The sequence below is a fragment of the Schistocerca nitens genome, chromosome 11, assembly GCF_023898315.1.
Source record: "Schistocerca nitens isolate TAMUIC-IGC-003100 chromosome 11, iqSchNite1.1, whole genome shotgun sequence".
Lineage (NCBI taxonomy): Eukaryota > Metazoa > Arthropoda > Insecta > Orthoptera > Acrididae > Schistocerca > Schistocerca nitens.
The window spans coordinates 210,647,024-210,719,112 of NC_064624.1; the positions used below are offsets into that span (position 1 = coordinate 210,647,024).

Here is a 72,089-nt window from a genome sequence, read left to right on the forward strand (position 1 = left end):
ACATTCCTGAACAACAATAATTGTTACTAAAGAAATTGTGAACTGTACAAACATGTATGTGCAAATAACTATTAATACACGCAGTCGACGATGCGAATAGCTATTTTATGCTCAAAGAGGCGCAATTTATCCCGCTTCCGGAATAATTTGGTGCACGAATAATGCAGCTTAACTACTTGTCATAGACCACATAATATGAATACTACAATAAAACTAATGAGAAATTTTGACATCTGTCACAAAAATCAAAAAATACTTACAGATATTTTTATTGGCTCCAAAGACTGTTCGGCACAAAACTGTTTTTACACACACTCAACTTTTCCACTACCGATAGCAAAATACAACTAGAGATAACGTCGTACAACTACTTGCTGTAATTCCAAGCGAGTGATCGGTGATAAGATTACGGCTACCCTCTCCACGTGTTATCTATCATAAGATTACTCTCGTCCTGAAAAATTTGAAAATCGTCGTCTGTCGTTCTCTGTAAGCCCCAAATGAACGCTTTTTCATACAGGGAAAAAGTAAGGTTAGAATTCGAAATAAGTATCATTCAGCAAAGACAATAAGAATGTGACAATGCAATGTAAATACTACACTGTGTGAACTGATACTCAATGCTGAGTGATTATGTTTACTTCGACATTCTTCTTTTTCCATGGAACTTACAATTTGGTGAGAAAACTGCAATGTGAAGTGACATCTGGAATACGATGTGAGCTACGCCCCTCCATGGCTCACACGTATGGTAAATGAATAAAGAATTTGCGCTGAAGGTGCAAGATCTTACCTTTTGATCTGCATTTTCCTTCGAAATAAGCACGTTAAACGCTCGTTTAAAAAACCACAAGTACACACGATTACCACAACAAATCTATACACTTTTCAAAGATGACCCCACTGATGTCAGTGATTGCACTAGTGATGTATCCTCCACTGCAACGCGGGAGCAGCCTTGCCCACCGAAACAGCTGACTAGCGAGTAGCGATACATGGCTTCGTGGGCATCTGTTGAATTGTAGTTGCAGACTAATTTGTAAAAGAAAGGTACGCTGTGTATTGGTGAATTTTTTAAACAAATCACTAGTTATAACATAATTTCAGTAAGAACGGGATAGATACCATACTTCATGTTGCCATCACTCGTAAAACGAGAAAGGGAATCTATTTGGAATGGAATTGCATAACAATTTTGAGGTTAACTGGTTTGTTTCTAGTATTGCACTTCAAATGTACACATTTGAAGAAGATAGAATTGTTTTCTTGCATAACATGTAAGAAGTCGTATTATCAAGCTACTGAGTGTGCAAGTTAAATGTATAGAGTGAACGGGATCCACTGAGTTTCACCCATGATTGACTAGTTCAACTAAAAGGTGAGTTTTCATAGTGCAATTACAGGGATTAATTTGAAGCTGCAGTATGATTCGTAATGTATCCACAATCAATAGACGCTGTAGTGGATCTTACACGTTTCTCGGCACATTCGTAAAAAAGTAGAAAAAACGAGCGAACACATTTCGTTTTCAGATACTAACTTGTATTCTTGTGGAGTTGTACTTGCAGTTGCGTGGATTGTGACCAGTTAGTTACCTGTTCTATAGATTGTATTCACGATGAATGTTAGATTGTGGTACGTGTTAACAGAAGCAACCTGTATTATATCTAGAGGATAAAAAAAAATTTTGTGCCTTCATTCTGTTAATTTACAGTTTTTTTTTCTTGTAAAAAATTATGGATTAGTTATATTCAAGAATTTCTCGATAGTATAGGAGTTGTTAAGGAAAACCTCTTTACTATCTTATGATAACACCACTGCTGTATGTCAGGCATTTTATTTCCATAGGTAGACTGATAAAGTATTTAATACCTGCACATTTCATCCCGTTATATGCCAAAGTTGATATGTTAAAGGTCAATGCAGATCATTTTTTCTTAAAGTGCTGTTCATGTGAATATCTTTACAAACACGGATGGATTGTTGATAAAGAAAAAAAAAGTTCATGATTGAATTTTTCCTGATTGTTTTCATCAAAATGCACACTAAATAAGGGTCAACAGAAACCTCCGATCTATTGGACACAAGCTACAGTCATTTGTTTTAGTCATCATCACTGTAGAGAAGTCCAGTGGTGGCATATATTAATCTGTCTGGGAACACACCCTGAATTAATGATGCACTACTTAAGTGACAAAGAACTCTTTCGTATTAGAGGGCAACATTATTTTAGCGTCTTATTGGAAACATAATCCACTCCATATCAACTTTCACTTTCTGGAGTCATCATGATCTTCCTTATTTTATAGGGTATATGAGATTATTTTTTACTTTACTGAATTTCTTTGTATTGTTTCATTAGTGTACTGTTTTGCTTTCTATTGTGAGCTATTTGCACCAATTTTCTCATCTATTTTTGTAAAACTTAATTATTTGTATAATCTGTTGCACATGAACCATCATTTACAATGCTCACCTTATCTTTTACAGAAATAAGGTCATCTATTGCCTCTTTTGGTCTCACTCTTTTAACATTCCATATTGATTTGATTGTACTGTCTGATCTGTCAGTTTCAGACAAGATGTACATGCTCCTGGATTTTTGTACATTTCTTAAAGTTACTGTACTGTTTATAAAATGAAAGTGTTTCTGGATGATAACTTGTTCTTAGAAGATAGATTAAGGTAAGGCAAACCTACATTTCTAGTATTTGTAGACTTAGGGAAAGCTTTTGACAATGGTGACTGGAATACTCTCTTTCAAATTCTGAAGGTAGCAGGGGTCAAATACAGTGAACAAAAGGCTATTTAAAATTTGTACAGAAACTAGATGGCAGTTATACAAGTCGAGGGGTACGAAAGGGAAGCAGTGGTTGGGAAGGGAGTGAGACAGGGTTGTAGCCTATCCCGGATGTTATTCAATCTGTTTATTGAGCAACCAGTAAAGGAAACAAAAGAAAAACTCGGAGTAGGAATTAAAATCCATGGAGAAGAAATAAAAACTTTGAGGTTCGCCGATGTCATTGTAATTTTGTCAGAGACAGCAAAGGACCTGGAAGACCAGTTGAACGGAATGGAGTGTCTTGAAAGGAGGATATATGATGAACATCAACAAAAGCAAAACGAGGATAATGGAATGTAGTCCAATTAAATCGTGTGATGCTGAGGGAATTAGATTAGGAAATGAGACACTTAAAGTAGTAAATGAGTTTTTCTATTTGGGGAGCAAAATAATTGATGATGGTCAGAGTAGAGAGGATATAAAATGTAGACTGGCAATGACAAGAAAAGCGTTTCTGAAGAAGAGAAATTTGTTAACATCAAGTATAGATTTAAGTGTCAGGAAGTCTTTGCTGAAAGTATTGCTATGGAATGTAGCCATGTATGGAAGTGAAACATGGACAATAAATAATTTAGACAAGAAGAGAATAGAAGCTTTTTAAATGTGGTGCCACAGAAGAATGCTGAAGATTAGATGGGTAGATCGTGTAACTAATGAGTAGGTACTAAATAGAATTGGGGAGAAGAGGAATTTGTGGCACAACTTGACTAGAAGTAGTGATCGGTTGGTAGGACGTGTTCTGAGGCATCATGGGTTCACAAATTTAGCATTGGAGGGTAAAAATCGTAGAGGGAGACCAAGAGATGAACACACTAAACAGATTCAAAAGGATGTAGGTATCAGTACGTACTGGAAGATGAAGCAGCTTGCACAGGATAGAGTAGCACGGAGAGCTGCATCAAACCAGTCTCTGGACTGAAGGCAACAACAACAACTTGTTCTATCTATTTTGTACAAGTTCTTTTCTTTATTGTGAATAGTTTGATACTTGTAATCATGCAAAGTTTCTTTAACAATTTTCCATTATTACTTTTAAATATTATTTTAGGATAATAACTATAAAAATGGATTCAGTCTCATTAAGAAATATTTTGGATTTGGAGTTAGCATTAGATAAATTGTAAACTTCACCTGAATCAATATTTTTTAAGCGTTCTTTAAAATCTTCAGTAATTATGTTGTTATTCAGCCTGATTGGTTTCTTTGAGTTTTTGAACTGTTCATCATGATCTGACTATCCTTTTATGACAGGGTGAACATGTGTCTCTTTAACAGCTGCTTGTTGTTTGAATATGCTATCCATATGGTCAAAGCAGTTCATCATCAAGATGGTGTACACCAAAATTTCAAGCTTATCCAATAAGGCAAGCATGAAATCACTTTTTACACATGTGAACAGACACAAATAATATGAAAAATACCGAATTGAAGAAATAACATGAAACTAACGAGACATCAGTGAAAGTTACAGGATTTTGGGTGGGGTCAAACTAAATATGTGATAGTCTCAATAACGAAGACATAGTAAAACAAAAATCAAGCAAATGACATCTTCAGTAATCAACATAACGACAATAAAAGGACTCAGAAAAATAACTGGTATTGGAAATTTAACTTGACCTATAAAGCTCAAATTAATTCCACTATACCACCAACCCATACATAGTTTCAAAACCTGCAACTGCAAATTCCACTGGACCTATACAGCTGAACGAAATCCATGATACCACAAAACCACACCAAATTAAAAAAAAATCTATTCCCTAATACTTCACTTGCCCTATATAACACGAAGTCTGCAATAGCAAAAAACTAAAAATCACGCATATAACTAATATCAAAAACCTGATCTCACCAGCATGGGTAAAATAAGCTCCGTGTTGCCTATCAATCACAGTACAACATTATTACCAGTAACCCTGCTGACATCAATGTCCAAAGATTTTGAGAAGGGGATGAATTCTAGAATAACTTCTCACGATTGGGGTTAAAAGACGTGTAGAATTTTTTAAAGGACATCATATTTGCTGTTGACTGTAGAAATTATTTATTTCATCATTGCAATTTCAGGCTTTGGGCCATTTTCATGTGGTAGTGCAAAAGATTTGGTCCAGCACATGTCAGACTTTAAATGATTTTACTGTGTCTATACAGTGAAAAGGCCTATTTCTGGTGATGTGTATATATGTTGGAGGATTTTAAAGTCTGACATGTGCTGAAGCAAAATCTTTTGCATTATCACGTAAAAATGGCCCAAAGGCCGAAATTGCAATAGTGAAAGAAATAACTTCTACAGTCACTGGCGAATATGTTCTTTAAAAAATATTCTGGAATAGTATCTCACCTTAGCAACAATAATATCCTCAGCAAATCGTAGTTTGGGGTTTCAGAAGAGCTGCTCTACTGAGAATGCCGTTTACATGTACAATCATCAGATTTTACAAGCATTAAATAATAAAATCTTGTAGATAATTTGAAGTTTTGCGGGATCGATAGTATAGCCAACCAGTGTATAATGTCGTCATGTCTAACAAAAGAATACAGAAAGTTGTACCTAATAATCCAAGAAATGTACTCTAGGGTCAGCATTCTGACTGGGGAGGAATCACATACGGGGTTCCCTAAGGCTCAGGTCTATTATTGTTTCTGATGTATGTAAACGATATTTCATTTAACAATACAACAAACAGAATCAGTTCTTTTTGCAGATGACACAAGTATTGTAATCAATCAAAGCATCCATATAGAAACAGAATAAATGGTAAACAAAGTTCTTGAAACTATCATTGAAGGGTTGTCTGTAAATGCTCTCGGCCTCAATTTTAAAGACACAACATACGCATTACTGCACATGTAGGGCTTCTACATCAGTGATAACTGTAACTCATGCCGAGGAAATGATAAATAGGGTGGAAACTTCAAAATCCTTAAGTGACCATATTGATGGGAATTTAAACTGGTAAAAAGCCCATTTTGGAACTCCTAAAACAAGTTTGTTGAACTACATTTGAACTTAGTCATTGCAAATCGAGGGGAAAGACAAATCGGTAGGTTGACGTACTTTACATGTTTTCATTCGATAATGTCGTGGAATATTGTTCTGGGTAACTCGTCTGTTTAAGGAGTTGGGCATTCTGACTACTGATTCCCAGTATATTCATTTCCTCATGAAGTTTGTTGTAAATAATCCACTACAGTTCAAAAGGAAGAATATGTACATAATTACAATACCAGAAGGAAAAATGACGTTCGTTAAGATTGTCTTTAGTACAAAAAAGGGTGGACAATACTGCAGCAAAAATTGTTGATCGTGTACCCTGTGATACAAAGTGTCTGACAGACAACAAAGTAAAACCTGAAAACAAACAGTTTCTCCTTGACAGTGCCTTCTATTTAGTGGAAGCACTTCTATTACAGGAATGTGTAAAACTAGGTGGGTAGGAAATAGTAACTCACATCTGTACTTTTTTTTAACTAGAAATGTGCAGCATGTAACCATAAGTATAAATTAATTTGGGGGGGGGGGGTGAATGGAAAATGACTCATTCCACACCATTACGATTTATTGCGCAAAATGATCCGAGTAACTCGAAACTAACGAACGCTGCTTTAACACCAGTTTCGATATGTAATAAACACACGGATATACACATAAAAACAGTACTACAGTAAAAAATGAAACCACGGAAACATACTTATCGACCTAAGTCAGCCGACACGCAAATATAGCAATCTTCAGTAACAAAAATAATAAGTCATAAACACAATCTTCAAATGGTCGTATTAGACTTTTCAAACCAGATGTCATCCTGCCAGCACTGTTACACGTACTGGTCGTTTGTCAGACGCGCAGCAGAGACCGTCAGTCTCACACCTTCTCCACAGATGTACCCATTTCTCATACTTGGCGATTAAACTGAACCCTAGGAATTTAATTGTGGCCCCCAGTGTGCCATGCAGGGACTTACTCGTGAACTTTGTTGTCATATTCATAACCGACAAAAAATGAAACAGTAAATTAAATATCCGACCGTAAACAACACACACGCTGATCGTTTCAAACCTGAAAAGGAATCTATTGTCCGTGATTGTCAACGTCAAAATAACGTTTCGGCAAACTGCCACAAACTATTCCTATTTTACTCTCACAGACAGCACTCGAGAAGTCGTGGGAGTCACACACAGCACTAACAAACAGTTTACAGAACTAAAGACCCCACAGTGGACACTCCAGCACACCCTCTGCAAGCCGTTTCAGGTCTGTAACACAACACAGCAGAGTCGCATCACGGGTCAAACATTAAAGTAGTCGTTCGTTACCGTAAACTTTGGGTGACCCACTTGTATGTGACTGGTAGCACCTCTGGACGTCTTTTCCTGTCAGGTCCTTCAAGAAACGTACATTAAATTCGTCATTAATAATCCCTTCTTTCTGTCTGACAGACAGCACACTAAACCATTATAATTCCAACAGTTATCTGTGGGAGACCTATATACTGTAACCATCGTAACTACAATTACGTGTCCCTCATATTAACTCAAAAGCACACGATTCTGTATCCTGATCTTTTACAGAATGTACATAGGCCAGTGTTTCGCATTTACATGTCTTTACATATATAACGACTGCTCCTCTGTCCGTATTGTACTTAAATGAGTGTGCAACTAATTTATAATCGTGTACATTAAGCCCCTGTCCATATTTGGTGATCAGGCAGACAAATGACATCAGTTTCATTCCGACTGCTAAGGCATTGCAAACAAATTAACAACTCAAACAGTGGAAACTCCAGGTTGAAATGTCAACAGAATAAGGAAGAGGATAGATTGATTTTCACTGTAAAGATGACACATTAGGTTGCAGACAGATAAAATTAAAAGACAAGTTACATAGGCCTATTTAGCTTTCGGCCAAGGCCTTCTTCAGAATAGGACACACACACACACACTAGAATGCCTTGGACAAAAGTTGTGTGTAGCAATATTTTAGTTGTGTTTGTCTGCAACTCAATGTGTGTATTCCTTATATTGTAAATTATCAACTCATTTACTTTATTTTTGACCACCCCTCCCCCCCTCAAGTGTCTAACAAAGCAAGTTGATTTCAACTTTCCCTCTATTATTACAAAATCAACTGAGAATATGCCAATTTAATTTACTTTAAACCTTGTGCCTGCATTCTGAGTTTGACTAAAGTCACTGTCTCACCAGACCCTGCAATCACAGGGTTTTGTCTTAGTGTGGGTTTGGCTCCCCCCCCCCCTCCCCCCCCCTTATGTATTCGTCTAATAGATGTACTAACTTCTCTTTACCCCTTATATTCTGGTGTTGCTAGTGAGGACTGGTAGGAATTGTATTTAATACCTTACAAAACACATAACAACTAAGATAGCATACACAAAATATAGGTAATATCATATGGAAAAAAAGGAATGTCTTTAATTATGTCCTTTCTCCAGTCTCATTTCAATAGCTTGCTGACTACTTGAACATACTGACACAAATAAAACAAAGAAGCTGCTACAGAGATATCATTTCTGTGAAAAAAATAATAAACATGTCATACATATTCTTGAGCAAAGTGGCAGACATGTCATTGTGAATAACTAGTGTATTGCTCAATGTCACATGAACTGAACTGTTATATATTAGCATATTTTTCAACTCTTTCGTAATTGAACATAATGCATTGATGTTATTTATTACTGGAGGAAGTTTACTGAAAGCTGTCCTGTATAGGTCCTTGGTAAGTGGTTCTCTATGAAAATCATTTTTTCTTCTTCTTCTGTTGTAAATGTTAACTAGTCTGCTTAATGCTGAAAATTACTAATGGTTGAACATTTGTTCATAGAAATCACGTGTTATGCTGTGGCTAGCATTGCTGCCTCTGGATCACGGGGTTCCAGGTTCGATTCCTCGCCGGGTTGGTGATTTTTCTCAGCACGGGGACTGGGTGTTTGTGTTGTCATCATCATCATTCGTGACAGAGGCTAGATTGGACTGTGTAAAAAGTGGGGCTTTGTACGGGCGCTGATGACTGCGCGGTTGTTCGGCTCGCAAACCGATCGTCATCGTCTGTTATGCTTGTTGCTTTTTTTTTTACAGTAAATACTCTCTTTCCAAGTCCTAAACTCTCCTACAGTGTTATTCTATGTTTAATTTAGACATACTTAACGTGGGGTAGGAATGGGCATTATTTCCTAACATTTTCATTCTCAAAATCAGCACTCTTGTGGTTGTGAAAGGTGAACAGGCTTCCAAGGATAGGCTTTGAATAATGAATCACATGTATTCCAATTAATACGCAGTATTGATGAACATTGAGCAGTTCTACCTCCCAAAGAACTGACAATCACTGATATGTAATGTGTACAGATTATACCTCTTAATTATGGGTGTGGCAAAAATGAAACTTTCTTTGCCAGTTCCTGAGAACAACTTAAGTTTTCTGTGAAACTGAATAATACAGATAGTTTCACTAAATTCATGACGTATTAGGAATTGTGCACACATTGTTTAAATAATGTGGAAATAACATTTATCAATATAAATGATGTATACAACATATTGATAATGTTAACTGGTGCGACCAATAATTCTTATTGGTTTGACAAACACATTAAACAATAAAAGAAACAATGGAAACTGCAGGTAGGAATATCAGCAATGGAGAAAAAGACATTACTACCTAACGTGAAGAAGACGTGTTAAGTTGCAGACAGGCAGAGTTGAAATTTAATTGTGCTTGTCTGCAGCGTAATGTGGCTGCTCTACACCAAGTAATAAATTGTTTGGAGCATCTGCATCTTCAAAGTTCCATACAGCGACACTAATGAATGGAGTTACAGACCTTAATCTAGATGGTTTGAAACTCATTTTAAGAAAGAAAAGAATGAAACTAATAATAATAATAATAATAATAAACCCCGTGGAGGCCCAGTATGTTCTGCCAGTCGTAAAAGTTGACGAAAACAACAAACCACTAATAGGGCTAAGCCCCCTTTTAGTGTGATTAGTTGGTTCAGGACAGAACTAAAGAAGCCTCGGACAAGCGCCGTCATGGTCGGGGACGACGCTTGAACCCTATGCCCGTCCACAATGGTAACGACACTGCTAGCCACACGGAAAATGATTTAAATCCAAATAGACCTCATGTTCTGTTATTACCAAGCAACAAACTTAGGAACCAACACAACTGGACACAGATCACAAGTATACACAACATTTATTACCAGATACCCAGAATTAAAATTTTTAACAGAACGACGACTAGCTGATCGGATCCGTGTAATAATCAAAAATAACAGGATACCCCAGTCAGAATTAGAAAGCATCAAACAACAAGTACAACAAATACTGGAACAAAATAATGTGCAATCAGAAGAAGAAGAAAATAGAGTAATGGACTCAAACATCCCAGAGCAAACAAACAAAGAACAACACGCATCAATTAAACAATCAGAGGAAAACGAAATCTTAAGACAGCCACCAGAACAAGCACAAATAGAACACGAAGTGACACATATGTTAGATATAGAAGAAAAATTTCAGCTGACATATATAGAATACAAAGACACAAATACAGACATTAGACCATTCTTGCATAGACCACCAAATAACCCACAAGTCGAAACGACAATAACAACTATCAACACAATCATACACAACAAAATAAATAAAAACACAACTGTGGAAGAGCTACAACTACTGGTTTATGTAGGAGCACTCACTACACTAAATATACACACTAGGCAGAGATCAGAACCAACCAACACACAGAAGAAACCCACAAAACCAGCATGGTAACACAGGCTATAGACCAGAATAGAAAAACTGAGAAAAGACATCGAACAGCTAACACAATTTATAAGAAAAACGAAAAAGGTTAGGTAAAAACTCACAACAAGAAGCGATAGAGCAACTAGATGAAAAGAAGCAGAAATTAAGAGCATTGGCCAAACGACTTAGAAGATACAAAAAAAGTGAAAATAGAAGGAAACAAAACCAAACATTAAACACAAACCAAAAGAAATTTTACCAGACAATAGATAACACGCACATTAAAATAGACAATCCACCAAACATAACAGACATCGAACACTTCTGGAGCAACATATGGTCAAACGCGGTACAGCATAACAGGCATGCACGGTGGATACAAGCAGAAACAAACACATGCAAGATGATACCACAAATGCCTGAAGTGATAATTTTGCAACATGAAGTCACCCAAGCAATTAATTCTACTCACAATAGGAAAGCCCCTGGAAAAGATAAAATAGCAAATTTCTGGCTAAAGTAGTTCACCACAACACATTCACATTTAACTAAATTATTTAACAGTTACATTGCAGACCCATACACATTCCCTGATACACTTACACATGGAATAACTTATCTGAAACCTAAAGATCAAGCAGACACAGCAAACCCAGCTAAATATCGCCCCATAACATGCCTACCAACAATATACAAAATATTAACTTCAGTCATTACACAGAAATTAATGACACATACAACACGGAACAAAATTATAAATGAAGAACAAAAAGGCTGTTGCAAAGGAGCACGAGGATGTAAAGAGCAACTGATAATAGATGCAGAGGTGACATATCAAGCTAAAACTAAACAAAGGTCTCTACACTACGCATACATTGATTACTGAAAACGTGTACCCCACTCATGGTTACTACAAATATTGGAAATATACAAAGTAGATCCTAAATTGATACAGTTCCTAAACATAGTAATGAAATACAAAATTGTTGAGGCTTTCGTGGCCACTTGTTGACAAACTGCCTATTGGCTTCTGTCTCGGGTTCTTCGGCCGACGTTCATCTAATGATTTTTCTGACGTTTCGCCAGCACGAGTGGCTGGCATTGTCAAAGCTTCACCCTCCATTGCCGGTGGTGAACTGGAGCCGAGCTCGCGGGCGCAGACTATATGTACCTGGCGCGCCAACGTCCGAGGGCTTCTCCGCGGTCATTTCCGGTGCGGTTCTCCTCTTGCTACCTGCGACGGTCGTTCGCTGCAGTACGGGAAGCCAGGATCCGTTGACCTTAAGGCTTTCCTCTTTCTTGTTCAAACTGTTCGCGTGTTTTTGTATTTCTACAGCTTCTCTGAACAAGCGCGTGTGATAGTGGTTCTCTACAGCCAGAACTTCCGTGTCGGCGAATTTTATTACGTGGTCGGTCTCATTCAGTGCGTGTTCTGCCACGGCCGATTTCTCCACCTGCCCCAACCTGCAATGTCGCTTATGCTCCTTGATCCTGGTGTTAATGGATCGTCCAGTCATCCCGACATAAACTTTTCCGCATGTGCATGGTATGCGGTATATTCCCGACATTGAAAGTGGGTCTCTTTTCTCCTTCGCCGATCTAAGACACTCTTTGATCTTCCTTGTCGGTTTGAAGATCGTCTTTACGCCATGTTTGCGCAATATACGGCCGATTCTGTCCGTCACTCTGGGAATGTATGGCAGAAAGGCCATACATTCCCAGAGTGACGGACAGAATCGGCCGTATATTGCGCAAACATGGCGTAAAGACGATCTTCAAACCGACAAGGAAGATCAAAGAGTGTCTTAGATCGGCGAAGGAGAAAAGAGACCCACTTTCAATGTCGGGAATATACCGCATACCATGCACATGCGGAAAAGTTTATGTCGGGATGACTGGACGATCCATTAACACCAGGATCAAGGAGCATAAGCGACATTGCAGGTTGGGGCAGGTGGAGAAATCGGCCGTGGCAGAACACGCACTGAATGAGACCGACCACGTAATAAAATTCGCCGACACGGAAGTTCTGGCTGTAGAGAACCACTATCACACGCGCTTGTTCAGAGAAGCTGTAGAAATACAAAAACACGCGAACAGTTTGAACAAGAAAGAGGAAAGCCTTAAGGTCAACGGATCCTGGCTTCCCGTACTGCAGCGAACGACCGTCGCAGGTAGCAAGAGGAGAACCGCACCGGAAATGACCGCGGAGAAGCCCTCGGACGTTGGCGCGCCAGGTACATATAGTCTGCGCCCGCGAGCTCGGCTCCAGTTCACCACCGGCAATGGAGGGTGAAGCTTTGACAATGCCAGCCACTCGTGCTGGCGAAACGTCAGAAAAATCATTAGATGAACGTCGGCCGAAGAACCCGAGACAGAAGCCAATAGGCAGTTTGTCATAGTAATGAAAATTTGGAAAACCACACTTAATATACAAACAAATGCAAATAATATCACATCACAGTCAATACAGATTAAGCGTGGAATATACCAAGGAGACTCATTAAGTCCTTTCTGGTTCTGCCTTGCTCTGAACCCATTATCCAACATTCTAAATAATGAAAATTATGGATACAATATTACTGGAACATACCCACACAAAATCACACATCTGCTATACATGGATGATCTAAAACTACTGGCAGCAACAAATCAACAACTCAACCAATTACTAAAGATAACAGAAGTATTCAGCAATGACATAAATATGGCTTTCGGAACAGACAAATGTAAGAAAAATAGCATAGTCAAGGGAAAACATACTAAACAAGAAGATTACATACTGGATAACCACAGCGACTGCATAGAAGCGATGGAAAAAACAGATGCCTATAAATATCTAGGATACAGACAAAAAATAGGAATAGATAATACAAATATTAAAGAAGAACTAAAAGAAAAATATAGACAAAGACTAACAAAAATACTGAAAACAGAATTGACAGCAAGAAATAAGACAAAAGCTATAAATACTTATGCTATACCAATATTGACCTACTCATTTGGAGTAGTGAAATGGAGTAACACAGACCTAGAAGCACTCAATACACTTACACGATCACAATGCCACAAATATAGAATACATCACATACATTGAGCAACAGAAAGATTCACATTAAGCAGGAAGGAAGGAGGAAGGGGATTTATCGACATAAAAAACCTACATTATGGACAGGTAGACAATTTAAGAAAATTCTTCATAGAACAAGCAGAAACTAGAAAAAAATACACAAAGCAATCACTCATATAAATACATCGGCTACACCACTGCAATTTCATAACCACTTCTACAACCCTTTAGATCACATAACATCAACAGATATGAAGAAAGTAAATTGGAAAATGAGAACACTACATGGCAAGCACCCGTATCATCTAACACAGCCACACATCGATCGAGACGCATCCAACACATGGCTAAGAAAAGGCAATATATACAGTGAGACGGAAGGATTCATGATTGCAATACAGGATCAAACAGTAAACACCAGATATTACAGCAAGCATATTATTAAAGATCCCAATACCACAACAGATAAATGCAGACTTTGCAAACAACAAATAGAAACAGTAGATCACATAACAAGCGGATGTACAATACTAGCAAATACAGAATACCCCAGAAGACATGACAATGTAGCAAAAATAATACACCAACAGCTTGCCTTACAACATAAACTTATAAAACAACACGTTCCCACATACAAGTATGCACCACAAAATGTACTGGAGAATGATGAATACAAATTATACTGCAACAGAACCATTATAACAGATAAAACACCACCACATAACAAACCTGACATCATACTCACCAATAAAAAGAAGAAATTAACACAACTAATCGAAATATCCATACCCAATACGACAAATGTACAGAAGAAAACAGGAGAAAAAATTCAAAAATTTATCCAACTGGCTGAGGAAGTCAAGGACATGTGGCATCAGGATAAAGTTGACATTATACCAATTATACTATCAACTACAGGAGTCATACCACACAATATCCACCAGTACATCAATGCAATACAGCTACATCCAAACGTATATATACAACTACAGAAATCCGTAATTATTGATACGTGTTCAATAACCCGAAAGTTCCTGAATACAATGTAACATATACCATACAGTTAAAAGGAAGTCACGCTTGATGAAGGTCTGCGTCACTTTCCATTTTTAACCAGACCTAAGGTCTGAGAAAAATAGAAATAATAATAATACTTCGATTGATATCAGATGATTTCGAAAACTCAGGGAAGTGTTTTACCTCATATTTCTTTACTGTTTCAGGCAGAATGTCCAGTATTTATCCTGAATTAATCTAAGAAATATAATTATTTACATTGGCGTACCTGGTGTGGAAACCAATGTAAAGTACATGGTGGAGGGTACCAGCACAGGACCACATGTTAGGATATCTTCCTGTTTCAATTGGGATAGCAGTGTGGGAAGAATGACTGCTTAAACATTGTAGGGCTGTAGCCTCTCCCCGGTGTTATTCGGTCGGTATATTGGGGTAGCAGTAAATGAAACTGTAGACGGTTCACTTGTGGGCCCCGGTCCGGCATCGGCACATTCAACTTTTGGGTGTATAGTGCGAGAGGATTCGTTGCCCTCCTCTAATTTCCACTCAGTGTTACATTACAAAGTGCACGAGGTGCCGTCGGGATACTTTCCGAGCTGCACGAGGTCCCCACGAGCGGCGGCCCTCGACCGGTCGAGAGTACGTCTGGTCGCCGCAGCATCTCCACGCGAGACGTGAATCTGCTCGCTGCGGCTGCTCACCGACACCCGAGACCGGTGAGGTTCTGTTACTCGCACCCAAAGTTACGACATTTTCTGACAGGGAGCAGATTATTCTGGACAGGTCGACCTGTCCAGTTTGCGAGATGCTGCTGGATGGCAAAGTGAGTTACAGAACCGACCAGAAAGTGAGGAGTAACTTGAGAGGGAATTGAGTTCAGGGAGAAGTAATTAAAACTTGGAGGTTTGCCAGTGAAATTGTAATTGTCAGAAATGGCAGAGCACTTACTGCAATGGATAGTGCCTCGAAGAGAGGTTAAGAGACAAACATCGACAAAACTAAAATAAGAGCAAGGGACTGAAGTAGAATTAAATCTGGCATTGATGAGGGAATTAGATTAGGAAATGACACACCAGTATCGGATGTGAGTCGGGCAGCAAAATAAGTGAAGACAGTCTAAGAAGAGTGATTGTAAAATTCAGACTGGCAATAGCAAGTCGAGCATTCCTGAAAAAGAGAAATTTATTAACAACGAATGTAAATGTGTCGTAAAATCTTTACCGAAAATATTTGTCCGGAGTGTCACCTCGAACAGAGGTGAAACGTGGACGACGGGCAGTTCGTACGAGAGGGGAACAGGAGCTTTCGAAATCTGGTGCTTCAGTATTGTGTTGAAGATTATATCGGATAACTAACGTTTTCTTCTTCTTTCCCGGCACTACAGCCCGTGTAGGGCCGGGTTATGTCGACCACCGGTGTCCTCCGATCCTCTCTCGGATTCGCCAGCCTTTTCCCGTCCCGTACTCCTACCCTCCTCAGATCTGTCTCTACATCGCCGGGCTGCCGCAGTCTCTCTCTCTCCTCGCCGACTGACTACCGTCTGGTTTTGCTGTTAGCCCTGTCTTTATCACCCGTTCTTCCATTCTCTGCACGTGCCCAAATTGTTGTCACCTTCGTGTAATGTCTACCAATTGGGTTTTGTGATCATTTTATAAACTATCCTCTTCAGCTGTCTCAAATTGTTTGAGGATCGCACGTTAAGGAAGCTGTAATAGCATCTGTTGCCTGTTACTATTTTTGCACGGTGCCGTATTACCTTCTGTAGCCGTACCTCCCAAATACTAAAACTTATTTACCTTTTCAAATGCTTCAGACAGGTCAACATGTCTCCACCTTGTTTTGTCTCTGGTGCCGATTGTATATTTATTTTTTTCCTCACTTATGACAGAGCCGAGTGCAGCTACTTTCCATTCTACAACTACGTAGTTTTCCAGCAAATATTGTTTCTCTCGTGCACGGCTGCTTAACCGCAAATGCGACATTCTGAGTCGTCCTGTTTTGCTTGGGAGTTTATGCTTGACAGCCTCCAAAGCAAAGTTAAATAATGTCAGTGATACAGAATCTCTGTGCTAAAGTCCTTGAAATATTGGAAAATTATTCGAATATTTGCCATTAGCTTTTACTTTGCAGTCGGTTGTGCTTAGGGTCATTTTTGTGAGTCTCCTTAGCTCGGAAGGATCTCCATCTCCCGTCTCACTTTCAGAAAACCGTTTATGTTGACACTGTCGTAAGCTGCTTTAAAATCCACACACAGTTGATGCAAGTTATATTCACCTTTTAACACTTTTCCATTATTAATCTAAGAGCGAACATGTGATCTGTTGGTGTTTTTCTTCTTCCTGAAACTGCACTGATATTCTCAAATTGTGGCTCCTGCATACAGTCTTAATTTCTTATTCAGTATTCTAGCAAATATTTTGTAGGCAGCATTCACCAGTGCTATTCCTCTACGGTTATTGTAATTTGATGTATTGCTCTTCTTATATATTGGTATAATGATTGATATGTTCCCCATTTTTTTTACATCTCCATAATTTTTAAAACCAGTTTATGCATTTTTTATAATATATCTACACCACCGTACTTGAAAATTTTGTTTAGTATCTTATCTTCCCCCACAGTGACATAGGTAGTGCCACAGACAGGAGGCATTTTTCGCTCGGACGGGATCTTCTCATGAAATTTCTATCACCAGTTTTCTGCTCCGATTGTAAAAACATTCTGTCGGCACCCGCCTACGTACGGGGAAATGACCGTTATGATAATATAAGAGAAATCGGGACTCGCACAGAAAAATTTAACTGCTCATTTTTTCTGCACGCCGTTCGAGAGTGGAACGGTAGAGAGACAGCTCGACGGTGGTTCTGCCAGTCACTTTATTGTGAATAGTAATCTGGTAGATGTAGCTCTGTAGTAACTGATGCCCTTAACAGCTTCCATCACTTCTACCAATGGTGGTTCCTCTTCCTCATTGTTGCTACCATATTGTTCCACCTGTTCCTCTTCTTCAAATATCCTGGATTTCCTGAATTTCAGTAGTTTTTAAAATATTCTTCCCATCTTTTTATGATTTTACTTTCATTTCCAATAAACATTCCTTCCTTATCCCAGTATATCATTGTCTGAGGCAACCAGCCTCATTTTGTCTCTTCTATTCCCTTAAACGTTCTTCTGATATCATTTTCATTTAACACTCTCTCGTCTTTCTCTCTCTTTTTCTCTAATTCTTTGTTTTGCCTTCTGCAAATAGCTTTCTTTTACATCTCGTTTCTTCGTCATTTTGTCGGTTGGGCCGAGCGTCTCGCCGGAGCGTCTTCTTCCCGGTGCTATTTTTTCTCCGGCTGCAGCTTGACTTTCATTGTATGTCGTTTTGGTCTTTCTATTAGCTGCCAATGATAACGGGTGCTAGCTTCCTCTTCCACGGTATTTGCTCTCTTTCCTTCATCCGTTTCTCTTCGGAGGTCCGGTCTTTCCCTCTCGTCGGTGACGATACGGTCCACATTACGCTTTCTATCTCTCGCTTCACGGTAATAAATTTTCGTCAGTGTCGTCTGCCTGTACTCGACTGTTACCGTACAGTGGTCAGAGTGTTTATTAGTTCCTCTGCTCACCTTAACATTCTTAACGTCTGTCCGAGCTGTGCCTTCTTTGGACAAGTACGTGATCTGTCTGGTTCACTGTGTCTCCACCTGGAGATTTCTATGTTCCTTTGTAGAAATTATTTTGTGGGATACGGTGCCGGTTACGATCAGGTTTTTGCTTACGGCAAAATCGGCCGTGCTCAGTCCACTCCTCGTGTAGACTGTAGTTTTCCACACCATGGTGTCCAATTTGCTAACTTACCCGGGCCGCATCGGAAGAAGACCGGGTACTTTTGGGCCTCACGTAATACGGTTAACACTAACAGTAATGCTGAGAGAGGGAGGAAAAAAGAAAAAGCCACGGAACGGGCCAATGAGAGAATGGCATTGTGTGGTGGAAGTTTCAAATTGAAAACATTCAGTTTGTCATAACTTTACATAAATGATTTTTTTTCCACCGACTGTGTGACCTGTGGTCACTTCTCGGGCTGCACCGGTGCTCGCTTTGTGCTGCAGGTTGCACGCTCGTGCGCTAAACACTGTTTCTCTTCCTGCCTCTGCTTTCGTATCTCCAGGAGCACTGTCACACCGTTTTCCACTATTTCACATTACGTCCCTTCGAGCTGTTCGTACCTGTCTCTGGCCTCGTCGTCTGCATCCTCTGTTAGAGCAGTGTGCGTACGGTGTCATTTATGTTTTAAAAATGGATTAAAAGCAGTCTCGAGCTCGGTACAATATTTGTTTGAGACAGTAACCGGTTTCGGTCCGAATGTGACCGTCTTCGGACAGTTTGTACTGTCACGGTAGCGAACGAAGTAGGTGTTCTCGCTCCGCAAATGTCAACTTTAGCCGATAAAACCGATTACCGTTTCAAATAAATACTTTACTGTGCTAGAGACTGTTTTTAATCCCTTTTTAAAGTATTTTTTAGGTAGACCGCTGATTGTCCGAGAGAAATGTATTAAAAAAATTACCGTGTCAAAATGTGATATCGCCACCTCGTAGGCCCCGTGTACGAGGGAACCGATTCTGAGATTGGCTGTAACTCTACTGTGGCAAACTGTCGTCGTGCAGTCACCTGGATCCGACGTGCAGGTCTCCTTCCACCTAATCTCCTGTATCGACACTATTTCTCTTTGGCAAGTCTTCAGTTGGTCTTTCAAATTTCTGAGTGCCCCTCCTCTATCGATACTCGGCACACTCCGAGTAGCTGTAATTAGACCGGTCCGTGTCTATCACTCTATTACAGTCGTAGAGGCCGTCCAGTTTCCACGCGTGCTCGACATTTTGGTGACCTCGTACATTTTCTGTGGCAGGGAAGTGGTCCCCGCGGACTACACGGAGGCAGTTTTCCGATCCCCCGCCCCCCCTGCCCCACCCCACCTGCAGCCTGTCGCGTGGTTCCGTTTTCCGCCAGCAGTGCTCCCTCGGCGTTTGAGAATCCCTCCTTCCCCTGCGAGGCAGCAGGTTCCTATTATTACCCTCGACAGGCCGGTACCCGACTGAGAAAGAAAAGGAAAAGTGGAAGCCACCCCTGGCCACAAAACCCGATACCGCCGGGGTCGAAAAAGCAGAGAGTTGGTCGGGGGAGACCCGTAGTAAAGTAAGCGGAAGCAGCCTGACGCAAGTAAGTGGAAATAGTGTCAGACTCGGCTGAGGGCCCGTACGGTTGCCACCCACGTACTCTCTCGAAGGGAGCCCTGCTGGGGGGCTACACATTGTCTGGAATCCTACCGGCTGACCAGTCTGGCACAGGTGAGCCCACCAGAAGCAGCACTTCCAATAGCGTAGCTCAGGGTATCTCTGAAACACACAAACCTCCCCACGAACACTGTGGTTGAATTTCGTAGTGAGGGGATAACTAATGCAAAGGGGGGGGGGGGGGTACTGAATTGAATTGGGGGTAAAAAATAAATTTGTGGCACAACGTGACTAAAACAGAGGATCAATTGATAGGACACGTCCAGAGTTATTAGAGATTTGGGGAAAAAGGTTATTAACAAAGTACAGACGCAGTTAGTTTTACTTAAAGACAAGGTCACTCGAGATCTTCACTCTGCAGCAGAGTGTGCGCTGATATGAAACTTCCTGGCAGATTAAAACTGTGTGCCGGACCGAGACTGGAACTCGGGACCTTTGCCTTTCGCGGGCAAGTGCTCTACCACTGAGCTACCCGAGCACGACTCACGCCCCGACCTCACAGCTTTACTTCTGCCAGTGGCTAAGCCACGTCTCCGCAATATCCTTTCTTTCATGAGTGTCAGTTCTGCAAGGTTCGCAGGAAAGCTTCTGTTAAGTTTGGAAGGTAGGAGACGAGGTACTGGCAGAAGTAAAGCTGTGAGGTCGGGGTGTGAGTCGTGCTCGGGTAGCTCAGTGGTAGAGCACTTGCCCGTGAAAGGCAAAGGTCCCGAGTTCGAGTCTCGGTCTGGCACACAGTTTTAATCTGCCGGAAAGTTTCGAGGTCACTCGTATTTCCGTACCTTTGTCGCCTCGTGCGAAAAAATTGCTAACGCATTTTGGAAGGCTAACGTGCAGGTTGGGTCCTGTACAAAGAAAAAATTTGGATCTTTTTATGGATGAAAAATTAGATAAATTCAGTCATCCAGGCATCTATAGGATTAGCTGCAGGTCCTGTGACAATATTTACGTAGGCGAAACAGGGATGGATTTTAAAACGAGATTTGGGGAACACAATTATGCAAGTAATTTGCAGTACTCAGAGCTGTCATTTGAGGGGAAACGGCCACCAGTTACATCCTACTGAGGAATGCAAACACAGTGATTTGGACGTTTCAGAAGACCTCGAAGTTTGTGCCCTTCGTCGTACTAACCCAGGTAACGACATTGATGAACGAGTAACTAGGAAAAGGCAGTAGTTTTCAACATTTTTGATGAATTGCTAGTGTAATTTCTCTTTTACATCTTCTGTTTTATTTGTGAAATATGCAGTGTCTAATACAATAAGTTATTTTGTAACTAAACAGTGGAAAATCCAGGATGGATTTTTACTTTGTACCTACAATTTCATGTTTAGTTTTTTTAATGTTTTTTCTTTAATATTACGTCTCTCGCTATTAAATACGTTTTACTTTGCCTATATGTTGTCAAAAAATACATGCTATCTTTTGGTATCAATGTGTGTTCCTATTATAAAATAAATTTTAGGGAAAATAAACAGTTTACCACCCTGTACTGGCAGGCTACAGCAACACCACTCGCACTCCGTTTACTGCAAGTGAATTTACTCGTGCGGTATTAAGAACCACTATATTCGTCTACTAGCTTTATATATGTCGTATCAGTATTTCTGTCCTTACGTGAGTGTAATAATTCGTGTCTTATAAGCCGAGATTTCTGTGTCACAGTATTGTACTCGTATTGCATTGTGATACATATTTCTATAAAAAAAAGATACAAATTTAGTAGAGTCGACTGTGCCTACGGAAATACGTTTGTGTCGGTATTCACATTTGTAATGTAAATACGTGTCTCAACTTCGTAGGCCTTCCCGGTGTAATCAGTCACCAAAGTCTCCTCCGGTTTGGTGCCGGATCCCAAAATCAACTGCTTTCGATATTTTGGCGATCCAGATGTTTGCCACCTTCACGAGACTGCCGCTGCCCCGAGTCCTCGATTTACACTGATGGCTCTAAATCTGCTGATCGTGTTGGGTATGCCTTCACGTCCTCTGTTGGAACGGAAAATCATCTGCTGCCACCTACATGTGGGGTGTTTACTGCGGAATTGATGGCAATTTCCCGGGCCCTTACCTTTATTAAACAATCCCAACACAACCGCGTTTTGTTATGTACGGACTCGATGAGTGGCCTTCTTGCTATTTACCGGTGTTTTTCGCGCCATCCCTCGGTCTCTGCCATCCGTGACCATCTCGCTGATATTCACTGTGCTGCTTGTTCCATTGACTTCCTATGGGTCCCTGGCCATGTGGGTATCCAGGGAAATGAGCTCGCTGATCGTTTGGCTGGGGGAGCAGTTACTTACCCCCCGTTTTCTGTAACCCCTCCTGCAGCGGATTTACGGCTTCACATCAAATCCCACTTCGCACAGTCACGGACCAATTCTTGGGAGGCTACTCCACTGTCTAATAAACTTCGTGCAATTACGGTGACACCAGGCCCGTGGCGTTCTTCCTTTCGCCTCCCCCGAAAGGACTCGACCACACTGTGTCGTCTCCGCATTGGCCATACCAGGCTGACCCATGGTTTTCTTTTGCGTGATGAGCCACCCCCGCTATGTGGTTGTGGAGCCTTCCAGTCAGTGGCCCACATTTTGGTTGAATGCCCCTTTCTTTTGGCTCTGCGTGCTAAGTACAGACTCCCCCACACTTTACCTTTGATGTTGGCTGACTATTCCCGGGTGGTCTCTCTGGTTCTCGGTTTCCTCCAGGAGAGTGGTTTTTATTCTCAGTTTTAAGGTCTCTGGTGTTGGGGCAGGGCGGTGAGTGTTTGGGTGTCTCCCACTGTAGGCAGTGTTCAGAGATTCCCGATTCACCTCCCTGACCGGAATCCTCTTTTCTTCTCCTTTTACTCTTTTTTAACCCTTTTTTTTAAGGCTTGGTTAGTCTTTCTATTCCCATACGTATTTTCTGCATTATAGCAGTTGTACCTTTTAAGTGACAGGTGGTCTTGCCTATGCTGCTTCAGCATAGTGTTGGGTTTGTTCTCTTGCCGACTTCCCTCATTTGTTTTTTACCAATGACAACGTGACTGCCCTTTTACGTTTTTCCCTTTTTCCGTTTTATTGTTCTGACTTTTCTGAGATGTCCCGTTAGCAGAATGGAGTATATTTGAAATGAGGGACTGATGACCTCGCTGTTTGGTCCCTTAAACTTCAAACAACCGACCAACCGAGTCCTCGATGCAGCAGCGATGTTGTCCCGAAGAGATCAAACAGTCGGATCACCGAAATATCGAACTGATTAGATTTTGGGAACCGGAAGCAAACCTGAGGAGACTTTTAAAAATTTTATTAATTTAGTAGACCGTCTGGTGACGGGACACACCTGTAACGTGTTGCGAAAATAAACGTGTTCCGTTAACGTTTAATGACAACTCTCGGTTCCCTTTCTCTTTTTTAGAATTGTAATACGAATCGGGAAGGACTCCCCACTTCGGTGACGGTCAAATTCTGGCGGTGGTAGAAACTGTAGAGGGAGAGCGAGGCTCGAGTACGGGAAGGGGGTGCGAGTGCGCGTAGGCCGCAGTAGTCTCAGTCGAGCAGAGGCGGAGGGCCTCGTGCGGGACGGACCGGCGGGCAGAGTCCCCCGGCGGTCGGGCGGTCTCCGCCGCTCCCCGTGCGGTGCCGCGTTCGCTGCGGGTCCGGCCTTTCTCCCTGCCGCGACTGCCGGCTCACTTTCCTCGGTCTTACCTCGGAGGAGGCCTCAGTCTCGCACAACTTCTTCGCAAACGGGTCAGTAACTTTCACAAAAATTCTGTCAATTCCTCGCGTCCCGTTACCGCGGACGTCCGGCCTTCCGCCACCTCCCACCGGTACGCGGCCACGGCGCGCCCTTTCCTGACGTCGCGTCCTGCGAACTGTGCACGGAGGGCAGATTCTGTATTCCTGGACCTGTGAGAAGTGCTTCACAGACTGTTAACAAAAGTACGAGCGTACCGCTCGGGTTCGCAGGTATGCGAGCGGTTTAGAGACTGCTCGAGTAACGGAACTCGGTACGTCGTCCTCGGCAGTGAGTGTTTGTCGGAGACGAGGGTACCGTCGGGAGCGCCCCGGGGAGACGTGGTACGACCACTGTTGTTCTCGATCTGGCGGTGTACGTGGGCGGCAGTCTGCGGTCGTTTGCCGACGGTGCTGCGGTGTAGGGCGAGGTGTGGAAGTTGAGTGACTGTAGGAAGGTACGAGGTGACTTACACAATATTTCTGGTCGGTGTGATGAACGGAAGGTAGTCTGAATGTGGGAAAATGTAAGTTAATGCAGACGATTGGGAAAACCGAACCTGTAATGTTCGAATACGGCACCAGTAGTGTGCTGCTCGACACAGTTGTAGTTGTAGTTGTAGCTTTATGCATCCGTAGATCTCTTTCTACAAGGATATAGGACATGTCAAAGTATTTACAAGTTTAGACCAATTTAAAATAAGCTAATTCATATACACATACATTTACACACTTCTAGTTAGAGATAATCATTAGATTTACTCCTGGTATACAATACTTCTTATTAAATAATGTAATGCCACACTGTTCACTCATGTCTCACTATCACTCACTGCACACACTGGTGATCTCTGGGCCATTTTCTGTACCGCAACTTCCCATTTGCTACCCTGAAAAACTGAGTCGGCATCCCTCCGTAATGGGTGAGATGAGATGTTGAGCTCGGAAAGAGGAAGAGGTGTTAGTATTGTGCTATGGATAGCTTGGGGGTAAGTATTTCTAGAAAGGAAAAAAACACATTAAGTGAAGGTGTTATGTGGAATGTTGGATGTTTTATAGTCATAATTATTGTTTATCCGTACAACATATTTTATCAAACCCCTGCTCTGTTTTATCTAAGTAATCCTTCAGTGTATAAAATGTATTGCATATCAGGTACTTTTTAGCCGCCTTTCTAAGTAAGTGTATTTTTGCAATTTCTTTCATCTCTTTTGGTAATTTATTGTACAGTTTTGTTCCTTGGTAGAAAATGCTGTTTTCAGTTTTATGTTTATTTTTTCTCGGTAAATGTAAGTTGAGTCTATCTCTTGTTGCACGGTCACTGACAGAGCTGTTTGTGCGGTAATTACCAATTCCATTTTTGATGTGTACAACTGACTGGTAAATGTATTCACACGGAGCAGTTAAAAAATACCCAGTGTTTTTAACAGATCTTTACAATGAGCCCGACGAGTATTTTTGGTTATTATTCTTACGGCTCTTTCCTGCAGTTTGAAAACTGTTTTCATATTTTGTACATTTGTTCCCCAAAAAAGACGGCTAAGAACTGAGTGTACATACGAATAGTATCTAACTAAAATACATTCCGTGTTACACACTGATGATAGGATTCTGGGGGCATAACGTGCTGACGCCATTCTGTTTGAAAATACCTTTGTGTGTTCACACCACTTCAACTGAGAATCGATATTCATTCCTAGAAATTTTGCATTTGTTACACAGTCTGTAGAGGTGCCATCTACATTTAATTTAACATTGTCATTTTTCCTCTTCAAACTGAAATTCATGTCATTAGTGTTCTTTCTGTTCAATGTCACTTCATTGCTTATTGACCAATCGTAAACTTCCTTGAGAGTTTAGTTTGCTTTCTCAGCAAGGAGTTCTCTTGTTTTCTCACTGACTATAATATTGCTGTCATCAGCGAAGAGAATTTTTTCACCGTGCGTAACACTACTGGGAAAGTCATTGATGCATATCGGGAATAGTACTGGTCCTAATATGCTACCTTGTGGAATCCCTGTATTAATGTATTTTGGTTCTGATAAGTGTTTTACTAAATGTTTAGATCTATTTGAAGTATGTGTTATCTCTATTGTTTGTACCCTATTTGTTAGGTATGATCGAAACCGGTCATTAGCTACCCCTCTTATTCCTAATGCTTCTAATTTATTTAATAGAATCTTGTGGTCAACTGTATCAAACACCTTAGAAAGATCCAAAAATATGCCTGTGACACTCTCATCTTTATCGAGAGCATCAAGTACAACTTTTGTGAATTCTACTGTGGCTGACTCTGTAATTTTGCCACTTCGGAAACCGAAATGTGATTCGCTTAAAAGATTGTATTTATTCAGGTAATTCATTAACCTGTCTTTCATAATTGCTTCTATTGAGAATGCTGGCAGCAGGGAAATGGGCCGGTAATTTTCTATGTCTTCTGCATTACCTTTCTTAAGCAAAGGTACAACTCTTGCCTGTTTCGATTGCTCTGGAAATGTCCTTGATGTGAAGGATTCATTTATTATATCTGTTACGGGGACTTGTATAATCCCTATGCATTGTTTCAGTTCACGCATTGGTACTTCGTCTAAGCCTACTGACTTTTTATATTTTAGTTTTTGAACAGTTTTATTGACTTCATTCTCTGTGGTTAGAAGTGGCATCATTGTATTTAGTGCAACATTATTTACAGGTGTTATATTTGTTTTGGGGAGTGTTTGCTGTAACTTCTCTGCAGTACTTGAAAGATGCTCGTTTACATAGTTTGCTAAATGTTGTTGACCATTTATTACCTTATCCCCCTCCCTTAGCAATATGTTATTCTGCAATTGTTTGCCTCTCCCCATTTCCGTCTTTATAACATTGCAGACTGCTTTGCTTTTATTCTCTGCAGTATATATTATTTTGTCATTAAATGACTTTCTTGCAGCAATCAGCACCTTCCTATAGATCTTTTTGTATCTGTGATAGAAATTTAAGAATTCTGGATCATTGCGAATCTTTTTTCGTGGAACTGAGGTGTTTGGGAGGACATCTTAATACCTGCTGTTATCCATCTGTTTTTGTGAGATGTTGATACAGACATGCGTACTTTTGGAAATGTCTTTTCAAAGTTCAATTTAAACAATATGGAGAATTTAGAGAATTTCATATTCACATTGGCTTCCTTATACACTTCATCCCAGCTTTGTTTTTCTAGTTCTTTTGATAAATCTTTTCTTTTGATTTCTGATAGATGTCGTTCGTGGGCTCGTAGTTTAGGGAATGATTCGATGCCTGACTTTACTGTTGTTATTTGACAGAGATGGTCTGATAGTCTGAGATCTTTGACAGCTACATCACATTTTTGCCTATCCGTATTTGTGGCCACATGGTCAATTAATGATGCAGTCATTGTAGTAACCCTTGTTGCATTATTGACCAATAGGGACATGCCAAAACTTTGAAGGATGTCCCCACACAGAATTATGTTGACCTTTGTGCTTGAGACTTTATCTAGAACTTCTGTTAATTTATTGGTAAAAGTGTCCACACTACCACTAGAAGATCCATACACACACACAAAATGATTAATTTCTTGGTGATATCAAGCCCTGTTAATTCAATAGCTGATATTTCAAAGTTTTTGTCTTCACTTACTGTACTGAGGCCGTCTTGACTTGAAATGTGTTCTTTTTCTGATATAAATGCATGATCCTCCACCCCCTGAAGTAGTTCTGCAGTAAGAGTTTGCCCTTTCTTACAAAGATAACGCTACATGTTGGATTTCTGTGCCTCTACACCAGTGCTCAGTAATACAAACTACTGAGTGGTTCAAAGATTGGAGCTCAGCCTCTAATAGTTGTATTTTATTTTTTATTGATTGCATGTTTTGATGGAGGATTGTTAAGTCTGTGAAATGCCCCATGTTACTCTTTGCAATGATTTGTTTTTCTTTGTGTTAAAATCTGTCTTGTGCGTGATTGTTTCAGTATTTATTAAACTGCTGGAGATCCGCTTTAGGCAGGGGAAACTGTTGTCTGGATTTATCCTAAAAAAGACCTACTTTCTTTCCTATGACAACAGGTATTTGACAACGTGTGGCCCGAGATCCACTCTGTATACTGTCACGAATCAGCTGTTCCAATCTTCCCTTCACAGTCCTGCTGTGCAGATTAAATATTTAGGCGTAACGTCGCAAAGTAATACAGAATGGAACGAGCGTATAGGGAAGGTGAGCGGTCGACTTCGGTTCGTTGGGAGAATTTTAGTAAAGTAAGATTCGTAATTTGATAGTATGGGGAGAGACAGAAGGTGAAGCACAGAAGGAACTTAATGACTGGAACAACGCACCCAAAAATTCCAGACTAAAAATAAGTAAAACAAAAACAGTAGAAATGACCATTACCAGGCAAGGAACAACCTGAAATATATTTCTAGGAGGAGGCAGAGTAGAATCGGTTTCAAATTTCAAGATCGCAGGTAGTGTGGTCTCGAAAGACGACACCGTTAACCGGGAAATACTCGGCAGGACACAGAAAGCATCCAATTTTCACAGTAAAATCGGAAATCTTCTCCGGGACGATAAAATGCCACGGAAAGCAAATGTGATCGTGTACGTAACCTGTTTCGTACCGATCCCTGCATTGGTTTAGAAACGTGCAAAATGGCTGGTATTGAGGTTGCTGTTACCTGTGCCGTAAAGAAACGCAGGCTTCAGTAGTAGGGGCACATAACGAGAATGAGGAGCCAAAGGTCGTCCAAAAGGTATTTCAACCTGAACGTCGTAGGAAGATGATGATGATGACGATGATGATGATGATGATGATGATGATTCATCCATAAAGGAGACTGCATATAGGACACTATTGTGATCCCCTGGGAAGGACAAGCACTTGCCTTCCAGTTATCAACCCATTTCCCTTACCAGCTGCGTCTGTTAGGTGACGGAACGAATGGTTAACTGTCGTTTGGTTTGGCTGCTCGAATCTCGACGCCTATTTACCGATGTACAGTGTGGATTTCGTAGGCGCCGCTCTGCTGTCGACCGTCTGGTTACCTTGTCGACCTTCGTTATGAATAACTTCTCGCGGAAGTGCCAGACAGTGGCTGTGTTCTTTGATTTGGAGAAGGCTTACGACACATTCTCCGCACCGTGCATACGTGGGACCTTCGCGATCACCTCCCTCTTTCTATTCGTGCATTTTTAATGGATCGAAAGTTCGAGGGTGGGTTCTGTCCTGTCCGACGCCTTTCACCAGGAGAATGGGGTGCCACAGGGCTCAGTTTTGAGCGTCGCTCTCTTCGCCGTAGCGATCGATCCGATAATGGATTGCTGCCCAGCTGATGTATCGGGCTCCCTTTTTGTGGACGATTTTACCATCTACTGCAGCGTGCAGCGTACACGTTTCGTGGAGCGCTGTCTTCGACGTTGTCTCGACTGTCTTTACTCCTGGAGTGTCGCCAGTGGTTTCAGTTTTTCTGCCGAGAAGACGGTCTGTATTAACTTCTGGCACTACAAAGAGTTTCTCCCACCGTTCTTACATCTCGGTCCTGTTGCTCTCCCATTCGTGGAGACGACAAAATTTTTAGGTCTTACATTTGACAGGAAACTTAGCTGGTCTCCACATGTCTCATATTTGGCTGCCCGTTGTACCCGTTCCCTAAATGTCCTCCGTGTTCTCAGTGGTATGTCGTGGGGAGCGGATCGAACCGTCGTACTTCGTCTATATTGGTCGATCGTCCGCTCCAAGCTGGATTATGGGAGCTTCGTATACTCCTCTGCACGGCCGTCCATCTTACGTCGCCTCAACTCTATACAACATTGGGGGTTACATCTTGCGATCGGAGCGTTCTATACTAGTCCTGTCGAGAGTCTTCATTCTGAAGCCGGTGAATTGCCACTCACCTACCGGTGCGATATACTGCTTTGTCGGTATGCCTGTCGGCTACTGTCAATGCCTGAGCACCCGTCTTATTGTTCCTTTTTTGACGACTCTCTCGACCGTCAATACGGGTTGTATGTCTCTGCCCTGCTACCCCCTGGAGTTCCCTTTTGTCACCTCCTTCAGCACTCCCTGCAACCTTCAGAGTGGGCAAGAGCCAAACGTCACCTTGGCTTCAGGCTCAGGTTCGTGTTAACCTCGACCTCAGCTCGCTCCCTAAGGTGGTTCCCCCATCTTTGGTATACCGCTCGCGGTTTGTCGAACTTTGTTCGAAGTTCATTCGTACGATCTTCATTTATACAGATGGCTCGAAGACCGATGACGGTGTCGGGTGTTCTTTTATTGTCGGGGCACACAGTTTCAAATACCGGCTCCGTGGCCATTGTTCGGTCTTCACAGCTGAGCTATTTGCCCTCTATCGGGCTGTTCTTTACATCCGCTGCCACCGACATTCTGCTTATGTCATCTGCTCCGATTCCCTGAGCGCCATCCGGAGCCTCGGTGATCCGTATCCGGTTCACCCTTTCGTGCACCGGATCCGACGCTCTCTTCGGTAGCTGGCGGACGGCGGTTCTCCGGTTACCTTTATGTGGGTTCCTGGCCGTGTCGGTATCCCTGGGAACGAAGCTGCACAGATGCCGCGTCCGAGGCTGCGGTCCTCCGGCGTCGGACAGCGTCTTGTTGTGTGCCTTCGTCTGATTTTAGCAGGGTCATTTGTCAGTGCATTTTATCGCTGTGGCTTGGTCTACATTTACTGAAAACGAGCTTCGGGCCTCGAAACCTCTCCCCACGGCTCGGACGACCTCTTCACGCCCTTCTTGGCGGTAGGAGGTCGTTTTGGCCCAGTTACGGATTGGCCACTGCCATCTGCTGACGGCTGCGCCGGTGCCGTTCTGCCTATTGCATTCCTAATCTAGCCTGGGCGCTAATGACCACTGTAGTTGTGTGCCCTAAAAAAAAAACCCTATTGTGACCCCTTCTCGAGTACTTTTCCAGCGTTCGGGACGCACACCAGGTCAGATCAAAAGAAGACATTGACGCAGTTCAGAGGCAGACTGCTGCTATATTTGTTATCGGTGGAACTCAAATGAAAATCCCTGGAGGGAGTGTGACTTTCTTTTTGAGGAACACTGTTGAGAAAATTCAGAGAACTGGCGTTTGAAGCTGACTGCAGAAGGAGTCTACTAGTTCCCACCGACATACGTTTTGCACGAGGACCACGAAGGTAACCTATGAGAAATTAGGGCTCGTGTGGAGGCATATAGGTAGTCGTTTTTTCCTCGCTCTATTTGTGAGTGGCAAAGGAAAAGAAGTGACTTGTAGTGGCAGAGGGTACCCTAGGGCGCACACACACTACGGTGGTTGTGAAGCATGCGTGTAGGTGTAGTTGTAAGTAAGTCTTTCAGAATGCATTAAAATGATTAAAGAAATTATACGTAGGAGAAAGACAGGCAGGACTTCTCAGGTACTGGTGAGCAAACTAAAATTCTAGAAAATGAACACCTGCTTTCTGCACTAGGAGTCCTGTTGACCACATTCTGTTCACCAGCAAAAACAAGATTCTGTGTTTTAAGAACAGAGTGAAGTATGTAGGATTTCCTCCAAGTTGTGTGGAAAAATGTGCGTAGGTCAGTTAGGTAGTGCTATAATTAACAGACTGACTGTACTTGAAAGGAGTTGGAGAAAAAAAAGAAAAATAAAGATCCCACCTCGCTGTACTTTGAAGAAATGTCGTTCTTACAATAGCAAATGCAGTGTTCTCTGTAGATGAAATACAGGCAGAAAACTATCGTTACTGGAAGTTCTGGTTGTCAATAAACACCAGTAACAAAGTCCTGACTTAATCACTGACGATAAAGTAGAGTTACGTAACTGTCCCTCACTAAAGCAGCAACAGCAAAGTAACATTATTCTCACCTTAAGGTGATACACTTGTAAATTAACTCTTCTCAATGTCTATCTCGCATTGTTTCCACCGTCCTCTCTGCTGCCCTGACCCCCCCCCCCCCCCCCACGATCGTCAAAGTGTCACGTGTCTGTGGAAAAAAGGCCTTTGTACAGCTGTGGTGGTGGTGTGCTCATTCAAGCCTAGAAAGCTTAAAGCCAATACGTAATAGAATATAACATAAGTATTATTCTGGAACATCAATGTTTTGTGTTCGAAGTTTTAGTATTTCTTGTTCAGGGAGAAGAAATAATAACTTCGAGGTTTTGCCAGTGACATTATTGTTCTGTTAGATACAACAAAACACTTGGAAAATCAGTGAAGTAAAACAGATACTTACTGTCTCAAAAAGAGGTTATAAGATAATCGACAAAAGCGAGACGGGGGTAATCGAATGTAGTCAAATTAAATCGAACAATGCCGAAAGAGTTAGAGGACAAAATGAGACACCGGAAGTAGTAGATTAGTTTTGCTATTTCGTCAGAAAAGTAACAGACGGTGGCCGAAGCAGAGAGGATATAAAATGTAGACTGGCAGTATCGAGAAGAGAGGCGCCGAAAGAGAGAGAATTGTAAACGTAGAGTGTAAATTTAAAGTGTTCGGAAATCGTCACCGAAGGTATCCGTCTGCAGCACCGGTGACCAAATTGCGGCCAATTTGTGCGGCCCGCGGTTTTCGGCTATATTTTGCGAGGTGCGTCTGGAAAGTTTGGCGAACGGTCTCGGAAAGTATAAGAATGAGAGTTACGAACAAAATACTTTTACCGGCCTTCGAAGTAATCCTATTAGCTAGAAGGCACTTCCGATACCGGTGGGAAACTGTCGGCAAACGCTTCTCGCGGAATCGCTCGGAGCACGACGGTGACGCAATGTCTGTGAAGTGTGAGCCTTCCGGAGGTAATCTGAGTGAGGGAACGAAAGAGGTGTGCGGCTGCCAAACCTGGAGAACGGAGCGGGTGTCAGAGAGCTGTCACCTCGCGTCGCAGATAACTGTCGGGCTCCGAGCGGTTCCGGGAGAAACGTTTACTCGTAGCTTCCGGCAGCCTTACGACTGGTGGCGGAAGTGCCCTCATGTTCAGTGTCGATCCACCGAACTTACCTTATAATAATATGTATCTGGCAACCGAACACGTAGGTGTATAGCGTAGTTTTTCTGCCCTTCGAGAAAGGTACGTACGGAGACAGTAACATTTTAAGATGTGCTCAAATTTAACTGACGTTGTCAAATTTGGCTGTGAGCTAAATAAAGCTGGCCACTTAGCTCGGGAACGACGAGTCGGTAGCGCGGACGGTGCACGGTTTGGGGATGTGAGAGGGGGGATGTTTGGTTCTTCTTGTTCCGGCACTGATAACTCACGGGCACGTGTGACCCGTGCTGATCGGCTGCTACAGTATAAATTTTGAATGGAAGCAGCGTGGATTTTTAAAGGCTTCCAGCTGCAGTGAAATGGTGTTTCCACCTCGTGAGTTCCAACTTCTGTGGAGCGCAGGAATAACGACTGTTTGAATGCCTCTGTGCGTGTGTTCAGTAATTACTCTAATCCTGTTCTGATGATCCAGTGTGTAGGGGGTTGTAGTATACTCCTAGAATCGTCAAAGCTGGTTTTCGAAACTTCCTTAATAGATTTTCTCTGGATAGTTTATGTCTATCTCGGAGAGTCCGCCAGTTCAGTTCCTTTAGTATCTCTCTGACACTCTCCCACAGGTGAAACAAACTTGTGATCATTCGCGCTGCCCTTCTCTGTATGTGTTCGACATCCCCTGTTATTCCTATTTGGTATGCGTCCCGTGCACTCGAGCAATATTCTAGAATTTTACAAAATGAATAACACTGTGCTGTCTGTGATAATGTTATTTATTTAGCTACCAGTTTCGGTCTCAAACCGCCGTCAGCGGCAGCTGTACGACTGTGAAAGTGCACAGTGTGACAGTGCAATACGAAATAAGATAGAAACAGGAAAAACAGTTAAACTGGTCGAAGTACGCACAAAAATTATCACAGGTATGCCACACGTCGTACACGTTCTGACGTACGTTACCACCGAAAACAATAATTGCCAATAAAATGTAGCAATATTAAAATACGATGGGCCACTGACAAAAGGACGACGTGTGATGTATAGCAATACGAGTGAAAGAACTTCAAAGATGAGATTCTTGATCAAAACCAAATAAGTTGCCATTAAACACTTCTGTGGTAATCAGATTACAAAACTGAAGTATTAACAGTTCTACACTTCACTGATAATACATAAAAAACATTAATATAAAAAAAAAAACAGGATTAATGAATTTAAGATTACAGCGGCGAGGAAACGAGGGTAGAAAATGAGGCTCTTCCGTGGCAGTGTAGGTTATGTAGAAAGGACAGAAAAATTGCGGAACGGGAGGCAAAAATTTGTGCCCTTACGGCCGAATTAGAAAACGCGAACTTCGAATTGTGTAGGTTAAGGGAGGAAAAAGAAACTGGGAACTGGGAAACGGTAGCAAGCAGAGGGTGAAAAAGGGAAACATTTGAAAAAACTCCAGAAATTCAATTAGTAAATCAGTTTGGCTCGCTATCTGAAGTGGACGAAGGGCCTCATCAGGATGTACTCGAAAGTAGGTCGAAGCAGAATATTAGCTTAAAGAAAAAAAGACAGGTCGGGATCAAACCGGAATAGGAAAAGAATTCTGCTTATAGGCAGCAGTCGTGGGAGGGGTGTGGGCCAGCAGCTTCAGAAGAAATTAGGTGCAGGGTACCAGGTCACAAGTTCTGTGAAACTGAGTGCTAGTCTGACAGAAAACTTAGGTCAGCTATGCAGGGAGTTTGAGAAGGAAGATGAGGTAATTATAATTGCGGGAGCAGGAAACAGCCTGGCTACGAATCCGAGATATAGTATTAGGAGTGACCTGGATAAAATAGGAGCAGAAACCGAGCACACGAATGTGGGGTTCGTGGAGGTCTTTCAGCGCCACAATCGGCCCTGGGTAAACACTGCTGTAAGGTGTTTTAACACTGAGGTGAACAGGAAGCTCCAGACACCGGCAAAGTCTCACGTGAGTGTTGTTCCAGTAAATGCTATTGGCAGTGGGGATACACTGCACATGGCCTGCACCTTGATAGGAAGGGGGAAGATAAGTTAGCTTCTCTATTAGCAGATACTGTAAGGGGGGCCACAGTCACACAAGGGGGTGAGCCCTGTGGTGAACAGGTCCAGGCAGGCAGGTTTTTTAGGTTGAAGGCAAACTCCAGACATATGACAGTCAAGGTAAATAGAATAAAAGAAACTTCACATGGAGTTAATAGGGGTAAAGCTAAGGGCAGTATCAACATACTTCATCAAAATGCCAGGGGAATAAAAAATTAAGTAGATGAGCTATTTAGTGTGTTTAGATGATCTCAAAAATAAGAATGAGATTGATATACTCTGTCTGAACACCACGTGACTGTGGGCACGGATAGTGTCAGTATAAGTGGGTATAATTTAGCGTCTCACACTTGTAGATCTAGGATGGCTGAAGGAGGAGTTGCCATTATCATAAAACAAGGATATAAATGCAAAACTGTAGAAGTAAGCAAATTTTGTGTTGATCAGCACTTTGAGATTTTGTGCATGTGAACTTCAGCTAGATAATGTAGTATTGATATTAGCAACAGTGTACAGGTCCCCATTAGGAGACTGGGAGCTGTTCATAAAAAAAAGTTTGACTCCCTGTTATGCTGTCTGTCAGACGAAAAGAAGTCATTAATCTGTGCTGATTTCAATGTAAACTTTCTACGTAATTCTGATAGGAAAAATGAACTAGAAGTGTCATTAACAACATATAATTTAGAATCGGTGATCAATTTCCCTACACGTATAGCTCAGGACAGTAGCACACTAATAGATAAATTTATATCCCTCTTTGAACATTGTTTCTCAAAGAAAATTACCAAGTGTAAGACCACACACTTTCCAAAGAAACCTTGGATTACTACAGGTATTAAAGTGTCTTCAGAAAGAAAAAGAAAACTATATGAGACAGCAAGAATTAGTAAAGATCCAGAAGTTGTTTTACACTATAAAAATTATTGTAACATACTGAGAAAAGTTGTAAGGAAATCAAGAAATATGTATGTTAGAGAAGAAATTAACAACTCCAGCAATAAAATCAAACCAATATGGAATGATGTTAGAAGAGAGACAGGAAAAGTAGCCACTGGGGTAGGTAGTATTACTGTTAAAGAGAATGAGACCATCTTAACCAACAGTACACAGGTAGTCAGTGTATTTAACAATCACTTCTTAAGTATAGGAGAAAAAATTGGTGAGAAAAGTTCAAAAGAAAAAGCCAGGCAGTACACGGAAAAGTCAGTTTTGAAAAAAATTTAGTCAGATTAAGTTTCATCTAACAACTTCTTGTGAAAAAGGAAAGTTATTAAATCGTTGAAAAGTAAATGTTCTGTTGGAGTAGATGACATCTCTAACAAGTTATTAAAACAATGTGGAGCAATTACAGCTGATGTTTTGAGTCACATATGTAATGCATCACTGACTCAGGGTATTTTTGCAGACAGGTTAAAATATGCCATTGTCAGGCGTCTCTACAAAAAGGGGAAACCGCGGATGTCAATAATTACCAGCCAGTATCCTTGCTTACAGCATTTTCAAAAATCTTTGAGAAAGTAATGTACTCAAGAGTGGTTAGCCATCTCAACAGTAATGGGATACTCAGTAAATCACAGTTCGGATTTCAGAAATGCTGTTCCACTGAGACAGCAATATACAATTTCACTGTCCACATAATAGAGCCTTTAAATAGAAAAATGTCACCAGTAGGAATATTCTGTGTCTTATCCAAAGCATTTGATTGTGTGAACCATGACATTATGTTAGAGAAATTACAATGGTATGGTATAAATGAAACAGTATATGAGTGGTTTAAGTCATATCTACAGAACAGGAAGCAAAAAGTCTCTTTATGTGCTTCAAGCGATTCAGAGAAGTTTGCCACTTCATCTAACTGGGGTATTCTACAAGGTTCAATCATCGGTCCCCTTCTGTTCTTGATTTATGTGAATGACCTCCCTTCTTATCTCAAACAAGAACCTAAACTGACACTGTTTGCTGATGATAAAAGAAAATGATACAAATAAGGTTTTTGGAAAAGTTATTAATTGGTTTTCTGCGAATGGGCTTGCTCTGAACTTTGAAAAATACAGTACATCCAATTTTCTGCTGCAAAAAGTAAAATTCCTTCAATAACCATAACACACCAAAAGAAGTCAGTAGCCAGGGTAGAGCATACTAAGTTTTTGGGTGTACATATAGATGAGAATCTTAATTGGAAAATTTATATTGTGGATCTCCTAAAGCAACTTTTGCAATCAGAATAATTGCCAATTCTGAGGCTGTAGAAATTAGTACGCTAACATACTTTGCGAACTTTCACTCTCTGATGTCGTACGGAATAATATTCTGGGGCAACTCGAACACTTAGGCCAAAGGTATTCACTGCTCAAAAGAAAGTAGTTAGAATAGTGTGTGGGGTTCATAGTCACACATCTTGTAGGCATCTGTTTAAAAGGTTAGGAATTCTTACAACTGCTTCACAGTACATTTACTCAGTAATGAAATTTTTTCTCAACAACATGGACCAGTTTAAGATCAACAGCGACATTCGTGATTACAATACCAGAAAAAAGAAAGACCTACACTATCCCTTACTTAACCTATCTTTGGCACAGAAAGGGGTAAAATATGCTGCTATAAAATTTTTTGACAAATTACCGGATGAAGTAAGGTGTCCGACAGACAGCAGCAACAGCTTCAAAAATAAACTGAAATCATATCTCTTTGACAACTCCTTCTATACCATAGATGAATTCTTGAATAGGAATAAATAAATCTATAAATATAGTGTATGCATTTTGTGCCATTTAAGGGAATGGGGTAAATAATAGAAATATTATTGTGTATATATAAACAAAGATGCTGTAACTTACCGAACGAAAGCATTGGTATGTTGATAGAGACAATAAAAAACACACAAACCCGACAGTGGGTAGTGTGACTTATTATCTCGCACTTTCGTTTTAGGTCGCAGAGCGGACATGTTGCGGAAGAAGGCCGCGAACGAGCTGCTGAACAAGCTGCACAGGGGGTTCGTGCTGAGCTGCGTCGCGCTCACCATCGGCGGCTGCGGGCTCCTCGGCATGAACACCTTCCGCTACTTCACCGTCGTGCGGCCCGCCGTCAAGGAGAGGCAGCTGGAAGCGCAGCAGGAGCTGCTCGGTGAGGGCGCGGAGACGCTGACCGACGCCGCGCCGTCGGTGGGCGCCTGAGTCCGCGCCGTCCGTGTCCGCACTGACGGGTCGAGGTAAGGAGACCGTCGCGTGACGGAATCGCCCGCGCCTCGGCTGTCGCGTGACGGGCCCGTGTGCGGTCCCTTTCCGGTAGCTTCCAGTTTATTTCGTCAGAAGCGCGGGTGCCGCATTTTTGCCGTCGACCCGCAGTACGCCCCGATCCGGAACTCAATTTGGGCGAGCGTCGCCTATACGTTGTAGCGCGGTCCCGTTTCTCGGGCCTACTTTTTGATAAAAGGACGACACGGCTCCCCCTTCTTTGCCACCCGAAGGCTACGTGCGTGCGGAAGCTTACTGCTCTCCGCCTGCCGGCCGACACGTCTCGGGATGCGGGTTGCGCTAATGATCTCCGTTTTTACTGCACTCCGGTTTTGCTCGGACTCGACTACGGTTGTCAGGTTCACGGCTCGGCGGCTCCGCCCGCTCCTAAGCTTCCCGACCCCGTTCTCAGACATCTGGCTGTCGGTGCCTGCCGTACTAGTCTCCTCGCGGGAGTGGGGATTCGCCCTCTACACCTCTACAGATACACTAGAGTCGACTCGCGGTTTCTCACACGATTTCCGTTCGACGGTTCCCTGACCGACCCGTGTCTTTGCAGACGAGGGTTATCTCCCTCCCGACACCTGTCCTCGGGTGGGATTGCCGGTCGGAATGCGTCCTCACTTCCCCGTCGGGATCTCTGTCTCCGTTCCCGGGAAAGTGTACCCACTTTCTCCGCAGATTAGGGCCGACCTGTTCCGTGCTCCCGAGGTCTCTCGTCACCACTACAGTACTGTGGCATTCTATACGTTCCCCCCTCGAAGAGCTCCGGGGTGCTTACCACCTTCTACACCGATTCTTCTAAAATGGCGGATAAAGTGGGACGCGCTTCTACGTCTCCTACTGGCACGGAACGCCACTTACTGCTGGGATCGTGTGGTGTCTCCACGGCAGAGGTGGCAGCCGTTAACGGGGCCCTCCATTTTATTACTCGGGCTTCCCTCCCCGGCGTTTCGGTACGTACTGACCCGGCGAGCGGCCCGTGACCACCTCTCTGCCCTCGGTCGTCTTTCTCTGGGTCCCGAGTCGTGTGGGCGTCCCGGGGAATGAACTGGCTGACCGTTTGGCTAGAGAAGCGGGTATTTACCGACTGTTCCCTTCCGTGATTCCGGGTGCAGATGTGGGGATCCAGATCGAATCTCTCTTTGCTCGAAAGTAGAACGACAGCCGGTGCGCTACTGCTTTCGGTAACAAACTTTGTACAGTCGAGGCACCTACTGCAGTTAGGCGCTCTCCGTTCCGCTCCTCTCGGGAGTTGTCGGACGTCTTTTGCCGTCTACGCGTCGGCCGTACCGGACTCGCCCGTCGTTTTCCCTCGTGTGACGGGTCACCCCCACAGTGTAGCTGTGGAGCCGGACTGACGGTGTCCGATATATCGGAGGAATGTCCCCTCCTTTTGGCCCCCTGTACTAAGTATAGCGTCAGAGATTCTTTCGTACACAATTCGGGAACTGGTCCTCAGTTTCCTACACGAAAGTGATTTTTATTTTCAGTTATAACTTTTTGCTTTACTCGTGGAGTAGGGGTAGGTTGGTTGTGGTTGGGGCCTCTCTTTGTGCTTTTCTCGGTCTGGGACCTGTGTCCACCCCCCCCCCCCCCCCCTCCTCTGTAAAGACCTCTTTTGTATCCCTCTGTTTCTCCAGTTTTCAGATTTGTTGTACCTTTTTTATGCCTTCTACTGTGTGTCTGTTTTAACTTCCTTTCTTTATTGTTTGACCCCTCTGACTGGATCCACCCACTTTTAGCAGACCCTTACACAAGTAACTTTTGAATCTCAGGACTGATGACCTCGCCGTTTAGCCCCCTAACCCCCGCGGCCCCCCAATCGATCGGTCGACTGTCACAGTATCACTACCTCGACAGGAATGTTGCAGTTGTGCGTTGTATTTTTCAGACTTCATCCCCTAGGCCACTGGTTCCCAACAGGTGGTCCGCGGACGCCCGGGGGTCCGCCAGCTGTGCCGGAGGGGTCCGCGAGATGTTATTAGAATAAAAAATATATTAAATATATTTCGTACGATAACAGATTATTTGTCTTGGCCGCTTCCTGCACGAGCAGAGCTTTAGCGAACGCTATCTTCTGCGTCTAGTGTCTTCCTAGAGCCAACTAGCACTAGCACACTCTAGCGCAAAGTTAGAATTAGATAGAGTCAAAAATTAGAGACTTCCGGGCATCGGCACGCGAGGACTACGAGAAACTAGCCAATGAAAAAGATCCGTGTGCGACCACGTATCGGTGTGAGCGAGAATTTTCTTCCTCGTGTTTCGTGAAAAACTAATATAGGAAGCGGCTCGACATGCGGTCGGATTTCAGAGTGAAAGTTTCAAGTTTGGAACCTAATATATCAGAAATAATGGACTCGAAGGTCAGATCGAACTCATCTCACTAAGAACTGAAAGTTAAAACTAATTATATACTGATGGAGTTCTCTGTTGTAACCGTATTTTTTCAAATAAATAATACCTTGTATGAAATTAGTGTTTTTGTATTTTTCACACGTGTCTACTCAATGCAATCCCAAGTGTAGTACACTTGAAAGACCAATACATTCAGTTTTAATTTTTTCCTGTCATTTTCAGTTCATACTCAATTTTTTATTTTTTACGGAGTGTGTTATACTAAACACCCAGATATGAAGACAAAGATTTTGAGCAATAATCAAAATTTATCAATAACAATGATGGCTACATTGAAAAAATTTTAAAGCTCAATATTTTTTAAATAATGAATATGTCAATGTTTTTTTAAGCACCAAGAATAGAAAACGTATAAAAAGACTTTCAATTTAGCTTTTTTAGGTGCTCGATACTGTGATACGACGATGTACCGATCGTGCTCGATTAGTGCGTCCTCTAGAAAATTTTGTTGGGAACCGCTGCCCTAGGCACACTGAGTAACGTGAGAAGCAAGTTCAAAAAGTTACAGGAATTTGTTAATTTCACGGGGTCTATATGTCTAATTTTCAAGCTTTTGTTTATCTTGTTGATTCACATGTTCTTGATGTATGTTTGCGTTTTCTGCTGTTTTGAAGACTTATTTCATTTTTGACGTATGAAAATGTTATATCTGCTCTTGAGTGCCCTGGATGCTGTGGCACATAAATTACTGATGGCACTGTGGAAGAAATAAAGAAAATGGTCCAGGAAAAGTGTCAAATCACCATCAGAGAGGTTGCTAATGACGTCGGCATGCACTCGGGCTCTAGCCGAGCAATTTTTTTTAGATGTTTCGGGCGTGAAGAGTGTAGCAGCAAAGTACGTTTCGAAATTGCCGAACGAATTTGACAATCGTCCTGAACTTCTAAGGAAAATTATAACAGGTGACAAAACGTGGGTACACGATATGGCGTCGAAAGTGAGGCCCGGCGGTCCCAGTGGAAACTGCGCGAAAAGTCGAGTCTGGAAAACTTACAATGTGAAGACTCTTCCCACTCTTTACTTCTATTTGCAATGGAATAGTGCATCGTGTGTTCCTGCCTTACGGTCATAAGGTCAGTAACAAATGTGGAAGTTACGTGCCATTTGCACGAAGCTGTCCTAAGAAAGCAAGCAGAAATGTGGCAAAACCACTTGTGGAAAACGCATCACGGTCATGTGCTCACTCACGTCTCAATGCTCATTTGTGACTTTTTGGCAAAAAAAAAAAAAAAATAAATAAATAAAAATCGTGAACCTCAGCCACCGTATTCGTCAAACACTGCTTGTTCCTTTTCTATTCCCGAGGCTGAAGAGGACTTCATCGTGCCACCATTGGTGACATAAAAGCAGAATCGCTGAACACCGTGTCAGAAAGTGAGTTCCGGAAGTGCTTCCGAGATTGGAGAAAGCACAAGTGTATTGCATCTGAGGGGGTTACTTTGAAGGGAACAAAGTTGATGTTGATGAATAAATAAAGATTCTTCAAGAACAACAAATATTTCCATACTTCTCGATCACACCATGTATATAGTAAACAGTTGCCAAGATACTGGGCCAACAACCTGTACCCGAAAGTAAATAAGGTGAATTTACGGCCAGTGATACAGCATTTGGTCAAATCGAGATCGAGCTTTTGGGAGAAAGAGAGCGAGGGTTTTAAAAATTTGCAAAGGTGGCATTGTAGCGTAACTCGCCGCAGTCCACAAATTTCTGAATAAATATGTATACGTATTCTTGAAGAATGTTACGGTCTCTCCGGCATTACCCACTGGGAGACCAGAATTACTGTGTATCTGTCACCACTGCCCCAATATAGAACATTCTCGAGATCAGACCCCCTGAAGTGGGATGTTTTCTTTTTACTTGCTCGGGTGGAACGTGTCGAGCTATGCCCCCGTATATTTGGAATGTAATCCTATTTGAAATTAATTACTTAGACTAACAGTAAGCTACAGTAATTGTATTCGTTCATCTGAGTTTTTTGTTGAGTAACAGGTTGCAGTCTAATAGTGAGGAAGAATAAAAATATTTCCAGTAACTTACGCTGTATTCTAGTTTTCAGTCAGTTACAAATGTTTCTTTTTGTTACAGTTGCAGTAGTCTTTCTGAATCTTAGCTCTCTTTCTATCATCATTCAATACTGAAAAATCCCATTTAATGACTATTCACAAAAGGTCTCTCTATTGTACTTCGGGAAAGAAACGGCCGCAACAGTATCTTATATCTCTCAATCACAGAATTTAATCATAACCCAATTATTACATATTAAAGACAAACAACATAATTTTTTATTAATTATAGTTACACCGCTGGCACGTCATATTTAAACCCCATTTGTCCATTTGTTACTTAGACTGGGCTGAAAACACAGGTGCAGTCTGTAAGACTTTCCCTTTTTCTAATATCAAACAAGGCTTCAGAAGCGCTAAACAAATCAATATCATTCTTACTGCCTCCATTATTTTATTATTATTAATGTTATTAATATTGTTATTGACAATTATTACTTTTTGTTAGTAATGCAAATTATTATTATTATAGAGTTTATGTAATAATTAAGCATTGTCATTCTTAACCCCTCCATTACTTCATCTTCATTATTTGTGTTACTGTTATTATTACTGGGAACTGTTATTATTATTATTATTATTATTAATGGCAAATTATCTCTGGAAATGGCAGATATTAAGCAAATAACTCTATCAATTTTTCTTTGAGTTCTTCCAGTAGGGTTTCATTCTTTGCGAAAAGGCTTGTGTATGCTCACGCGACCACTTTGGTCTGTACTGTTTTGCTTTTGGTTGCTCAGATATAATTTCCCATTCAGACTTTGTGTCTGAAGGTGTCTCTTTCTAGAATGTCAGCTGGTCTTATGTTTGCATTATTCAGGTCCTTTCGAATTTCATCCAGCCGAGGTGTGGAGTTCTTAAGTGAGGTTATATAATATATTATTCTCTTCGTCAATCGATTTTCTGGTAGTCTGCCAAGATGGCCAAAGAATTTCATTCGCCTTTTTTAGGAAAAGTTTCGATGTTTGAAGACTTTTCTGTTGTTTTAATTGATTGTAGCTTATAACCGCCTTGGGTATCCCTTACTCCTAGGATTTTCCTGATCTTACTTCTTTTGTGATTTCTTCAAGTTGTTGTTTTTTGTTAAGGGTTAGAGTTTCACTTGCATAGAGGATTGCTGGTTTTATGACAATATTGTAGTGTCGGATTTTTGCCCCACTTGACATTGATTTTTTGTTGTACAGGTTTTGCATTAATCCTAATCCTTTATTAATTTTTTGGAGACGATGATGCTATGAGATTTTTTTTCAATACCTGTCGGTTCAATGAATTCTCAGAGGCGTTTAACGTGTGGGACCCTGTTAATTTTACCGTATTTTGTTTTCAAGCTCGCAATTTGTTTTTGAACAAAAGAGTTCAGTTTTGTCAAATGAAAATTGTAAACCTACCTTTTCTTCACATTCTTTGAGTATTTCTAGCTGTTTGACTGCAGTCTGCTCATCCTCTGTTAGTATCACCAGGCAAATTATTAATATTGTTGTTGTTTCTTCTTATGTAATATTTCTTGAATCTGTTGTTCCTGGTCATATGCAAGAGAGGGCCTAATCTGGTAAGGCTCAACAAGCAACCAGTGAATGAGGTTGTTTGGACAGCAAAATAACTGATGATTGCCCAAGTAGAGAGGATATAAAATGCAGACTGGCTATGACAAGTAAAGAATTGCTGAAAAAGAGAATTTTTTTTAAACAGATAATACGGTGTTGCCTTGTACAGAAGTTAAACGTACACAATAAGCAGTTCAGACAAGCTTCTGAAATGTGGTGCTACAGTACAATGCTGAAGCTTAGACGGGTAGACTGAGTAACCAGCAAGGAGAGGTACCGAATAGATTCGGAGAGAAAAGATGTTTAGGCATGACCAAAAGAACGGATCAGGTGATAGGAAGAATCTTCAGGCATCAAGTATAACTTTGGTATTTCAGGGAGAGGCGAGGTGGGGGGAAGACACAGAGAGAGAGAGAGAGAGAGAGAGAGAGAGAGAGAGAGAGAGAGAGAGAGAGAGAGGGGGGGGGGGAGATAGAAATTATAGATGTAGGCGAGGCTAGGCTACAGTAAGCAGTTCCTAGTGGGTGTCGGCAGCAAGAGGTGGAGAGGGGCTCGCACAGGGTAGACTAGGGTGGAGAGCCGTAGCATGCGAATCTTCAGGCTGAAGGCAGCAAGAAGAAAATTTTGTTTGGAGTGTAGGTTCTTCTGGCATACTGATCTGTAGTGTACCCCAAGATTCAGATTATATCGGAAGGTGTTAGTCGAGATGAGTGTTCGTGAAGCCCAATATATGCAGAGTTGTGGGGAGCATTACAGGTAGTAAACAGTTACAGTATTCACTCCGAATTCAGTTTCTGATCACAGGTGATCTGTATTTCGTATTACTTTCGATTGTGACATTAGCTGTGTGTGTGCGCTTCAGAATTAAATTTCCTGTTCTGTCCCCTGCACCGATAAGGTGTAATACTACGATCGCCTGCCTGTTGGCATTCTGATCCGTTGTCGGAATGCTGTGCAGCAGTGGTTCCACGAGTCCGTGCTACATTTCCAGAGCTGTGTAGTAGCAGTGTCACAGTATGAGAAGGTGTTTTGTCTGTGCAGAGCTGGTGCCCAATAGGCTCCCAGGTGTGCTCCGTCGGGCTCAATTTGGGTCGTACAGTGAAGGCTTTCACGACCGGATGGTACTGTTGTTGATAATTCTTCAATTCCTAACGTTTCGTCCAATACTACGTCGGACATCCTCAGAGGTATGGCTTCAGTCAGGTGACCACGCAGTTAAGTTTTCTGAAACTACAGTTTTAAGTGCTACCACGAACTATTATCCACGACTGTATAGGAAGGCTATTGAAATTTATAAACATGAAGATAATTTTAATAGAAAAGAAGAGACCTCGAAATTAAGTGAGATATGGACAGTGGCGTTACAGAATTGATAAGTGATTTTTATCTATGACGGACTATCATTGATAGTTACATTTTATCTTTGACTAGATTTCTCTCTGCTACTACGTGCAAGCTAGACCACGCCCACTTTCCTCGGTATTTAGGCCGCTCTACAAAGCCCGACTCGTCAGTCGGCAGGACCAGCTATACCTCTGAAGATGTCAGTATCGGATGAAACGTAAGGAATAGAAGAATTCTACGGACCACGGCCATATAACCCGGAAGAATTAATGACGTCGAGTCGGGTCGATACGACGGCCGAGGTGTCTGTGCGAGTCCACTGCGGTGCTCCTCGAAACACTAGCTCTGTCCGGCCTCGCGACATGGGCTGCCACCGTGCCGGAAGATAGCACTGCCGTCGGGGAAGACGTCGAGGATGAAAGGGTGCCGGGCGGCCCGCAGCAATGTCCACAAAGGCCACAGCTGTTACGGTGCCGTCGATTACTGGCGCAGGTCCCGTGCAAACTCTGGCGGACGTCCCACGTAGAATAATACCGAACCCGTGGCACAGTGCCGTTTCCCCGGATGACGGCACAGGTGGATGCGACTGTCGACGCGGTGTTGCGAGAAGTGTCATTTGTTCGATCGGGCGATAAGTTTCCACCGGTCGACGGCGCGATATCGACGGTCCGCTGCCCGCGGTAGACCTAATTGGTGACGTCACTGGGCCGAGTGGGAACGCGTGGTGTTACGTGCCGCAGGTCCCCGCGATCGATAAGGTGTGCCGACTTTGTGTCTGAAAAGTTTGTGCCCGTGTCAGTATTGCACTCTCGTCATAACATTTGCCACAGATCACCTCCGGTCCCACTTTACAGGTCGTGCGAGTTTCCGATCCGGACGTCTCGTGACGAGAGTTGCACGGGATTGACCGGCTTCACCATTTCCGACACACTCATTCCGACACGGCCTGCCGTTTGTCGAAGTCGCTCGTGTCGCGGATTTCCACATTTACGGTCCGTGTCGTTGCTGTACAGCTACCCCACTATTCTCAGCTCTGCCTACACGCTCTCCTTACCACGACTCGAGCTCGTGACACCGCCCCTCGACACTCGGAGTTGTGGCGGGCGGCGGTCGTAATGCCGGGGCTCGTCAGTGCATTTAATCACTGCTTTTTAATTTGAAAGCTTCTTTGTCTTTTATTGGTCGTATATATTTTCCCTCTTGTACTTCTAGTTTGTACAATTGACAATTCTCTCGCATATAAGCATTGAGCTTTCACCACTGTGCCGTACTGTGTTAATTCAATTTTGTTTTCGTTATCTCCTTACCTTCAGGTTGGCGAACGGGCAGAGTCCACCGGCAAACACTACGGGGAGCTGTCTCGGAGGAGGGTGTGAGCGGCTGTTGACGGTGAGGTATATTTGTGTGTCTCGATCCGGAACTGCCGGGGACGTCGATTCTCGAATGTCAGTGTCGGAATTTATCTGTAATATTCCCAAACGGACACGTCGTTAGGGTGGCTAGTAACGTGCAGTGTGTTTATTGGCGAGTGCATTCTAAACAGGTACGACACGAGTGGATTGTCTGTATATTGTAGAAAATGAGGTTTCCTGTACGTTGTGTATCAATATTTTTGTTAAGAGCTGCAATAAAAGGTTGTGTGTGAGAGAAGAGTGTGCTAGTACTGTTTCTTTATTTCTGTGTCTCCCTTTTGCAGCCAGACTCCTGTTGCGGGGGCCGGTCACGAGTAGCGTTCCTGCTGCCTCACTTTCTCCACAACTATTATTTGAGAGATTGTTCTAGTGCCTCCAAACGTATTTTACGAAGAGCAAATTCTCATATCTTCGTTTTTAGTAAAGTGCCTTTTGTTTTTGAGTTTTCAGTTAATCGTATGACTTTATAGGATGCTTTCTTTCAGAACAGTGAGGTCACGACTTCCCTTGCGTTATTTCGTTCATTGTGTGGATTTGAAGAATTACGGTATTGCACTCCCTTCTCCGAGAAAAGCTGTGTCAGTCCTAGAGTCTGACGGACTGTAATATCTATTTCGCCAGAAGTTCGTAAGAGTTGCCGTCCTGAACGTAATTTGTCATGTACAGATTTTGACAGTGACCTGATGTAGTGGTATGCTTGTTTATGTATATTGTCACATGTCAGTTAGATACGTATTTGGTTTCAGTACTGGTGACTTGGTGTTGTAATATTTCCTATTTTTGTGATGAGGAAATGTCACTGTAAAATAAACAGTAAATTATTTTGAGACTTTTTTTTACTCGTTAAGGACGAGGAGAGAATTTTGACTGTGTTACAAAATTGAGCTACGCACAGGGAGGACACCCAGACATCATAAATTTTGTGTTCACTTTCTGCCACAATCCTGCAGTATTTTAGAAATAAGTTTACATCTGGCTTGTTGTTAAATATAATTATTCACAATCGTGATCTCAGCTGTTCTGCCATTCTCGTGTCGTAAGTAAATAATTCGCCCTGCTTTCAAACATTTGTAAATGTCATTTTATTTATTTATATTTAATTTTTATGCCAGTTCGTGCCTCACTGTGCAGCTGTCAAATGTCACATGTGCTGTGTGGAAATTAAGACTGCAGTAGGACACGAATTTAGTAGGTATTGTTACACAAAGTAATGTGTTTGTAATGTGTCGAGTGAATCAGTGCTTATATATGTCGTTTGACACAGTGTTCTCATTGTGCGTAAGTGCTACAGCCTTTTATATAGATGACGAAATCCTGTCTTACTAGGCACATCCCTTTCCCATTAACACAGTGATGCACACGAGAGCTCTTTAATGGGTCTGATCTCGTACAGCCTGCTCTGCCCCTCAGACTAGAGAATGAAAAGTGGAAAATAAATAAGCAAAAGTCTTACTGTTGTCAAAGGGACAGCACGGAGACAGACTGTGTGGTGTTTTCAGACAACCTAGCTGTTTCATTCGGGCTCAGTGGAAACAGTTACTATACAGATAGAAGTGCTGAAAGAACAATCTGGAAAAGCTGCCTTACAATTCTCCTTTGCGAAAACTAAATTTATGACAAAACATTAAGGCCACCCTCGAGGTAATGAAAACTAAGTACGGAAAAATGGGAGTAACATCAAATTAGAGTATAGAGGACGAGTAATTGAACGAGACATTTTGGAGACGGAAACCTTTAACGTTAGAGGTAATAACGGGGTATACATTGAAGGAGTTCCCGGTTTCAAAATTAAATATCTCAAAAACTAAGATGAATTGAGGGGTGTAACAAATAGTATGTTAATTGTAAAGCTGTAAGAATTTTATACAGAAATTTTTAAATGATTTGAAAAGCTGCTAACAGATGGAACTGTCGTTGCAACACGTAGTGCCTATAAATAGTGCACTGCTGTTCGGAGTGATCAGTTCCATTGTTGAAATGTGAGAAAGCTTAATGTTGCGCTGGACGAGATTGAAATCTTACACTTGGTCGAGCAGTGTGTTTTTCCGGTACTGAATACCAAAGGTCAGAACACAGTCCTACGGAAACAGTGTGTAATTTTCAAACACAATTTAATGTTCCAAAAGGACTCGAGTGGAAAAATCATTCGTAAGCTCTTTGCCAGACTCTTAACAGGCAGGCAGCACAGCGCAGGATCTAGCGCGGAATGTCCGGCCACCGTTAAATTGTAATTACTTCCGAAAATGCCTGTACGATTTCTGGAATTATTCGGCGAAATCTGAGGAGATCTGGTTTGATGCGTTCCGTCACACAGAAAATACTGGGACAGACCCTACACGTTTCCATTTAGGATCCGTTAGAAAGAGCTGACTTTGTGAACCGGATTCTCACAGTTAGTGATGGAGGATTCAGTGGTGGCTGCATTTGGCTCATAGGTGAAGCACGCTTCCATCTATATGGAGTCTGGAACAAGGAGAGGGAAGAAAAAAAAAAAAACTGCCAGTCTGCAAATTCAAACATGAGGTTGGTTTACAAAATAACGTGCCCAGACTTAAAAATGCATAACTACTTGAGCAGACAAAACAGTTTCAGACATGGAAGGTGACCTTTTTAACTGGCACACGACACTGCGGCACTCGTCCAGTGTTTGCACCGCTGATACAGTGGAAATGCTATTCGGCCAGAAGTTTTCTTGCTCTCGGACTAAAACAAAATAGACTGTCACGGATGCAGCTGCCCCGTTTGCTATGGAACCATCGATCTGTGATCACAAAGCAGTACGGTTTATTTCAGTAATTACTGATTCTTCCAGCCGTGTAGATTTCCAGTTTGTTGCTGTACTTTTTGATTGTCCAGATGAAGGTATTGAAGTCCGTCGTAAGAGTCCACTCCGCCAGCTGTGGTACAAAACTTGTGATTCTTATGTTGTTACCTAAGTCGTGTGCTCAGGAACGTCCTTGTAACTTAGTACATTGTTGTAAATGAAAATTTGATCGTGTCCCGATTTTACTCACTTGACTGGAGTCTTTTTCTGTAGTATTTTCAAAATTACCTCGGTTTGTCGTAATAGATTTTGGGAACCCTGGCCACAAGCTGTACGATGCGGAAAGTGAAACTGTAAACTCGGTGAGTTCCTAACGGAAATTCTACCAGATATAGAAATATCTCGCATATTTAGTCACGAAAGTTGTCTGAGGCATTTAAGAAGAAATATATTTGAGACGGTCCTGTCGTGCTTTTATCTCGTGCGGTCGGTGAAGGAGCTACACTCCCACAAAAACAGTCCGGTCAGTACAAGTAAATGAGCGTTAAGAGTGCACGACTTCAGTGATCGGAGGGTTGCACTGTGGACACACGAAAAAATAGTTTCGTTTGACTGACATCGTAGTAAAAATGTATAAGTAACACTGGCGTGATGTGCATAAAAGACTGTTATCTTGTTGAGGGTGGTAAGTGCAAATCTTACAACAGCAATTTTATTAATTAATTTTTTTGACTCTCATTCTGTAGGTGACCTGACTAAAATGCAAGGTAACCGTAATGTATTTTTTTTTTTTTTAATGTCAACTCGCTCGTTCCACTTTCCGCTTCAGTGCTATGCTCCGAACTCTGTAAACGGAACGTCACCTGGAAAGGATGCGATGAGAATCACTGTCTCCACTCCCAATACTGAGAGGTAAAACTTGATAGTACCTCGAGTGACAGACGACACTGCATACACGCCAGACAAAAGGTGAGCACCAGGAACAATCCTGACTCCGAACTGAGAAACACCGCGCGGGCGGACGCGTCTCTGTGTCCTCCACAGACCTACCCTCGCCGAGAGGTACGCCGCTCCGGTCCGCAGGAACTGAGTCGACGTGGGTCTCCGTGAGACTCACTGCGTAGTCACTGGCAGCCGACACAATCTGTGCGCTCGCAGGTGTAGTGCTTAAGACAGGTAGCGGCAGAGACCGAAAAGGAGCGGCGAGAAACAGATCCGAGGCATCCCCCGTTCGGAACTCGCCCACCGCGACTAAAATCCGCAGAAAGCTTCTCCGTTACAGAAGCGCCGATTCCGACTCGTACGTAAGTCCGCCAAACTGAGGTGCAGAGTATCTCGGACACCGAAAGAGGAGCTACCGTCGGGCTCCCGTCTCCGAATTCGGAAGATACTCGGCAGGTCGAGGGGGCACGAGCAGCGGGACCGCTCCGAACGAGTGGGGTAACGGTGTCGACGAGCTCTGCGAGTGAGTGTAGGACGGGGCGAGGTTCTGAACACTCGTCAGTTTGCAGCAATTTGAAAGAGCCTCGAGACACGGAAGACTCGTTTGCGGCGAATGACCGTACCGTTCTCACTGCCGAACGTCCGACTCGCAAAACGGGAAATTCCTCGATCGTTAAAACGTACGAGATTGAAGTTTTAGCGTTATAATGTGTTTCAGTGTTCTTTTTGGTCTCTGATAAAAAAAATAAACAGAGATTCTGGTGACAAAATTATCTGACACTTTGAATTAACTACGTTCAAAGCTATACCTTTTAAGATAATAGCTTGGCATCACTATTATATTGAGTAAAAATAATTTTTCCTCCTCTCTGGAAGAAGAGAATAAGGTTTGGAAACTGCAGTCTGACTGCAATGACCTGATCTGTATCACTCCACGTATGTTTGTCACATCCTGCTGACGAGACGTGTGTGGAAGCCTTAGAAATGTGGTGGTGCAGAAAAATGCTGAAGATTAGATGGGTAAGTCGAATAACTAATCGGGAGGTACTGAGCAGTTTCCAGTAGACTTATAGGGCGCATCGGGGGATCGCAGAGGGTGGACCGGCACGGAGAGCAGCACTGGGCCGTTCTTCAGACTGAAGGTGACGACGACGACGACGACGACGACAGACAATTTGCTCGGCATCGTAAAATGTGTTTACAGTGTGTGAATTAACTGAAGGCACTGAAAATTCAGTTTATTGAATATTTTGAGCTAAACGCGATTCTCCGACAAATTTTCCACATTGAAGCGAGCGATTGAAATTGAGTCACTTTAAATGTTTAGGTACGATGCTTAACGATTGCGAGTATGGTGTCGGCTGCATAATACACGTATTCCCCACTTGTAAACTTAGCAATATGTCGATTACTTGCAGCACGTGGAGCACTGAGATGTGCTACTGAGCATTTGTCTTCCTTCTTGGACATTATTGAATGCTTATGCCATAGTGTTAGCAGCATTATAATTGATAAACAAAAATAAAGTAGCCTCCCAAATGCTAGTTTACCACTTTAATTTCTGGAAGACAAAGGGAGTGGGGGGGAAGGAGAGATGAAGTCCTGTTACGGCATGCAAACTAAAGATCTGCCCACTGACGCACAAAGAGTAATAAAATCTCAGGTCACTAAAAATCTGGTGAACTCTCCGGCAGCAGGAAAGTGCTTTCTTGTGTCGCTGATCAGAAACCGTTTCTACGTTCACACTCGGCGAGTCTCCTAACGGTGTGTGGTGGAGGGTAGTTTGCTACCTCTGTCCCCGCCCTTGTTCTGCTCCAAACGCAGATAGAGTGTGGGAAGAACCGCTGTCGGTAAACCTCTGTGTCTGCTCAAATCTATCGTATTTTATCTTTGTGGAAGATATATCTGGGAACTTTGGGTACTATAGAATATCATTTACTTTGGTTGTTGTATCTCCGTATGGAGCTTGCTCTTGGCTCTCATACACAGTTTATCAAAAGCTTCAACTATTTACCAGGAATTACTTATATTAGAGTTAGTAAAATGCATAAAATTTTCCATTGAAAAGAAAGTTTTTTTAAAGACATTCACTTGCAGGATAATATGGGATAGGAAAATGGAATAGTGTGTTTAAAATGTAGATAATCATGTAAATTAAAAAAAAAAAAAATATGTATATATAGTGTACAAAAAGCAATTCTAAGGTTGTTCTTAACTTAAATCCTTAAATGAATTACATATTAGTAAAAGATGAAAAAATATTGAGTCAGGAACAATTTACAACAAAGCTTCTTACTCTGTTTAAAGTTCTAAAACAAACACTTGTTAGATAGTTAAGCCAAATCTATTTATGTTTGTCTGTTTGCAAAAGTCACAACTGTGTATTCCCTCTCAGCTCTGCACAGTCGAGGTGGCCCCACGTCACAAACCGCACGTCTAATCCGAACATCTCCTTTCCCGTAGTGTGAAAACTTTCTTTCACAAAACAAACACTCTGCATCATTATCATTTGGCACAGAACGTGACACAAAGTCCAATCCCGGTGACACGTATCAGTGAAAAGATTTACGACTTTCATTGGAATCGTCCTTCAGAACAAACTTTAATTTCTCATTTAATTTAGATTTTTCTTCAATTTGTAACACTCGTTTCCTTTTTCATTTGCTCGTGCTACCAGAACCGGTGTCGGTGCACGTCGTCTTTACTTTTCTGTAAACGAGCTGTCACTTATCGTATTTGAAGCCTGGCTTTTCTTTACTGTCGGCTTCCGGCTGCGCTTTTGTAAGGTGATCCAATAAGTATGGCAGATGTTCCCAGATTTCGTCCGCCGATGGATTCTGCTTTAGACGGTGGTCACGAAAAATAGAAAGAATATAGCTTACGTCCACCAAACAGGCAGTAACTGCTTCGGTACTGCATCTGTCGACGTCTGAAGAAGGGGTTTAATATTTACCTCTGTCGAACTCCTGTGGACAGGTTTGAAATTGGTGCTCTTTGCTGTCACTGTAACAGTTGGTGCAGTTCCGTGGGAATTTTTGGGATCCTCAGAGAGGCCTTTCTCGCGTGTCGGTTGTGAATACTCTAGATCGAGAGCGAACGAGGAGGCAATGAAATCGTCAGTGCCGAAAACGTGCCTGTTAACAGGAAAACTCCTAGTCACTCTGAAGCCATTTACAGCAATGTCGCCACGCCGAATGTTTCCCCGGGCTCGACCGACGGGTTCCGTCGTGTCCAATACGGTCGGAGGATGCGAACTGTGTCTCGAAAGAGGTCTCACTTCCTCGCTGTGACGAGAGGGGATGTCGACATCCGATCCGAAGGCTGCACTTCGTACGAGCAGTGAGGTAGTAAGCGAGCAGTGGTGACGTGTTTCTCTCCGGCTAACGGTATAGTGTCGGGAACGAACGACAGTGGCGTAGGCTGTCTCTAATCGGAAAGATTCCCGACAATTAGTAATAAAATGATGTTTATTATATACGAAGAAATACTCGAATGATGCTGCTTCTTGTGAATGTCCGGCACAATTAGCTGTTTGAAAGTATTAAGAGTCCTCTAAAATATTAAAGTCCCATTACTGTACCTCCGAGTGACCCCTACGTAAAGTCCAGAAGTGGCCACGCCTACAGTGTCTGTAAGTCTCGGAGACGACGGACGAACACTGCGGCTCGTAGAGTTAGCGGTAACCGGAGGCCGCGCACGAATCGGCGCACCGAAGGGAACTGTCGGCCGTCGCTCGGTGCTCCGATATTTGACGGGGCGTCGAGCGATCGCTGTCGACACGTCACACGCAGAGGTCGGCAGCTGTGACCCCTGGCAGACCTCTGTCTAGCTCGTAATGCCGACCCGTACACTGCTGCACGACGACTGTTTCGAGTGTGGCTCGTCGACAGTGGTGCGGTACTCCGTGGCTCGAGAGTACAGTCACCGCGTATACCGTCTGTGCTGCACCCGTGCCTAGAAGGGCCGTCGAGTGCCAGCAGATAGCTTTGGTGGATCGGTGGTGTCCGAACCGTCCAGTAAAAGCGTTACTCTGAAGCCGTGCGGACGAGTGGCACCGAGTGGTAACACTCGGAGGAACAAAAATGGTTCAAATGGCTCTGAGCACTATGGGACTCAACTGCTGTGGTCATCAGTCCCCTAGAACTTAGAACTAGTTAAACCTAACTAACCTAAGGACATCACACACATCCATGCCCGAGGCAGGATTCGAACCTGCGACCGTAGCAGTCGCACGGTTCCGGACTGCGCGCCTAGAACCGCGAGACCACCGCGGCCGGCTCGGAGGAACACCTCGGGGAGTTACTCTTTCGTGTTTTTCGCGAGGAAAACATTGCGAGAGGAGGAACGAGATCACCTCCGGTGCTCGTACGGGCAGTGACAGTCAAAGCTGACCCACTTGCTGCCGATGTTAAAGATGCTACCTGCCTCTTGCCTACGAGACCAGTAACGAGGAATTTTACTTTGTAAGACTGAAAATCTAGTTTTGTCCACGTTGTAGGTGAGATTAGCTGGGTATTTGTGCTTTCTAAACAAACCTTCCAGAATGTCAAAGAAATTATTAACTTACTCTAACGGAAGTATACGGCTCCAGACACCTTTCCGAGCCTGGAACATCTACGATTTTGTGCAGACTGAAGCGACGACTGAAAATTAGTACCGAGGCTGGGATTCGAACATGGTTCTCCAGTCCCGCTCACCGGGAAGACACGTTAACCACTGTGCCACCTGCACTGTGGCTGAATTTATTTTACGAACCCCCTCGCTCTCAAAAAAAAAAAAAAACTTCCTTCAGGTGTGCAGAGAGGTTTGATCGATTGATTGATTTCTTTATTAATCTATGTAACAATTTACATTGTGTGGATTTTGTCAGCAAAATCATATACAATACGATATACCTACAATTATACACACAAAATTAGTATTTACACACATTTTTGAGGTATCTTAAATTAGTTTTATATCCTTATGTAATTTGTAATTTTCTTATAGTACTATACAATTCTGGATTTCATATTATAATTATTTCCTCATATATTACAATGCGGGCTACATTAATTACACTACATGTTTTAATTCAGATACTCCATTATTGCGTAATAACTTTTATTTAATAAAATTTTTTTTAGTTTTGTTTTGAACTGCCCAATTGTGTCAATATCTTTTATTTTTTGGGGTAATTTATTATATAATTTAACGGATTGTACAACAAGCTCTTCTGAGTTTTAAGTTCATTTTTCCTCTCTAGATGCAGATTGTATTGGTTTCTAGTTTCATAGCTGTGTACTAAAGAATTTTTCATATAGCAGTCAATATTTTTTTTTTTTTGCAGACATAATACTGGGTAGTTGTGGATGTCCCTTCGTGAAAGACTAAAAACGATCTCTGCCTTCTTTTTCACTCTTTCCAAAAGAATGTCGTATTTTAGTCTGCACTGCAAGTTGCTAAGCCAAAGAACAGATGTTCTTTCTAGTGAGACTGTAAAATGTAACTCCATCTGAACTGAATGATGCACTATTTCCTACTCTAATCCCGCAGAGAAAGCTGGTTTACACACTAATTTGGTGGAGCGTACGGCCTCGAGATCGGGCTCGGGGCTGCTGACCGACCGAAACGGAGTAGTCGTCGGAACTTTAAAATCTTTTGAGGCCTTCGAGAGCCCCGTCTTCTTCTCCCAGATTGCCGTCACTGTTTCCTCCGTATCCTCAGAGTCCCGTTGCTTCTTCATCTTTCTGTCTCCCTTGTCACTTGGCATAACTGAAAAAAGTAATAGAGCAAAGTAGTTAGGATCTACTATTTTAGTACACTGAAATAACAGTTTGTTGTGTGTAGAAGTAAAGAATTTATTGCTTTAATGTTCATATTCTTGCATTTAATTTGAAATTAAAATGGAATGCCGAGTGTTCTCTGTTGCCCGACACACCGTCTCGGACATCGCGACGTATCGGAAAAGCCGAGTGTGTTCGTTATCGAAAACAAATGGAGTGTAACATTCTGCTACTCTTCTACTTTAATGCAGTGCATAGGTTTAATTGTTTGAGTACGTTTTCAATAATAATAATGTATTTTTGAAATCTTACCTGCAACAAGTTTACGGGACTAAGAAAAATTATTTTTCTGTGCTGTGGCTCGCACGATATCTGTAGACGAACCGGACTTTCTGCAGATCGTCAGGGGAACAGTTTGAAGTAGTTCTCACACCTGCCACTTCGCAGCTCTACTCGAGGGACGGGAGAACACAGTGTTCCGTAAATACCCCGAGTTCCTGTACGTATGAGGAATAAATATATCTGTCGGCTTCTCTCCGGACTGTAACTGTGAATCACACTGTGATGCACTCTCTCTCTGTCTGTCTCTCTCTCTCTCTCTCTCTCTCTTAGTGTCCACCACTGGATCTAGTAGTGTATTCCTGTGACGCTTTCACGCTCACTAACTGAAGCTGTAATGAAATGTGCTGCTCTTCAGTGTCCCCTCTTTCAATGCTACCAGGCACAGATCTCGAGAAACGGCACAGTGACGATCTCTGGGCAATTCAAATAAAAATCGGACAGACTAGAAACACATTTTATTACCAATACCATTACAATAATATAAAGTACTCCTCTACATCTACAGCTGCACGGCTACTCTGCAAATCAGTCGAGTGCCCGGTAGAGAGTTCGTCAAACCACCTTCGCAATAATTGTTTATTATTCTACTCTCGGACAGTGCACAGAAGAAACTAACACTCGTATCTTTATTTCACTCGTCGTTATTACTGTGACCGTTTCTCTCTACGTAGGTCAGCATTGACAAAATATTTTCGCATACGGGGGAGAAAGTCGGTGGCTGAAATTTCGTGAGAAGATCCTGCCACGGCGAAAAATGCCTCCGTTTTAATGACTTGTGCACCGAACTGACACCGGTGTCTCGGCCACCGAATTTGCCTACCGCTCGTCGTGTAGCAGGCGCGACGAGCAGTCGTCCACCTCGCTGTGGTGTGTCTGGACACGATCGTCGACCTCGTGCAATGAGAAATACGTTTCGGTCAGTCTGGCAACTCGTCTCCCCTGATCGACAGACCACACTTGACAATCTCGTGCCCATCACCGTTATAAGTGACGACATATAATATTACTGATATGTAAAAAAAAAAATGAAACTGTTTTGGCAGTCAGCCACCCCCCCCCCTCCCCCCAATCACACAAACACACACGTACATTAAGGTGTAATGATTCTGTAATTACTTTCTTTGGGTGGAGTGGGAGTGGGGATTGTGAGTATAAGACTTACATAAAACCGGACAATATAACATACGGATGAGATATAACTCTTCTTGCAATTAAGAAATTTCTTTTACTGCAGTTGTATTAACATGTCACACTAAAAAATCACATTCATTAGAACAGTAACTCCAACACACGAGATAGAACTGTTATCCAATTCAGTAAATATTTTATGACAGTGAATTTTCACAGTGGAGTATAAACCATTCCATTTTCTTAAAGTGCGTCTACTACTGATAGTGCCGTAACATTGATATGTTACCAGACACGTGAATCTGGCACAGACTGTAAAGTAAAAAATGATTTTGGGTATTGGCCCGTGGCCTGTCCTTAGTAACCATCCCAGAATATACAGGTTTGTGGCAGGGAACATTTGGTTGTGCAATCCTGTAGTGGTTCTGGATTTGTGATGTGTTTCTGAAAATAAATCAATGTTACACTGAATGAAGCGTTGAATATTTTCTGATTGAACCTGGGAATAAGAGAAAGAATAAAGATAAGTAGAATCGTGTCAGTACATGTCAAATTAGAAAAGATTAAAATGGGTAGTTATAACTAGCACATATTTTGTACACAGCATACACCACTGCATCGCTAATGAAAGGTGCAAATCGGTCTCGAATGAAGTACCGAGGAGTAAAACCTCCTGCATTTCAGAAAATATTATGTTGTCCAATGGTGAAGTACATAATCGACTAATCTGACGAGGTATTCCTCTCACACTGTAAGTAGGCAGCTGAAGACAGTGTGCTAGTGTTTACCGACAGTCATTTTATTTCAAGGCATTAAGGGGACACTGTACGTGAAATTCGTCGATATTTGACATTTTCGGTTTTCTACTCCGTAATGCACTTTGGACTTTCCTGAACATTTTGGTATATAATACGTTAAAATTGGACAATTGCGAGACCTTCAAATACTATTTTGAATGTTCCTGTGCAACTGTCAAATTCCGCGGCTATGCCTCAGCTGAGCGGTCCTACCTCGGGACCTACACGGTCTAGAAAGCTGTGACTCGCTTTGTTTACCGAGCGAGGTGGTGCAGTGGTTAGTACACTGGACTCGCATTCTGGAGGACAGCTGTTCAATCCCGCGTCCGGCCGTCCCCATTTAGGTTTTCCGTGATTTCTCTAAATTGCTCCAGGCAAACGCCGGGACGGTTCCTTAGAAAGGGCACGGCCGACTTCCTTCCCCGTCCTTCCCCAATCCGACGAGACTGGTGACCTCGCCGTTCGGTCTCCTCCCCCAAACGACCTGACCCCCTTGCTTTGTTTTGTGCCTACTGCTGCATCTCAGAAGTTGGCATTATGAATAAACAAATCAATCCTTTGTTTCTGATACTATTTTTCATCGAATGTAGTGTGATTATTGGCTATTTCTGTAGTAAGCTAACTTCTATTGCTTTTTATACGTAAATAAAATGACTAAGCATAAAAGTAACTTCAAGAAACGCAAATTTGCGGGTAACAGATCTGTGAGACCTGCATTTTCTTCTGAAGTACTCGGAAACAAGTGTGCTAGCAGTGAAGGAAACCGTGTCGTGCTTTGTGTCCACCTCCACCAAACACTTGGTGTAGATATAGGCAAGTTGAATTTTCTGGCACCCTGCACGAATTTACACATATACATTCTCTTCCTGTGGCAGCAATGGAGGCAATCAAACCTATTCACAAATCCTGAACTACTAAACAAGTGTTTACATGGGAAGGCACAGAATGTGAATGAGTCCTTCAATAATGTTGTGTGGTGCAGTACGCCTGAAAATGTATTTGTTGGCCTTGTGAATCTAAAGTTAGCAGTATCTGATGCTGTAATAACTTTTAATGGCAGTAACTATGAAAGACTTAAGGTTGCAGCATTGTCAGAGTCCTGCATCTACGGCCAGATGTGAACTGTACACAATTCTCACCACATTCGACACGTGTGTTTTACTTTTACATCCTGCCATAGCTACGTCACCCCACAACACTCCAAACATTGCAATAGATATGTACCGTCTGACGATAGTGACTCAAAACCAGTCCTGGTAAACAAAAACTGAAAAATAAAACAAAATCAGAATGTACAAGGACTAGGCAACAAAGTGTGTGAGCTGGAAGTAATTTTAAACTGTAACCTTAAGAAGGTTTCTGTGCTGTGTATCAGTGAGCACTGGCTTTGGGACACTCAGGTCTGTGCAGCAAATATACCAGACTTTGATTTAGTCAGTAGTTTTTGCAGGGAAACTTATAAATGTGGAGGTGTATGCATCTATGTTGGAAGTGATGTCATATCTAAGGAGGTAAAACTTAGCAAGGTGAACTGCACAGAAAGATTTTGAATGTTGTATTTGTGAACTTAGAGACTGTCAAACTATCATTGCTTGCATCTATAGCTCCCCATCAGGTGACTTTACCCAATTCTTATATTATATAGATGATCTTTTAAATGAATTGAGAGGCAGGTCGAAATACGCGATAGTTCTCGGTGACTTTAACATTAATTTTAACGAAAGTAATAAGAACGAGGTACAGTTATTAAATCTGTTTAACACGTACAACGTGCAACCTACAGTGCAGCAAATTACCAGATATGGGGATGAGTCTGAAACAACACTTGAACAAATATTTACGAACAAACAAAGCTGTGAGTACAGTGTTGAAGTAACAGATACAGGCTTTTCTGACCGTACGGCTTTGAAAATGATGGTAAGGAATGAGAACAATAAGAAATACAGTCACAGTAAAATATGTACAAAGAAGACTTATTAATGCAAACAACATAAGGGTATTTAATAGTATGCTAAAAAGGGTGCATTGGGGCACAGAACAAACTGATGACGTAGACAAAAAGTATGACAGTTTTCTCACTGATTAGACAATATTGCTACGATGTAGCATTCCTGTTTAAAAAAAAGAATTAAAGTCAGTGAGAAGACAAACACGTGGGTAACACGAGGGATTAAAAAATCGGCAACCACCCTTAGAAACCTAAGCAAACATGCTAAAATAAATACGACAATAAAACCGTACTATAGGAAATATAGGAGGGTCTATAGGAAAGTTTTACAGGCAGCAAAAAGGCTAAGCAATGATTCATACATTAATAATGGAAGCAATAAATCAAAATTGATTTGGAAGGTTATAAACAATAGCATAGGAAAATGTAAAACCGAGACCCATAATTTCAAAATTAAAAGTGAGGGTAAAGTGATAGAAGATGCTCAACAGGTAGCCAATATATTCAATGAATATTACATGAACATAGCACCGAACCTAATTAAAAGTCTGTGCAATTCAAACAACAAAAACATAAAAGTGCCAACTTGTGAAAAGACAATGTTTCTGTACCCAGTAACAGAATGTGAAGTTAGAAATGTTATTAATAAACTAAAAAATTAAATGTCTTGTGGTATTGATGGAATTCTAGACAAGGTAATCAAACATAGTTCAATCAGTATAGAGACTCGCCTAACTGACATTATTAATACTTCTTTCAGGACAGGTGTGTTCCCATCAAAACTAAAACTCTCCGTAATAAAGCCACTTCACAAAAAGGACAGTACAGCTGACAAATAATTGTAGGCCAGTGTCATTATTGTACCAGGTTTCTCTAAAGTAATTGAAAGAGTAATGTATGAAAGGCTAGCTGACTTCCTGAATAAAAATAAAATACTGGCTAATGCTCAAAATGGGGTTAGAAAGAACAGATCCACAGAAACGACAGTCTTCCAACTCGTGAAAATGGTTCTAAATGCCTTGGACAAGAACTAATTAAGCTGTGGAATATTCGTAGATTTATCTAAAGCATTTGATTCAATCAGCCGTGACTTATTGCTTATGAAACTAGAATGTTATGGGGTCCGGGGACTTGCCTTCAAATGCTTCAAGTCTTATCTCTCTGATAGACAACAGAAAGCACAAATATGTCATAAAAGCAAAGAGTATCTTTCAGATTTTTAAAAACCCTAGCTATGGAGTGCCCCAGGGTTCCGTGTTAGGGCCTTTGTTGTTCTCGGTGCACATAAACGATTTGCCAAACAATCGACAGTTGAAAAACGGCGATGTTCGCTGATGACGCTAGCATTTCTATAAAAGGATTCACTGAGGATGATCTACAGCAGAGTCTCTTTAGGACAATAAATGAGACAGGAAAATGGTTTAGTGATAATGCTTTGATCATAAATATGGATAATGGTATTGATGAATTTCAGTAATATTAAAAGTAGAGCTAGAAGAAGAGTAAAAGCTGAGTTAGGGAACTATGTTATTGCACAAGCTCCGTACACAAAATTCCTCGGTATATGGGTGGATAAGCACTTGAGATGGGAAAAGCATCTAGAAGTTTTTAGTAAAAAATTAAGTAAATGCTGCTATGTGCTAAGAATGCTTCGGGAATGCTGCAACACTGAACCATTGCTGTGTGCCTATTATGCTTACATGAACAGTTTGCTTAGGTATGGTGTGATCTTCTGGGGAAATACAGGTACGGCAAAACAAGCTTTCAAACTTCAAAAAAAGGGCTATTAGAATAATGGAAGGGGTTCCCTGCGGAGTGCCGTACAGGGAAATATTTAAAGAATTTAAAATAATGACTCTTCCTAGCTTATACATCTACAAGTGTGTATGCTTTCTGAAAACTCACCAGGAATTTCCGACGTTAAATAATCGGGTTCATAATCACGAAACAAGGAACAGGGATGATTTTCACAAAGACAGACACAAAGGAGCACTCTACCAAAAAAGTGTAAACTACCAGCCCAAAATACTTTTTAGTGCATTGCCTGCTACAGTAAAAAAAATTAAAGAATTTCATAAATTTGGGGTGGTTCTTAAACAATTTATACTAACACACAGTTTTTACAGCATTGAAGAATATCTGAATATGGAAAAGTAATATTTATTTATACTGATATAAAATATTTGTATGTATTATCCAAGTTTTTGAAACAAATTAAAGACAAGAAGCTATAATTGTAATTGACTACATCCATACAATGTATATTGTTAATGGATGAATAAAGAGAGAGATTGATCATGTTTCAGGCAATCTGATATGAAGACATACTGCAGATGTTTTAGTTTTCCCTCCCATTTATAATATATGATGAAAGGATGCAGTGCAACTTGGGTGGTAGTCCAGTGGAATGATTGTATTTCATCTTGTACTACGAAAGAGTAGTTTTCTGCAAAATCACAGTTGACTACTACGTGACCTTCAGTTAAATTGTCCTCGATTTCGCTGTAGTATTCTTTCTGCTGACTAGCTATAAATGAATGAGTTTGTACCTTCGTTAGAGAGTCCAAAAACTCATCCGTGAAGTCAGCAGTACTTTTTACTACAGTTTCCGTCAAACACCTATCTACAATTACCCACTTTTTTGTAGGTAGCTTCAATCAATCATATCGTCAGTGAAAGTTGCATTCAATAGATCTTTAAGTCTAAATATCCATAAAACATTGTTGCGATGGGGGATTGCACATCGTCTTGACTAGGTAGGAATGGTAAGATTTCAAACCAGTTTTATGTTCATCCAAAACAAAATTTTGCACCTTAGTACCATTCATCATTAGCTTAGTGTTTTGATGTAAGGTACACACACAAACAGTATGTGTGCCACTTCATCTAGCCAGGATACATTTCCTTGGTCTTAATTCGCAAAACTTGGAAAACCCAATTTTGTTTGCAGGGATCTTTTCCTTAAATAATTGGTATATTTCTTGCAAATTTGCCAACACTATCCTCTTTTGAACCTGGATCTTTCCATCTTTATTTCTTATGGTCTCACAATCTTTTTTCCCCGGCATCATTCTACTAACGTCGTCAGAATTGTAGAAGTCTTTTACACAGTCAACAATATTCTCATTTAGAGTTCTTCCAGGTTTAGGATTAGGATTTGACAAAATTGCCTTTTCTTTTACTAACAGTTTTACTGCACGAGCCATGTAGTTTGTCACTCCAAATTATTCTTCTATATTCCGACAGCTCCAACTCATACGTAAGACAGACAAAATCATCATGTTTTCACTTCTTTTTGTTAAACTTTTCTTTTAACTGTTGAATAATCTCTGATTCATCTTCAGAATGTTCAGGGCTCGATTCTGGTAGTAAGTTCTTTTCAAAGTTAGACTTTATTTTATCAAGTTTTTTCTTCGTTTAGGTAGGCACAGCAAACTTTTTCTTCTTCAGTGGTGACTCACCAATGAGTTCCAGTGACTTGTTCAAATAGTCTACGGAAGATTGAGGATCAATAAAAGAATCGTTTACATTTTCTCTACTGCAAGGTAAAACTACTTCCTCTGTTTTGTGTTTGTCACTAACTTTTTTCCTACATACATCACATATTTTCATGCCACTGATGATTCCTAAGTCTACAGAGCACATCCAGTCTGTTACGTTTCTTAGTGATAGTACACGGACTTTCTTATGTTGTTCTACTTTAAAAGAGGGAAACATTCCACGTGGGAAAAATATATCTAAAAACAAAGATGATGTGACTTACCGAACGAAAGTGCTGGCGGGTCGACAGACACACAAACAAACACAAACAAACATACACACAAAATTCAAGCTTTCGCAACAAACTGTTGCCTCATCAGGAAAGAGGGAAGGAGAGGGAAAGACGAAAGGATGTGTGAAGCATTACACCAACAACCTGACAACAGCTTTCGCATCCCGCAACTACCCTCCCGACCTGGTACAGAAGCAAATAACCAGAGCCACTTCCTCATCCCTTCAAACCCAGAACCTCCCACAGAAGAACCCCAAAAGTGCCCCACTTGTGACAGGATACTTTCCGGGACTGGATCAGATTCTGAATGTGGCTCTCCAGCAGGGATACGACTTCCTCAAATCCTGCCCTGAAATGAGATCCATCCTTCAGGAAATCCTCCCCACTCCACCAAGAGTGTCTTTCCACCGTCCACCTAACCTTCGTAACCTCTTAGTTCATCCCTATGAAATCCCCAAACCACCTTCCCTACCCTCTGGCTCCTACCCTTGTAACTGCCCCCGGTGTAAAACCTGTCCCATGCACCCTCCCACCACCACCTACTCCGTCCTGTAACCCGGAAGGTGTACACGATCAAAGGCAGAGCCACATGTGAAAGCACCCACGTGATCTACCAACTGACCTGCCTACACTGTGACGCATTCTATGTGGGAATGACCGGCAACAAACTGTCCATTCGCATGAATGGACACAGCCAGACAGTGTTTGTCGGTAATGAGGATCACCCTGTGGCTAAACATGCCTCGGTGCACGGCCAGCACATCTTGGCACAGTGTTACACCGTCCGGGTTATCTGGATACTTCCCACTAACACCAGCCTATCCGAACTCCAGAGATGGGAACTTGCTCTTCAATATATCCTCTCTTCCCGTTATCCACCAGGCCTCAATCTCCGCTAATTTCAAGTTGCCGCCACTCATACCTCACCTGTCATTCAGCAACATCTTTGCCTCTGCACTTCTGCTTCGACTGACATCTCTGCCCAAACTCTTTGTCTTTAAATATGTCTGCTTGTGTCTGTATATGTGTGGATGGATATGTGTGTGTGTGCGCGAGTGTATACCCGTCCTTTTTTCCCCCTAAGGTAAGTCTTTCCTCTCCCGGGATTGGAATGACTCCTTACCCTCTCCCTTAAAACCCACATCCTTTCGTCTTTCCCTCTCCTTCCCTCTTTCCTGATGAGGCAACAGTTTGTTGCGAAAGCTTGAATTTTGTGTGTATGTTTGTGTGTCTGTCGACCTGCCAGCACTTTCATTTGGTAAGTCACATCACCTTTGTTTTTAGATATATTTTTCCTACGTGGAATGTTTCCCTCTATTATATATATATATATATATAATCTTAAATAACTACATATCTATTATTTGGAACATTCTAGCAAAAATAAATATAGTAAATAATAGTATTTTATAATGTTTGATATATTACCACATACATGGCACGGCGTATACCAAGACTACACCGCTCTATACGTGTGTTGCTTAAAGAAAAACGCTACATAACTCAACTTCTGCAACACATACCTTTTCATTAAATGGTTAGATTAGATTTACTTTCATTCCAATTGATTTGTAGTGAGGAGGTCCTCCAGGATGTGGAACATGTCAGAACAACAATATATGACAAATATTTACAACTAAAACAAACAAGCTAATGTACCATTCCACAGGTCCCAAGTGGAATGATCATCAGTTTTTAATGAACACTATATGAAACAATCATTTTACAAATACTACAGCACTGAATTTAAAATAAAAAATGTTTTTTTATTTACTTATAAGGTAATAAACATGTAATACAACTACTATAATACTTATTTACAATGAACACATTACTGCACTGAAATTGTGCAGAAGTTACACACACACACACACACACACACACACACACACACACACACACAAAAAAATCAGTTGGTTCTACTGAGAAAGTCATCAATGGAATAGGAGTTGGCCACCAATAAATCTTTTAGGCTCTTCTTAAACCGAATTTCATTGGTTGTTAAGCTTTTTAGGGCTGCTGGCAAGTTATTGAAAATGTGTGTTCCTGAATAAGGCACATCTTTTTGAACAAGACTAAGTGACTTTAAATCCTTGTGAAGATTATTCTTATTTCTAGTACTGTTTCTATGAATTGAGCTGTTAGTTTGAAAAAGTGATATATTTTTAATGACAAATTTCATTAAGGAATAAATATACTGGGAAGCAGTAGTTTGTATGCCAAGTTCCATAAACAGGCTTCTGCAGGATGTTCTTGAGTTCACACCACATATAACTCTTACTGCACGTTTTTGTGCCCGGAAAACTTTAGCTTGGCTTGATGAATTACCCCAAAAAATAATCCCATATGACATTATGGACTGAAAGTAAGCATAGTATGCCAGCTTTTTCAATATTATATCCCCTATGTCTGACACAATTCGCATTGCAAATGGAGATTTGTTAAGACGCTTCAGCAGTTCTGTGGTGTGCTCCTCCCAGTTGAATTTATTATCAAGCTGTAATCCCAAGAATTTAACACTGTCCACTTCTTCTATCTGCTTGTCATCATATGTTACATATACTCGTGGGACACCCCTTACAAGTTCTGAACTGCATGTAGTGTGTTTTTTCAAAATTTAGTGACAAAGAATTGGCTAGGAACCAGTGATCAAAGTGCACAAATATTTTATTAGTTGATCTTCCTAAGACTACACTTGATTTGCTATTTATTGCAATGCTTGTATCATCGGCAAACAAAACGAACCTGGCATCTGGTAATGTTACTGATGAAAGGTCATTGATATACACAAGAAAAAGTAAGGGCCCCAAAATGGAACCTTGTGGGACCCCACGTGTAATTAGTTCCCAGTTGGATGATGCTTGATACAAGTCTCTTTCCTAATAACACCCTTTGTTTCCTGCCTGAGGTATAAGATTTGAACCATTTTGCAGCATTTCCTGTTACACTGTAATATTCTAATTTACTTAAAAGGATATTGTGATTTACACAGTCAAATGCCTTTGACAGATCACAAAATATACCAGTTGCCTGCAATTTTTTATCTAATGAATTAAGCACATTTTCACTATAAGTGTAGATAGCTTTCTCAATATCAGAACCCTTTAGAAATCCAAACTGTGACTTAGACAGTATGTTATTTGAGATAAGATGGTTATAAAGCCAACTGTACATTACTTTTTCTAAAATTGTTTAGGATCCTGGCAAAAGTGAAATTAGATGGAAATTTGATGCTATTTATTTATCTCCCTTCTTAAACAGTGGCTTAACTTCAGCATACTTTAACCATTCAGGAAATATTCCACTGATAAACGACTGGTTAGACAGATAGCTTAATATGTTACTTAGCTCAGAATCACATTCTTTAATTAACTTTGTTGATATTTCATCATACCCACTAGATGTTTTTGATTTTAAAGATTTTATGATGGACATTATTTCTGTTGGGGTAGTGAGGGTCAAATTCATATTATGGAAGTTGCTTGAAATGTCTGGTCTGAGGTATTCCATAGCAGCATCTACCGAACCTGACAACCCCATATTTTCAGTAACAGTTATAAAATGTTTGTTAAAAAGTTCTGCAACACTATACACATCTGTCACCAATGTATCATTTACTCTTAATGCTATTTGTTCCTCTTCATGTCTGGTTCTACCGGTCTCCTCCTTCACTATATCCCATATTGTTTTTATTTTGTTATCTGATATGACTATCTTTTCCTTGTAATATATTTGCTTTGACATCCATATTACAGTCTTTAATATTTTACAGTATTTCTTATAATGTGCTATAGCATCAACATTGGAAATGTTTCGGAGTGACAGATACAGTTTTCTTTTTGTTTTACAAGATACCCCTATTCCTCGAGTAATCCATGGCTTCTTTGTAGACTTTGCTCTAACCTTGGTAAGTTTTGGGGGAAAGCAGTGTTCGAATAAGGTAAGCACTTTATTAGCAAAAATGTTATATTTTTCATTCATGCCATGAACGCTGTAAACATCAGTCCAGTGAATGTCTCTGAGGAGTGTCCTAAAATAATCAATTTTTGGCTTACTGATTACCCTTTTGAGCTCAGATTTAACAGATTTTATATCCTGTTCAGTATTAACATTTAACAGAAGGAACTGCATGTCATGGTCTGAGAGGCCATTGACTATTGGTTTTGTAATATAATTTTGTTCATTGGACTTTTCTATAAAGATATTATCAATGGCTGTTTGTGAGCAAGTGGCTATCCTAGTGGGGAACTTTACTGTGGGAATTAAGTTGAATGATATTGTTACTAACTCAAACAAGTTCTTATTGGGAGAGTCTTTAAGGAAATCTACATTGAAATCACCAGCAACAACTATTTCTTTGTTTTTGGTTGTTAAATGGGCCAGTACAGCTTCAAGGTGGTTTACAAACAGATTAAAGTTACCTGCAGGTGCTCGATATACACTTAATATTATGAAGGATTTTTTGTGAAATTCTACTTCTGTTGCACATGCTTCCATATGCTGTTCTAGGCAAAATTTATGAATGTGTATGTTCTTAAATTTATGACAGTTCCTGATGAATGTGGCAACTCCTCCTTTCTCCATTTCTGATCTACAAAAGTGAGATGCTAACCTAAACCCTGTAACACTTAAAAGTTCTATAGCAGTGGTCACATGATGTTCAGAGAGGCAGATTATGTCAGCTGGGTTTGAAGACTCTAATTCATCTATGCAGATAGTTAATTTATTAATTTTATTTCTCAGTCCTCGAATATTTTGATGCAATAAAGATAGCTGACATTTCTCATTGACTGAGTTAAGATTGGGTGGAGTTAAAATATCTGCTGACAGTTGAAAATTCTTAACCAATGGCTGTTTATGCTGATGTAATAAGCTGGAATTATGTTTTTTGATTTCTTTCTCAAACTGAGGGTTTGTCTCAGTTCTTACGTCTCTTAAAATTTGCTTTCTTTCTGTCCTCCCTACCCTAAAAAAAGGGTCTTTTCTGAATCCTATAACCACTGGTATTTTACCAGTCATGACAGTGCCTCCCCCCTTTAACTTTCCTCCTATTTCCCCAGCCAATTTGCCCTTCCCCTTCCTGTTGAGGTGAAGGCCACGCCTAGTATAATCCCACCTACTGAGAGAATCAACAGGAACCACACCAATGTGTGACCCCGCACCCGACACGAGCAGCCGTTCCAGCTCCAAATTAACTCTCTTGACAGAAGAGTTCAAATGAGGTCGGTCATGGCGCCCGAGAACAGATACAAACTCGACACTAGTATGCTTCGATGCTGATGCAATCTTCGCCAGGTCACACTCTATACTGTACCCAGGATCTCTGTCAATACTGTTACCTGCCCCACCCACTATAACCACGGTGTCTTCCTTAGTGAAATCTTTGCAAAGTGATCCTAAATCCTCTGTCACCTGCTCCAGACCAGCACTAGGTTTAAAAAAATTGGTGACCTGGTATTCTGATCCTAGTTCATCCTGCAAAAGTTGGCCAACACCTCTTCCATGGGAACTACCTAACAACAACACTTTCTTTCTCTTTACTGATTTCCCTACATTCTTACTTTTCAATTTGCTGCTGAAAGTTTGTTGTGCCCTGTCTACACCTGCAACTGCTTGAGGCTATCCAGCTTCTAACTGAAGCAACTGGTCAAATCTATTTTCCACATTCACCATAAAGCTGTCAGACAAAGTTCTAGGCCTGTTCCTCCTGTTGCCTGTTGCCACTTCCCACCTCTCTTTACCCTTCTCCCTCCTTAATCTGTCAAGATCTCCCCTGGCCTTGTCTAACTCAGCCTGAAGGGCGGCAATTTTCCCCTCCTGTTCTAGTATCTTCCTATCTCTACTACAAATCCTACAAAACCACTGATGAGTCTCATTTACTTCCCCTATTCCCACGCCACTACAGTCACCCACATGGAAAAAACTACAGCACCCATCACACCAAAGCCCCGACCTAACAATTCTACGGCAAGTCAAGCACTTTTCACTCATGATAAACGTAATAGTTTATTATGAATAAGTCAGTTAAATTACAGATAAACACGAAAATATGGTTACACAAATTTGGCCTATACGCAACTGTTTACACAACTGTGTGTAAACAAAAACAAAAGTGCAAAGTTTCTGAAACAACAACTTAAACTTTACGCGACTTTCCGGAAATGCTAGTTAAATAATGAAGAGGTACGCTAAGTTAAATTGCTGGAGAGAGCAAGGTACAACTAAACGAAATTCTATAGATTTGCTTCAGCACAACGTAAACAGAAAATACGACTGTACGGTCTTTTCGTGTTTTCTGCTATATTACGTAAAGAAAAATGAAACCTTTAATGGTGGACTTAAACGGCACACTAATACACTTATTTACCACGTATTCAGTACTAACCTATATGTTTTATAATCTAAAATGACTTATCTTTACGAGAACACCAAAAATAGTAATTACAGATAGGACACCAGAAATACTAGAAGTAAAACATGAAAAGGACTTGAGTCGTTGTGTAACTGGTCAGATAACAATAAACTTCTACACAAATACAAAAGATAATATAACAAAACTTAAAGAATGTGGTGAAACCATAGACTGTGTAGCTGGCACATAATTCTTAGGTATCCATGTCGATCACAACACTAGAGGTAGAGAGAAACCCCACATCATCTCTCATAGAACAACACTTTATGAGAAAAGCCCTCACTATGCAGGCATAAAACTACTGAATTGCTTCCATCCTAATATCTCCAAATTGCCCATTACAAAACTAAAAATGAAATTAAAATTATGGCTCCTAAACAATCCTGTATATTCAATAGATGAGTTCCTAGATTTAGTACACTCGTATGATGGAAGACCATCTATCTAAAAATATATGTAATCTCAGGTCTTAGACTGTGTCACAAACTGTAAATATTTGAATGTCAGATATGAATACTGTTACAAACTGTAGACTCCTTAATCTAAGTATGGCATAACAACTTTTTTTCCTGTATAGTCCATATATGTAACTCTGTTCTCTCAACTAAATTTAGCAAAAGTTGTGTAGATAAAAGTGCCAGCCAATAATATGTAACCCTAGTAAGTAAGGCTCTGACTTATCCAGAAGACTGGAACAAAAAAAAAAAAACTTTTTTTGTAATCAGTTGATGTTGGATCAAAATAAAAATAAAAATAATAAATATTAAAATGGTGTTATCACATCAGCACACTAGGACAAAGAATTAGCACAGCATGCAATGCCTTATGAATATTAACCACAGTGTGTAATGGCTCACGCCTAAAAGTTTAGTGTTAAAAATTCGTTTTTTCGTTTTCCGAGAAGCAGCCGTGTTGCCAGCACAGTGAGTTGAGATGCTCTCCGCTTTGCGGCGCTGCGTTTGCGGTGTGTTTACCAGGGCAGCATGCCGGTGTGCCATCTATCGGCGACGATGAGCAACAGTGCACTCGGGAGCATCACTCGTATTTCTTCACCTCATTTCCAATTTAGAACTTTGACAGGAAACTCTTAGAGGTAATAAACAATTGCTTGGTGTGTCCTAATGTTTAGTTATAACTTTTTTACTAATAAAACTGCTGTACATGCCCCTGCCTGTACAATGTTTCTGGCGAGAATTTTTTACACCCAGGTACAAGTTTGGTAGTATATTGTACATACTCGGTCAACTCCAATAACTTTTGACAGAGATTTAATGTTTGTTCAATTTTTGAACGGCGTGGTTTATGAAACCACGTCAAACGTTGTAGACCGAATCTTGGCACGCTGCAGCCAGTAGCACTATGCAGATGTGTTTGTGAATGCGCGAAACGTCTAGCTTATTGGATTAGAATGTGCAGCTGTGCGTAATTCCTGCAGCTCCCTGTCTTAATGGAGCAGCTGACAGTGCGCATTTCCACATTGCTGTGGGACCAAC

The 72,089-nt window shown here is 41.5% G+C and overlaps 1 long non-coding RNA gene across 1 annotated transcript; it reads left to right on the forward strand.

The window, feature by feature from the left end:
• The first annotated feature begins 895 nt into the window (after positions 1–895).
• LOC126213125 (uncharacterized) lies at positions 896–46,964 on the forward strand. Its single transcript, XR_007541079.1, has 3 exons — positions 896–1,050; positions 37,635–37,914; positions 46,628–46,964. It is a non-coding gene; the product is annotated as an uncharacterized LOC126213125 (long non-coding RNA).
• The last annotated feature ends 25,125 nt before the right edge of the window (positions 46,965–72,089 follow it).